The following is a 72,089-nucleotide window of genomic DNA, read 5'->3' as shown; positions in this document are numbered from 1 at the left end:
CAAAGAGGGCGATAGAGCAGATTGTTACCCTAAGAAAACATTGTTAACCGCGGCGAGGCCAAGGTAGACAATGTCTTTTCGAGGGGCGACAATCTTATCTACATATATATCAACCTTTCAGCTATATATTATTCACTTTATAATACTAGACGTTCTGCTAATAATGTCTCTTAAATTTCAAATTCAAAGTAATTAACATTGACCTCTTGTACATAACAACAATCCCTTTACTTGTTGTTAGAAGCGTGCACAAATGTTCAAGTGTTTCCGTAAAGGGTAATAGAGAATTTGCCATGGGTTAGAGTACATTTTCTCCCTCGTATTAACCAATCCCACATTCTGACATGAGGTATAATAAAGTAAATTGTATCTCTTGTATTTACAAATCAGAATCCCAAATTTTGACATGAACTATAATTAAATATATGTATAATTGTATATATACATATGTTTTACTATGCTGTTGGTTCTATCAAATACACAAAGGTTAATTGTTGTCGCTTTGTCAGATTTTCAGTTGTGTGAGTATGTCTGTGGTGTGTGTGTTTGGTTGCTGGATCATAACTATTGTCATTTAAACCAAACAAGTCTGTATGGGTTTATCACCCAAATATGTCAATACAATAGAACTATAAACAATTGTCATACAAGTGAGAGGTTTACCTAGGTATAAACCAGGGTTTTTTTATTCAGGAAATGATACCAAGTCATGAATATTCTATTTGTTTCCCATTGTGCCGTTGTTTGATATTTTCCTTTGATTCTGTCATGGTTTCCTTTGATTTTGTCGTGGTTTATGGATTTTGTCATGGTTTATGGACTTCCCCATTTTTTAAATATAGCTAATTTATAGACGAAACGCTTTCTGGCATACGAATTATAAGCCTGGTATCTTTGATTACAGTTTCTTGAATTTCAAATATATTGTCTATACAAAGCTCTTGAGAGGTTTTATATCTTATCAATGAAATACTTCACTTTCGTAATAAAATAAACGCTCGTCAGGGAAGTTATCTTCTAAATTATACGGTGGTACTCTCGATTTTCATATACAAAATAATCCTTTTCAAACATATTTTCAGCGGCAGATTGAGTCAAGACCCTCCAAATGTACATTCGCCATTTAAAAGTCAGGAATATTGACAGCTGTTGACCTTCATCTTATCTTTATGAATTTCTGGTCATTTGAAGAATTTGGTCTTGATGGCAAATATAAGAAGATAATAAAAATCGATAAATCGAACGAGATTGGATTACATCCATTGAGTAAACAATGTGCAAATCGCACATTATCTAGAAATACTTGAACTTTATTGGTATTCAAATTCAGTTAAGAGTTCTTTTTATACGATTTATAATTATCCTGCTTCGTCATCTTCTGTCTTATCTATAAAGCCTTGCTCCTAGATGCCAAAAACTGTTAGATAAAAAAAAGAATCTGTAACACACTCAATGAGGCCTGAAATGAAATGTCCCATCAAAATTATAACGCGATACGAGAGCTTACGAAATAGGAAATAGTGTTACGGAACTCCTGAAATTGGTATCCAATCTTGCCGTGTTGACATTGCACTTGTCGTGTATTCCATCAGTGTACAATAATAGTATTATAAGTGGATTGTAGATGGAATTAAGTTGCCGGAAGTCGTCTCATGTTTGTAGAATATAATGGAATGTAACGTCCTTCGAGTAATTTCGTTGTCATAAGGTTGGATTGGAAGCTGTAATCAGCAAAGGCAAATTGTTTGACTATTTTACTTATTCCAATCATTATCTAATATAGATATTTGAAAACGCTTCAGTAACCAATTTCCATATTCCATAAATATACTACTCAAATGGATGATTTAAATATCTAAAAACGTTCATTATAATGGGATGTTAGATATAATCTTAATGGCATGCACTTTTCTATTATTTTTACTTTATTCTCTTTTCATTTAGAACTATAAAATCGGATTGCATTGAAAAATGCCATAGTATTGGTTACATAGAAAAAATTGGAACTTGACACGGATATCGTGACAGTTAAATCATTGAAATTATGTCGAATCTATTTCAGTCAAGTTCCGAAGATTACGAAACTTTAAGATGTCTTACCTCCATTCACAATAAGTATCTTGCTATTACTGCTGACCAAGCTCAATCTCATTTCTGTTTGTAATCTTTTTAAGGAGGTAGCTCACAATGCATTGAAATTACACATATCTGTACTAGTTTCATCGTGACATACTTGGCAATACTCCAGTCGTCGTAAAAGGGGTAAATTCAGTAAAAAAAACACCTCCCATTCATTTTAATAAAAGTCTATGTCTTGAATTAAATGTATACCTGTTTTACCTTTCTATATTCGGAGCTTTCATATATCATTCATCAAAGTACAAATGACGCTACTTCTTTTGGAACAATAGAAACATAGGGTCATGCATCATTTTTGGGCATTCGCATGACCTTGTTTAGAATCACTGCAGATTCACACTTAATTCCTTAATCGGCCCTTATTTATTTTCAACCCTGTTGTAAAACATATAAGTGCATTCAGTTCTTTTAAATTCTACTTTTAGTCCATCTATCAACAAATATTCATCACAAACATTATCTACCAATCAGAATAGAACAGGTCTTCAGTGTTATACAGAAAGCTCTCCCGGGGCAGTCCTGATGAGGTATACTTCTTTACTTAATGTGAAGGTAACTTGACAATGTATAAATGTGCGCAATTGATAAAAACAAAATACAGCTCAAATGTGCACTGTGTCAATTTGAAATGTGACAGTCCACTGTGACAATCTGATTTATTGTTTATTGTGTTCATCTGACATGTCCATCGTGTCCATCGGACATGTCAACTGTGTGTTTCTGACATGCCTTTAATATTAATCTAACATGCCAGCTGTAGTCATCTGACATCGACTGTATCGATATGACATGTTTTTCGGTTTGTTAATGATACCACTTATTGATATGACTTTTGACAGGAATAATTTGACGGGTTTGTCATGAGATCTTATTCAGTCTGTTATCGTTGGGGATTTGTTTTCACTGTCGACACAGCCCTCAGCACCACTATATATCTTATGTAGTGTGTTGTTGGTATTCTGACTTTTTATTGCTTAATGTTGGAAATATTTGATAATAATATAATATTTACTAATCAATTATCCTTCCGAATTATGATTTTAAACATGTATCCTTTATGGTTCTGACACAACAACTAAGAGTGCCTTGTTTCGAAAGTCACTGTAAAAGTGCAGGTTTATATACGGTCAGTATATCGATCTAGTCTAGCAACAGTCCGTTCTTCCTGTTCATTCCCAAAGGATTTGTTGATGTGCAAATTACTTCTAAGAGAAAAGAAATTGATATTTAAAGCACCTTTGGAATGTGTTGATATTGTGAACTATCCCTGATGAAAAGGTTTCATTTGGTGTCAACACAGTATGAAGTATGGATTAACACAACAACTTTTATACAACACTTCTTACCTTTCATGCGTTCAAAATAAGCTTCCACATCTTATATTTGATATCTGAAGATGGGTAAATCTGTACTAGACATCAATATACAATTACATTAACAATCAGATACTGTCAAAGTCCGATGGAAATCTGATTCAAACGATCACCATTAGAATACACATCAGAGACCGGCAATGATGTTAACAACTATAATAGGTCACAGGGCTTTAACAATAAGTAAAACCCATACCAATCTAAGCTGTAAATGTTTTTGTCTATGAAACATTTCAAAACAGAAACAGATTATTATTTGGCCTGATTTATATGGGATTCGAATGATGGGTAAATGCTTATCATGTCGTCGCACCCAGTTTCACTCCTTTTTGAGTTTCGGCGATTCCATCCGTTTTTGTATGCTATGTTGACTTGTCTTCGTTTTCAGTTGTTGTTTTTTTTTAAGTATGCAAAAAGTACAATCACAAAAATACTGAACTCTAAGGAAAATTCAAAAAGGAATGTCCCTAATCAAATGGCGAAATCAAAAGCACAAACACATCAACTGAATGGATAACAACTGTCATATAGTGGCAAAAAATGCAGTTTAATCAAAAGACATTATTTGTTATTCAGTGATTAAATGTACTTCATAATAAATTACCCGTTTGAACAATGCGTTAACGAAAAATACATGGAAAATCATCATTTTATCCTTGGTTGTTATGAAAAGCGTTAATTGTTGCAAGGGTGCTCTCTTCGATGTCCACGCTCTTGGTATATAAAGAAGACGATTCATTGTGCAAGTTCGCTCATTTGTTATTTGGCTGTTGATGGTTAAGCATCGGAAAGTGAATACCAGCAAATAAAGAAGTTATAATTGAGAAGATTGTAAACCTAGTTCGAGTTTAAAGCTTGTGGTTTTGAAGCAAGCGGTTGAGAAGTCTTTACGATTGTTGCCGGCTGCCGGGTTGTTCTGAAACTGTAATTTCCGTCGAGAATGGTCGCAGTCCCTCGATTAGGTAGCTTGTAATAGTTTGGTGACATTGGTGCTTCGGAGACTAGGTGTTTTACGATAATTGGAAGCTTCGGAGTTGTTCTACAACTGTAATTTCCCTCGGGAATGGTCACAGTCCCTCGAACAGGTAGCATGTAATGATTTGGTGACTTAGGTGCTCCGGAGACTAGGTTTTTCAAAACTAGTTGTCTCAGGAACTATGTGCTTCAGAGACTAGTCGTTTCAGAACTAGGATCCCAGAAACTAGGTGTCTCAGGAACCTATGGTTTTGAAGCTTTTCCTCTTATGGTTATTGAAAGGTTATAATTGTTGAGCAAATCAGTTGGACCTCGAAGTCAGTGAAAGCATTGAGGATAATTTGATGTTTTGACTTCTTTTAATAGAAAGTTAACTGTGTAAATATTGTTGTTTCTTTTTTAAGTTTCAAAGTTTAAATGTTAGTCTCGTAGTTTTTAGTAAATTCTTCAAGTTGTAGTTAGGTTTTGAGTTTAAGATATTGATATTGGAGTACCTCAGATTCTGTGAAAACGGATACGAGAAGATAGTTTATAAGCTAAACGCGTTACAATATTCCTGACTTGGTACAGGCATGTTCTTAAATAGAAAATGATGGATTAAACCCGGTTTTTAAGATTGCTAATCCCCTCACTTATATGACAGTCGCATCAAACTAATGTTGCCTTTGTTCATGCTGAAATCAATAAAAAGTGAACCAAAATGCCGGACAGCAACCAACGAGAACCACTTAATTGCAGGCTTTTGACTTTGACAGACACATAAAGAATGTAGCGAGATTTAGCATAATTGTGAGCACTCAGCAGATACGTTATCATGGTAATAGTTGGAAGAGTTTGGTTAGTTAGTTTAAACATATTTATTTATAGTGGATTGGGAAACAAGTTTTGCAACATATATTAATCCCTTTCCACTTTGCGGGAGCGAGTTCTGCCTTGTAGCGGCATTAGCCTACTCTTTTTCGAAATCTACAAGGGTGTCTTTAACGTGCAAGAGATATGGCTCTCTCTTAACACGGGTCAGCCATTTATCGTCCCCTTCCGACGGACTATCATCGTTTCCTCAAGACCATACTCGCAAATGGTGTCAAAGGAGAGCCGAAAATTGAGTTCCTAAAATTTTCATCCCGAACGGGAATCGAACTAGGAACCTTTGTGTTAGTAGTCCTATGCACTAATCACTACACCACGGCTCTCTTTGGTTGAGTCAGGTTCACGGCGCTCCTACCGGTACATCTGAAAAAATACAAATATACGCTGATTTTATGACACTGCTGGAGTAAGGTATAAGGCATGGTAAATGATACATGTATATCTTTATAAGTAACCCTTGGTAAATACAGCGGATTCACAAACCAAATAAAATGAGGGGTAGCACAGATTTAGTGCAATTTTTAAACTATTAGAACGTCCAGGCATATAAATGTTGAAAATATACCGCACATCCATATATTTTTGCTAGAAATTATGGCTTAAACTCAATACTGTTATTATAATTAAATTGATAAAACAAAATATTTTTCAATATTTGTTAAAGATTCAAATATATTACATTAAATTATTTCGTGCTGCCTTTTTTTGAAGCCTAAAAAATACTACGATCATAAGCAACATTTTTGCGACTAACCAAAAACGGTGCAATATTAATTCAAATATGGGAAAAACTTATCCTGATTCGATATATGTAGTGAAAGATTTGTGACTATTTACTTTTGTTTTCGTATTAATTTCATTTATATCTTTTATCATATTTAATAACTTATTTATTAGTATTATCTTTAACTTTTATTTTGCGTTAATTGTTTTCCATATAAGAGTCATCGTCCCTCTCTTTACATATAGATACTAAAATACAAAAAAATCTATATCATAGAAATCTCTACATATTTTTTTAATTATTGTAAATACATGTGTTAGGATGGTCCTAGAACCATCGTAGCTAGGACCATCTTAAGACAGCTTTGTTTTACATCCTAAGACATGTCTCAGACACGTCCTAAGGCTAAGACCATCCTTAATAATGTCCTAAGACATCTAAGACATATCGTAGGACATATCCTAGGATACTTTCATTGACACGTCCCCAGGCCTCAGTATAATGATACTCACCTAGACGTTTTATTCTTTTTTCAGACAATTTACATATTGACTGAAAATTGATCATTGATATCAATTATTACACGAAAAGGAGAAAATAAACGTTTAACGGATATTAAAACATTATCTTTCATTTTAAGAATTGAATGCTTCTTTATGTAACTTTATTGGGGTTTACAAGCGTTGACCGAAGTACATTTTGTATGAAGCGCGGAAGCGCTTCGTTCTAAAAATGTGCGCATGGTCAATGCTTTTACAACCGTATGAAGTTACAAAAAGAAGCATTCAATACTTATAATTACATTTTTTAGCTAGGATCACGAAAACACGATTTACATCTAGTTTTTATTTAATTTACCTGTGCACCTTATTATGGGACCTCGTGTCATCATGAATGATAAGTTTTATTGTGTGATACAACTGCTTAAGGAGAATCCCGTGATGTGCAGTTAGCCAATCAGAATAACGTATTATAATGAAACATACATCTAATGTAATTAAAACAACATACGATTAGAATCCTTCAAGTTCACTGTGTCTAAACCACACCGGCAAAGTTTGCTCGGACTCGATGGTATCTAACATCCGGCACAATGACGGAACACCAATAGACAAAAGAAAGGTAGGTTTCTCCTTATTTTTTTATTTTTTTTATGATATCGAAGAATATATATACATATACAACTATTTTCTATTGTGAGATGCAATATTTTCTACAACCGTTCTATATTAACGGAGAAATAAGTCAAAATGCATGTCAAAATGACGAATTGAGTGAACCTTGCCTTGAAATTGTTTAATTTCTCGTTAAATTGTTCACATTGTACGGAAGGAAAGGTACGGGAAGATAGATATTGACACGGAGATTGCAAATTTAGTTATTATGAGCATCTCCATAATTGTATTTCTGTGTATGGAACGAAAGAAAAGGGTCATGTCAAATTAGAATAAACCGGTTTCGTCAATGTTGTTACTACACAATCACCCGGTTTCGTCTATATATATCACCCGGTTTTTTTTGGGTTTTTTTTAACAAACAATTTATGAAAAGAAACTTTGGCACGGATCTGAACATTGTCTTTCGAGAATTTAAATATATATTTATTGTAAAGTAAACTTGGCGAGTTAAAATCTATTTTAAACGGGCACTTTTGGACATAGTTAATTATGATACTACACATTTTCCTAATGAAAGGCGTATCCCTTATTTCACTTAACTTCAAACTAATTTTAAATGGAATATAAATACTGAATAGCAAACACTGGTATCTAATTATTTTGTAACATTATTATATTTTTTTGTTTATAATAGTAGTACAAATGTATGTAAAGATAAAAAATAAAAGGATGTGTTTTGATTGTGCCATAATTTTAATTTACTATACTATATTATACACACTTACTTTACAATATTTACTATCAATTGTTAATACATTTATGCATTCAATCATTGACGAACAGTCCCAAACCGACTATAGTCTATACTGTTCTGCACAAATTAATCATGCATGCAGTCCTGCCAGATTTTCTGGTACTATATATACTATGTTACTTGCGCACTAAAGCGAGTTTTCACACTTAAGCATCCATAACATAGCAGTGAGATTTGTAACTTTCTCCCCGTTTCTGGTAGGCACATTTATTTTCATAGGCATGTTTTTCACATTATTTTTACAGTTCAAATTCAATTGAAACTTCAAGATAACTTTCGAAAACAATATCTGACAGTTTTGTATTTTCAATGTGAATAAAAGTTGGTTTGCAAAACATGACCGTCATTTATATCTAGGTCTTATAAAGAAGAAGTGACGGTAACCACTTATCCCATAAACATTGACAATGAGACAACTTTCTTTTAGACACAAAAATTATGTTGAATTAATTAAGTTTAGGTCAGCGTATGCCTTAAACAATGAGAAAAACACACAAACTGCATGAATGCAAGCTATAACAACCATGGAATTACAAGCGTGTGATTCGGGAATGGACTGAGTCAAAGTGTTGTCGCTGACTCAAACAGTACAACAAAAGTACAAATAATAAAAAATGATGAAAAAACCTTAACTCGTCCGATGACAGAGCCTGTATAGTAAATGCGCGCGATGTGTGCCAAAACTTGTATCATAGTTAAAATTATCCCTTAAATATAATAAATATACATGTATTCGCAGTTTACTATGAAGTCCACTACCACTGAACTTGTATAAATATTTATTAAGGGGCCAGGTAAAGGACGCCACCGGATGCGGGAGTTTCTCGCTTCATTGAAGACCCATTGTGGCCATCGGCTGTTTTCTGCTCTATGGTCGGGTTGTTGTCGCTTGGAATTTGTATGAACTTTTCATGTTGATAGACATACGCTCGGCGGTATGTAAAAGTTGTTCGAATTACGTCCAATTTGAAATAAACTGAATCCGTCTGTCCGTATATATTGTCAAAATATATTGACCAACGTCAGTGTACGATCATCATAACACAACGGCGACAGTACAGACTCGTTGTTTTTAGTAATGTTAACAAAATAATTATTATTGAATTTTGTCGATGACCTGAGACTATTATACTAATTTGTACATAGCAGTATAGTTACAATAAGGGATAAAAAAAAATATTTTAATGCATGGTAGTTGTAATCCTACATTCATGTTCTATGTCGATTATGCATGCATATACAGTTGTCTTATTATCAACGTTTATCCTTAAGAAGATTTATTTTAACGATTGTTGAAAAAATTACATACATAGAATGATTAGATTACTTATAAAGGTGCATGTCCATCCTTTTGTGCGAGAAAATCACATACCAATTGTGTGTTTCGATTTTTAAGACCGTTAACTTTAATTTCAAGTATAAACATGTTCAACATATTTTCCCATAACTCATATAGAAAACGCATATTTAGAGAGCTTTAATCTCAATATGCTGTTAAAAAATTTCGGAATGCAAAGTAAATTAAAATATTTGTGTTCTATAAGAGTAGGAATTCAAGTTTTTGATTATCATTTATTTGAATCCGAGACTCATATAAATAATAAGCCGTTGTCCGGTGAACGAACTTGTTTTCCAACGACCCACAAAACTCCTTTTGAACGCTGAAGTTAAATAATCAATTATAATGTAATGCAATTATGATTTTTTTTATTTGACCAAACCGGGTTATGCATTTTGAAATCTATGACGAAACCGGGTTGTATACATTGACGAAACCGGCCAGTTCCATTTTGACATGACCTATTTCTTTCGTTCCATACACAGAGGTACAATTATGGAGATGCTCATAATAACTAAATTTGCAATCTCCGTGTCAATATCTATCTTCCCGTACCTTTCTTCTCGTACAATGTGATCAATTTAACGAGAAATTTAACAATTTCGAGGCAAGGTTCACTCAATTCGTCATTTTGACATGCATTTTGACTTATTTCTCCGTTAATATAGAACGGTTGTAGAAAATATTGCATCTCACAATAGAAAATAGTTGTATATGTATATATATTTTTCGATATCATAAAAAAAATAAAAAAATAAGGAGAAACCTACCTTTCTTTTGTCTATTGGTGTTCCGTCATTGTGCCAGATGTTAGATACCATCGAGTCCGAGCAAATTTTGCCGGTGTGGTTTAGACACAGTGAAGTTGCCACTAATTCTTAACCACTGAGTGTATCACCGGAAGCGCATATTTCTTTTTTTTTTTGTTCAGTATGTTTGTTTATTGACCGAATTTTCTCCTATTTATTATAAATGTATTTTTCCTCAAGCTTTCCAAAACGAAATGTCAATATCTTTAAGGAAAAAAAATATACTTTTCATTTTGAAATGTACTGCTGTCTTTGTCACACTCTCTAGATTTAATTGAATTTGAGAAAATTGAAATCACAGAATTGGGAAATGTCAGGAAAGACAAATATACATAGTTGTTGACTGTGTTATCAATCAAACCTAGTGCCCGATCGTTTAATAAAATGCAATGTTTTCAAACTCTTTTAACCGAATTAAAACTTTGCCTATTTCTTTAAAGTGCAGAGCAATCGAATATATCCAAATATAAATACATTCCTTATCAATAATGCATTTTTAAATGTTTCGTGACAGGTTTTGTCTTTGGCAATTACAAAGGTAAAGTTGACAAAATACTACACAGATAACTAAAGACTTGGTCTAAACAAAAACCTATTAAAAATAGGAAATGGGGTTCCTTAGGGAGATAAGTAGTTCAATGTCTTTAATTATAAATAAATAATTAATATAAAACGAATATACGAACGAACAAAAGAAAAAATGTCAGTTCAAAACAAAAATATAAGTATATTGAATATTTCCAGATAGTTTGATATTTTGTTTATACTTGGTTAGTTTGATATATATGCAATTAACAAATCAACAAAGTAAATCAGCCTGAAACCAAAGAGCATTTCAAATATTGCAAGGTTGTCAACATTCATTTGTTCCTGTATATTCCTGTACATTCATTTGTTCCTGTATATTCGTGTTTGGCTTGCATATAGAGTTATTGTCAGAGTTATTGTGCGACTACATCAAGAAATCATGATATTAAAAGACTTATTCAACTGTAGGTACATTGCTTATAATGCTGAGTTCGGACATACATGCAACTTCCTTGGGAATCGATCTTCATTCGACTCTTATTATTATTTTTTTCTTTTTAGAATTTCCAAAACACGAGTGTTTTGTAATAACAATAATAATAGTTACAATGATAAAATTATAATAATGGTTTATTATGAGGGTAATGTATTATTATCATATAAAATATTGTTTGTGTCCTTGACATGAAATGTTTAATTTTAATAACTCTGTCTGGGTTAAATTTTTTATATGGTTATTGACAATAAAATAAAATTCGAGTAAGTTGTTAAACTACTTTAACTTCCTGATATGGATAAGTAGAGGCATGTAGTAGATATATATGAGACAGAATTTTCATCAAAAACCAGGAAATAACAAAATTTCTACAGACTAGCGTTTTATTGCGTGTCGTCTTGACAGTTACTTAAATGTAGATAAGTTAGCATGTAACAAGGTCAAAGACAAAACATCATTTCGTTATAGTTCTCCGAGAAAAAATCATTTATAGGATGATTACAACATACAAAATATCACAGGGTTATTTCGGCAATTGGTTTGGTAATAGAGCAGATATACAGTATGCAATACTTCTAAACAACAACAAATGGAAGTTTTTAACGACCTTGACTGGCTATACAGCCCTCGCACGGTCGGCTTGGTGCCCGAAGGCGTTTGGTGAGCGTTTAAATAATGTTGTGCCATCGGTCAGGAACAGGTGGTGGACGCCATTTTGGAGGTCGCCATCTTGGTTTTGGTGTGTTCTTTTTGGTTTGTTGACTATTTTGATCTTATTTCTTCACTACGGATGCTTCCAGAGCCAGTTTGGTCAGCTTGGCAGCCCGTTAACCTCGATGATGGAGAACTGGTAGATGAGTCTTGGACGTAGTGTTAAAGATGACAGGAAGCATTATCAAGACCAAAGCCGTGAGGCAGTGAAATGAAGGTCAATCATCTAACACCTAGGATACAGCCCTTGGATGTCAATCGGCATAACACTCCCCCATCTACAATGAGTTTTGGAGTGCATGTTAACGCGGGAATATACGTCAACAACAACGTTTACTGTACAGCGTTGGATCGGTTTCTGTCATCTAAAGTAGTAAGTCGTTGATCATCTAAAAGTAAACCCTCATCGAAGATAGCGGGTAAAAGAGAGCTGGTCCAGCACGTCCGTTCAGCTGTAATGATTGAGACGAGAATTGTACATCTAAACTGCACATGAAACTAAAGGCTCCTACAATAGTGTATCGCTAACCTGGTATTTTTGTTTAAGATTGATCGAGATAAAAAATGTGATAGCTAAATCTTCTTTTTTTTCTTATTGTTTTATTTATTTTTGGACCCATCGAAAAATAAATATACTTGTAGTTAAAAAAAAATGATTGTTCGGTTGTTCAGAGATCAGTGGAAGGGCTTTTCATCCCAAATGCACATACTAGGAATGAAAATATTAAAATACAAAAAACAAAAAAAAAAGATGGGGTGTGATTGTCAATGAGCCAACTATTCCCCAGATACCAAATGACATAAAAACTAACAACTATAGACCACCGTCTGGCATCCGGCATTTAACAATGAGCAAAACCCATACCACATTGTCAGCTATTAAAGGCCCCGAATTGACAAATGTAAAACCATTCAAATCAGAAAACTAACGGCATAATTTAAGTACAAAAAATGACCAAAAACAAATATGTCCTTATTTATGAAAATTCAGGAATTTTCTTCCAAATATGCAAATTTCGAACCAAATTATCTCAAAAAGTAAGTCATGAGGGTACTTTTTTCTTTACATATTTGAAAAGTACACATTGAAATTGACCTTCTATCAAAATTTCAAGAAAAAATCAACGAGTGATCTCTACTGTATCGTATGCTCTTAACCTTGTACAGTGGTGTACAAAGTATAACATAAAAACAAACTATAACAATCATTTGAAAAAGGCGTAGCTCATCAGATTGATACAAATAGTAATACATCTAACAAAAAAGCAGTATGGTACATCCAAACAACAAAATTCACTAAGTTCAGATCTTAGATAAACTGACAGCTAGTTCAAATAAATAAAGTCTCCTGTAATCCCACTTACATGTTGAGCTAGTGTTAATATGAATATTTCTGTTTCCTAACCAGTTCATTTTAGTGTCCTCTTCGCGGTCCGCGTTCAAACTATGTCGATTTCTTTGAGAAATTAGAGACAATCATTTAGATTTTAATAACTATTTTCAAGTGATGAGTTCAGGATAAATACAGTATAATTATGCGGAGCCTCGCTTTTCGTCCTGTTTCTAAAGCTCATACAAATAAATTATATATTTTCCGACAACATACATATATTGTATATGTGTCCAAGACTGAAAACAGTTTTTATAATGTCAAGCGATAGCTTACTTAAAGCTGATTACAAAAATGTATGGTTTCTATACACTTTTATTTTATAGAATAAGGAAATAATTTACTTGTACCGGTTTGGAACATGTCACTTTAGGTATACAAATCATAAGTCTCTTGACACTGATTGAAAAATATATAGTTCTACATACTTTTTTTTAATCCATTTTGTTTCAAATTTTTAACTTGAAGATGAATTTGTTTTATATACGCTTTAGAAGAAGATGTGGTATTATTGTCAATGAGACAACTCTACAGTCCGCTATCAAAGGCTACGCCGGAAATACAAACAATTACAACTAGAACAATAAAGGCCTGATTTATGTACAAAACGATGATGAACGAAAATCAAATATGATACATAGCAATAAAAGATAACAACTGACTGAACTGCAGGCTCCTAAATTGGGACAGGCAAGTACAGAATATGGCGGGGCTAACCTAGTTTGTTGGCATCAAACCCTCCTCATAACCTGGGACAGTGGTTTAATTGTACAACATAAAAAAAGACTATAAATATCAGTAGAAAAAGGTCTTAACTTACAGACCTGAAGTTGCAAGACATTTATTTAACCCACAACAGAAAGACACCAAATACAGACCTGAGAGTACTCGAAAAAAACTGACAGCTAGTTCGAAGCGTATAACAAATAATGAAAAAATCATGCATCTAAGACATAAATATCAATCAATACAAATCCATCATAAAACAGATATATTGTAAAGATGTTACTAACAGCCAGAGAAAAACATGATCTTGTGCAATGCCAAGATACAGCCTCATACAGGTATCGACAGATTGTAGAGACATAGATCATGTATATACGAATGTAATGTTTAGTTTAATTCTAATTCAATAATAGGATCACCAACTTCATTTTTACTGTATACATCATGCAATGTGGTGTACTTAGTGAATAATTGCACAAAAACATCGAAATAATCGGATCGTCATCGCGATGCAGACCATCAATCGTCGATTGTTTACGTATTTTTACTTTACTACAGACAAGGTTACGTTTGTTAGTACATCAAAAACAAATTCGGTGACCGATTTTCAGATATAATTCAACGAGCCAAACTAATATGCAAAATTTTACCAAAATCTGTGACATAGCCCATTTACTGTTTATTGACCCTAGTAAGGAGTGATAAGTTAACCCGTATCAGATCTATATTTCTGGACGAAACCCCTGACTTAATAATTTACCAGTAATACATAGGTACTGTCTTTGACCCCTGACTTAATGCTTTACCAGTAATACATACATGTAGGTACTGTCGTTGACCCCTGACTTAAAAATTTAGAAGTAATACATAGGTACTGTCTTTGACCCCTGACTTAATAATTTACCAGTAATACATAGGTACTGTCTTTGACCCCTGACTTAATAATTTACCAGTAATACATAGGTACTGTCTTTGAACCCTGACTTAATAATTTACCAGTAATACATAGGTACTGTCTTTGACCCCTGACTTAATAATTTACCAGTAATACATAGGTACTGTCTTTGACCCCTGACTTAATGCGTTACCAGTAATACATAGGTACTGTCTTTGACCTCTGACTTAACTAGAGGCTCTAAAGAGCCTGTGTCGCTCACCTTGGTCTATGTGAATATTAAACAAAGGAAGTAGATGGATTCATGACAAAAATGTGTTTTGGTGATGGTGATGTGTTTGTACATCTTACTTTACTGAACATTCTTGCTGCTTACAATTATCTCTATCTATAATGAACTTGGCCCAGTAGTTTTAGTGGAAAATGTTAGTAAAAATTTACAAATTTTATGAGAATTGTTAAAAATTGACTATAAAGGACAATAACTCCTTAGGGGGTCAATTGACCATTTCAGTCATGTTGACTTATTTGTAAATCTTACTTTGATGAACATTATTGCTGTTTACAGTTTATCTTCATCTATAATAATATTCAAGATAACCAAAAACAGCAAAATTTCCTTAAAATTACCAATTCAGGGGCAGCAATCCAACAATGGGTTGTCCAATTCATCTGAAAATTTCAGGGCAGATAGATCCTGACCTGATAAACAATTTAACCCCGTCAGATTTGCTCTTTATGCTTTGGTTTTTGAGTTATAAGCCAAAAACTGCATTTTACCCCTATGTTCTATTTTTAGCCATGGCGGCCATCTTGGTTGGTAAGCCGGGTCACGCCACACATTTTTTAACTATGTACCCCAAAGATGATTGAGGCCAAGTTTGGATTAATTTGGCCCAGTAGTTTCAGAGGAGAAGATTTTTGTAACAGATTACTAAGATTTACGAAAAATAGTTAAAAAATGACTATATAAGGGCAATAACTCTTTAAGGGGTCAACTGAACATTTCGGTCATGCAAACTTATTCGTAGATCTTACTTTGCTGAACATTATTGCTGTTTACAGTTTATCTCTATCTATAATAATATTCAAAATAATAACCAAAAACAGTAAAATTTCCTTAAAATTACAAATTTGGGGGCAGCAACCCAACAACGGATTGTCCGATTTATCTGAAAATTTCATGGCAGATAGATGTTGACCTGATAAACAATTTTACCCCATGTCAGATTTGCTCTAAATGCTTTGGCTTTTGAGTTATAATTAAAAAATGCATTTTACCCCTATGTTCTATTTTTAGCCATGGCGGCCATCTTGGTCGGTTGGCCGGGTCACGCCACACATTTTTTAAACTAGGTACCCCAATGATGATTGTGGCCAAGTTTGGTAAAATTTGGCCCAGTAGTTTCAGAGGAGAAGATTTTTGTAAAAGTTAACGACGACGGACGACGGACGCAAAGTGATGGGAAAAGCTCACTTGGCCCTTCGGGCCAGGTGAGCTAATAATTTACCAGTAATACATAGGTACTGTCTTTGACCCCTGACTTAATAATTTACCAGTAATACATAGGTACTGTCTTTGACCACTGACTTAATAATTTACCAGTAATACATAGGTACTGTCTTTGAAATTCAAAACATAACAACAGAAAACTGCATAGCGCATAACTTACCCCATTTTCTTAAATAAAAAAAAATTGATATGAAAAAAAAATAGGTGTGTGATTTAAATACACCTCAAAAATGTTCCATTTCCAACAACAACATAAAGAAAACATGATAGATTATGTTAAAAATAAAAACACGAAAAAAGCATCAACATATGTAACTGTGTAAACAATCTTTCTCATGGAACAAAGATAAATGCTTTGATCTTAGATGCTTATATTTCTTATCTTCACATAGACGAACTTTATCAATATTGCTCATTAAATCAAAATCTTACAAATTTAAACTTGAAAATAAACTAATTAAGGTATTACCTTCTATAATCATACTTTACAAACTACATGAAGTATACACTATTATAAATTGTTCATTAAGCAATATTTCATAGATAACTGCATTATTTATATGCTTCTTGACATCAATAAATATATTAATATAACTATTAAGACGTCCTCCGACTCTATTCACCTTAGTTTTGATTAATTCTGTATGTTATGAAGTAAGAAAACCACAGGTTGTGAATATTTCTGGTGTAACTAATGCAGGCAATTGTGTACTTAATTATTATGCACCGTCAAAGGAAACACGTTTTGTTTATATCGGGTTATGAAATCTATAAAAACATAATATTTTATAGTTTTTAACACATAAAATTCATACTGGAGGACAAAACGACCAGAGAATAAAGAATACTATTAATCTTAACTTGCAATATAACTGAAACGAAATGCAGAAATAAACATAGTTTAGACGAATGAAAATTACATTTTTATGCATTTATTTATTAACATATGTTTTCTTTAAAAGTGTTTTTGGCAAGTATGATAATATTCGTCTTTTGTTAATTTTCTTGATGCTAATTATGACGGTTAGGGTTGATAGAGTGAGGAAACATTGTATGGCAATCCCAAAGGATAATTTATCAAATGAGAACCTCCAGAACTAATGATCGATTCCACGTGATTTACGTGGATCTGTATCATGTGACACAGGCTATCTTCACGTCTTCATTTGTATAAAGTTATTGGATAGTTCCAAACAGATAGTTTTATATTAGAACAATGAATTAATACAATATATTACACAATGGAGGTAATTGTTTATAATAGTTCTGAAGTTAACGGGACATACAATGTAACTGACCAGGGTGGACAGGATTACAGCGATTATCCATATGTGGGAGAACTTAAACAAGTTCCAGAATGGGAAGTTATTCTTAAATCTTTACTTTTTGCAGTTATTATATATTTTTCACTGGTAGGAAATTTTTTGATAATTGTTGTTGTATTACGGAACCGGTCCATGAGAACAACCACCAATTATTACATAGTAAATTTGGCTGTGGCCGATCTGCTCGTGACCGTCTGCTGTATGTGGGTATCGCTTGTTGATGACGTATCTGAAGGATGGGTACTTGGAGCATTCTTCTGCAAGATCAACACTTTCACACAAGGTTAGGACATATTGTCTATTGTTGTTTCTAATTTCCTCTTTGCATATAATTCAAAATGAGAGACGAGGTAACGTCATTATGACAGAAACCAGACAATACAAGTAAATGAATAAACAAATGATTTCTGAAAATAAATCATTAATATTAATAGGATCGAATGATACGTTTAAATTTATTACCATAAACACCTTCTAGAATAATCTTATCCTATTATAGCAACACAACTTGACTTCAATATTTAATAAGGAGACTTGATATAAAGAACGCCAGTAATTCAAATTTCTACCAGTGATCCAAAGACGACGCTAACCACCACAAATCACCACACGGCCTCGACCAATGAGTAAAACCTATACTGTATAAACCAAGAACAACAGTTTTTTTTTATTTAAGCTAAAACCACTCAAAATCTTAACGGTTAAACATTTGAAATTATTGAAAGTTTAATACAAAGCAAAGCTTAAACCTGTAAAAAGCTATATAGAATGTTGTTTGAAATTCTGAAGATGGAGCTTTTCATTTTAAAGTCTTAATTTTTAATACTAGAAAATATTCTGTCTTTTAGTTTATTTGGTTATCAAGATACACAATAAGTTCATTCGAATTCAAACGAAGATTTAAGATACGTGTTTTTATTATCCGCTAAAATTGAAATGTTCATTAATAATTTAGATATACGGAAGGGGTATTATTTTACGTCAACTACTATTATATTATTCTGAAATTCTGAGAAAAGTCAACAGCGAAGGAAATTTATAGTCAATCAAATCTTTGCTAAATAATTGAAGGATTGTTATCACATATTGAATACTTGCAGGCATTTTGTTCGCACTAACATCTCATATTTCATGGAATATTATTGTTAATTTATTAATGGTTTCATTAAAAACCGTTACAACAGGAATCCGGATATATACCAGATTGTTAAACCTCAACTAAGTTCATCAAAATAACTTCAAGAACCATTGTTGTATCACGATACTATCTTCAAATATTTTATAAATACTTGCATTTAACACCGTTTTAGTTACAGCAATTGTAGTTACAGAGCAAACAAGTTTGAGAATTGTCTGTTGAATCTTTCTTTCCGACTTAAGAGATTATTTTCTTTAACTTACTTTTATAATGTTATTCATTATGCATTGCGAGTATTTTTTTTTAATTTTCATTCGTGCATTCACATTTGAATGTTACTTTTATCCTTCTCCGAAAAATTTCTGTTTACAAATTTTGTCAGTGTATAACGTTTTCCCCCTTCTTTTGTACTGCATGTGGCGCAAAATCGGGCCTTCCTGTATTGCATATTGTCAGGATCGAGACCAGATTATGACTTCTTGTACTGTATATTGCCAAAATCATGACTTCTTGTATTGAATTCTGATAAGATCTTGACTTCTTGTATTGTATACTGACAATGTCATGATGTCTTGTATCGTATATTACCAAGATCGTGACTTCTTTCATTGTATAATGCAAGGATCATGACTTCTTCTATCGTATAATGCCAAGATCATGACTTCTTGTATCGTATAATGCCAAGATCATGACTTCTCGCATTGTATATTGCCTTGATCATGACTTTTTCCATTGTATATTGCCGAGATCATGACTTCTTACATTGTATATTGTCAAGATCGTGACTTCTTGTGTTGCATATTGCCAAGATCGTGACTTCTTGCATTGTTTATTGCCGAGATTATGACTTCTTACATTGTATACTGCCGAAATCATGACTTCTTACATTGTATATTGCCAAGATCGTGACATCCTGTGTTGTATACTGCCGATATCATGACATCTTTTGTTGTATACTGCCAAGATTATGACTTTTTGTGTTTTACATTGCCGAGATCGTGACTTCTTGGGTTTTATATTGCCGAGATCATGACTTCTTGTGTTGTATACTGCCAAGATCGTGACTTCTTGTGTTGTATATTGCCGAGATCATGACTTCTTGAATTGTATAATGCCGTGATCATGACTTCTTACATTGTATATTTCCAAGATCGTGACTTATTGTGTTGTATTCTGCCGTGATCATGACTTCTTACATTGTATACTGCCGAGATAATAACTTCTTAGATTGTATTTTGCTAAAATCGTGACTTCTTGTGTTGTATATTTCCAAGATCATGACTTTTTGTATTGTATACTGTCGTAATCATGACTTCTTACATTGTATATTGCCAAGATCGTGACTTCTTACATTGTAAATTGCCAAGATTGTGACTTCTTCCATTGTATATGTTCAAGATCGTGACTTCTTGTGTTGTATACTGCCATGATCATGACTTTTTGTGTTGTATACTGCCATGATCATGACTTTTTGTATTGTATACTGCCGTGATCATGACTTCTTACATTGTATATGTTCAAGATCGTGACTTCTTGTGTTGTATACTGCCATGATCATGACTTCTTACATTGTATACTGCCGTGATCATGACTTCTTACATTGTATTTTGCCAAGATCGTGACTTCTTGTGTTGTATATTTCCAAGATCATGACTTCTTGTATCGTATACTGCCGTGATCATGACTTCCTACATTGTATATTGCCAATATCGTGACTTCTTGCATTGTATACTGCCGAGATCATGACTTCTTGTGTTGTATATTGCCAAGATCGTGACTTATTGTGTTGTATATTGCCGAGATCATGACTTCTTACATTGTATATTGCCGAGATAATAACTTCTTACATTGTATATTACCAAGATCGTGACTTATTGTGTTGTATATTGCCAAGATCATGACTTCTTGTATTGTATACTGCCGTGATCATGACTTCTTACATTGTATTTTGCCAAGATCGTGACTTATTGTATTGCACAATATCGTGTTTTCCTGTTGTACTGTTGAATATTTTTTCTACTTGAAATCTTTAATATGATCTGTTGTTACGGGCTTTGAACTAGCTGTCAGTGAATGCGAGTGATGTTGGGATTTACAAGTACCGGACCACATCCACTCTATGTTTTTGTTAGATGTATTTCTATTTGTATCTATCTGATGAGTTAAGCCTTTTTCATCTGATTTTTATAGTTCGTTCTTATGGTTTACTGTTACACCACTGTCCAAGGTAAGGGAGAGGGTCGATATCTCGCTAACATGTTTAACCCCGCCCAATCTTGTATGTGTCTGTCTGTCCCAAGTCAGGAGCCTGTAATTCAGTGGTTGTCGTTTGTTGATGTGTTAATAGTTATCAAAGGAACCAGGATTATAATTTAGTACACCAGACGCGCATTTCGTCTACATAAGACTCATCAGTGACGCTCAGATCAAAATAGCTTAAAAGCCAAACAAGTACAAAGTTGAAGAGCATTGAGGACCCAAAATTCCCAAAAATGTGCCAAATATAGCTAAGGTAATCTATTCCTGGGATAAGAAAATCCTTAGTTTTTCGAAAAAAATCAAAGTTTTGTAACAGGAAATTTATAAAAATGACCATATAATTGACATTCATGTCAACACCGAAGTGCTGACTACTGGGCTGGTGATACCCTCAAAAACACTTTACATATTTGTTTTTCGTTTATTTTTTGTACTTAAATTAGGCCGTTGGTTTTTTCGTTTGAATTGTTTTACATTTGTCATTTCGGGGTCTTTTATAGCTGACTATGCGGTATGGGCTTTGCTCATCGTTTAAGGCCGTACAGTTACCTATAGTTAATTGTTGTGTCATTTTGGTTGTCTGATTGGCAATCATACCACATCTTCTTTTTTTATATTTCAGTCACATCGAGACTTTTTAATCTGTGATTGGTAAACACATGTACTATTGTTTATATTTTGTTTATTTGTACGGTTTGTTTGCTATCTTTTATACTGATATTAGAGAGTTAGTGTTGTTTTTGTACTGATATTTATTGAACGTTCATACAGTCATTATATTTAATTATTCCATTGTTTGAGATTTAAAGGGGTATTTTTTGTATACTTTAAGTTTGCCATATTTGCTCGGCATTGGTTGTCTATGGATATATCTTATAGTTAAATACGGAATGTTGTATAAATTATATATATTTCACAAATTATTTTAATTCTATATTTATTTTAAAATTTTGACTAGGGTGTTTAAGCGCTGACGCTGTCTGCTCTTAGAGATCTCTAGATAATTTAATATACTATGTATCATCCCAAAATTGGACTGCATACACATCTTTGATATGGTAATTTTCCTTAAATTTGCAGTCAATAAAATAATAAAATCAATTGAAACTGAAAAGATTTACCTACTCCCAAGCATAGGTGACCCTTCTTCTCCCAGGCAAGTTGAACAATTAGGCATAAATAAACATAGCAAAATATTTCGATGATTTTTACCTTTGCTATTGATTCGAGCTTTGTGTGTCCTATGTACTGTAGTTTGACTTCATTTATCATGTTTATATGAGAGGAACTTTAACACAACAAACGAACTATTCAATAGAAGGAGCTACTTATCAAAAGTGCAATAAAATATTGGCATAAAATAAAATTGTGATATTCACAATAGATAACACATTTGTATAAATTAATATACTAATATATAAAATTCTAATATGACGTGCTTCTTTAGCTTTGTGAACAACACTGTGATAAAATTCTCGATAAAATATACTTAGCGCAGACTCAGAGATATACATAGTAATGGCTGTTACAATATACTTCCCACGTAAATCTACATGTATTGGAACCTATTTGCAGGCCCTTTGCCGATTTTATTGTTTAAAAAAGTGCAATTAAAAAAAGACAAAATAACTTTTATTCTTATTCGTATGCATAATAAAAGGAAGTAATGCACAAGAGCTCGGGGAAATCAACAAAATAAAAATAAAATAAAATTCCGCGAAAGTCTATTAATCTTTTTGGCGCGTTTAAGTCATTTCAAAACATGACGTCATACAAATGAAACCGCTAAAGTTGAATGTTTTCTGTTACGTGAACCATCGGAATTCGTATGCTATTGTATTAAAACTAATTTTTGAGGTAGGTTTTGTTTTATTTTCTATTCTATTACATTTTTCGCATATTTACTCATTTCAGCAAGTCAACATGGCGGCTCCTTAGTTACAAAATGTTGACTTTGGATTTGACGGAAGCTTACGAGAAAAACATGTAAATTAAAAATGGCAAATGTTGGGTTTGAGAATTTAAAGAATTAAAACAATTTTTTCTAGCAGTTATTCAAGAAATAAACTTCGCAAGCTACATATTTATAAAGATATTTGAGCTTTATCTAACAGGGAGTAAAAAAGAACAGCCACAAACACAGCATACCCTCCCTCGCTTCAGTTTTTTAATGACCGTATTTGTCCTATTAGAATCGAAATAATTCATGGAAGCCATAGATTGTTGGAAATTTACACATGGCCTGGGCCGTGATATTCGTTAATTTTATCCCTCGCTAACGCTCAGGATAAAATTCGAATATCACGGCCCAGGCCATGTGTAAATTTCCAACAATCTATGGCTTCCATGAATTATTTCTTAAACATTGCATGGTTAGCGGCAATACACCTCATTCTGAAGTTGACTGACTTAAATCAAAATCTCAATACATAGGCATAAATATGTTCTTCAGTCAAATTGGTTTCTATCTCTACGGTATACTTGATTTATTAGTTAATATAGTTTTCGCCAAAGCAATATTTTGTACTATGCGATTACATATGACAATCTTTTTTCGTCTTTTCCGTGACTAATATTCAAAGAAAGAAATAGCACTGTTAATAAACAAAATATACAAAATGAATTCAAATATTCGAGATAGAGTTTACAGAAATGCTTCTAAGTTGGAGAATCTAAAACATTTTCAATATGATCTAGACATCTGTTTTTAAAATTGCACACCAAAACGTTATCTTCAAAGTACTTTGTAGGTGTACAGCAAAACTTTTATCTTCAAAGGTGTACAACAAAACGTTTATCTTTAAAGGTGTACAACAAAACGTTTATCATCAAAGATGTACACCAAAAAGTTTATTATTTTATTTTCGAAAGTCTACGCCAAAACGTTAAGTTTCTATGTGTCAGACAGCCAATACGTTTATTTTCAGGAACTGTACACCAACACGCTTATTTTATGAGATGTACACCAGCACGTACTATATTTTTCAACAGTGAACACAAACACGTTTATTTTCAGGAGATGTACACCAAAACGTTTATTTTCAGGTGCATATCAAAACGTTTAATGTTTTAAAATGTACACCAAAACATTTAATGTTTTAAAGTGTACACCAAAACGTTAATTTTTAAGTGTGAACACAAAAACGTTGATCTTAAGTGATGGTTTGGAATTTAAACCATAAGTACTCAACTATACTTTCTTATGGTGCTCATGTGTAATGAAATTCCAACGTTCCTTTTAAGATTTAAAATTTGTTTTTATGTTGCTTAAAAAATATTGAATGCTATAAAATCATATTTTTGTACGAACATAATTATCCTTCATATATCTGAGACACTCATAAATTAATAAATTGTTATAGTATTTTAACCAATTTTCTCTGTAGAGTTTATTTAATTTTTAGTTATACGTCTGAAATCTTTACGACATCTATTCATTTAACTGAATTTTCTCTAAGGAAGTATTCAATCATTGTATTAACTGATGCAAATTATAGATTGTAAAGCCATTTTACCGCGGTTTGTGCGCAATAGAATACAAAAATATAAACTAATAGTGTAAAATCGTTTTTATCTTGTACTAACAATGAAATTATCTCTTTACGATTCTGAAATGGTCAAGATACGTTTGAAGTTGCTTGTTAAGTGACATAAAATCATTATTTTCCATCATAGTATCTTTGGGGCACTCAGTCACAAGATGTCTTTAATAACTTGTACAATCGCTGACATATTTGTATTCTGTTATATCCTCTGATACAGTTGTACCATTGATTTCATAAAAGTTAAGCTTTTTTTTTTTAGAATTATCTCTTTTATAAGCTTAAATTAGTTATATATATATACTTTTGAGAAAAACTGTTCTCTGAAAAATGATTTTACCTTAAGATTTTATTAACCAAAAATATATTAATATTTGAACTATTCCATAATAATAATTCCAATTAAGTGTTCCAATAGTAAAATAACCAACTGTGACAGTTCTCTTAACTCTTAAAATAGATAAGATTTATTTGATGAGTTCTACGGTGAATAATTTATAATGCTTATTTTCTGTGGAAGTTTTGTTTTATTCAAATGAGATTGGAAAGAGACATGATACCTTAATAAAATTGAACATTAATTGACGTATTTGTAAACTAATATTCTGTGTTGACTTTGATCTATATATAAGTTTATGATCATTTCTTTCATGAAAAGGTTGTTTATATTAACATTTTTGTATTTAAAACAGCTGTGACAAATCACTTGACAGTCCTTTAAACTGTAATTGTATAAACCATTTCCATTTCCGTTCGTTCAATAAATGGGCGCTTTTAATTTATAGCACTTCAACACGTGACTGGGAATATCATCTTTAACACGTGACTGAGAATATCATCTATTTAAATATTATTATTTCTCTCTGATTCAATATTAATATTTACAAAACTAAAGTTTTCCCTACTTTTTTCAATTTGCTTATTTTCAATATGTTTTTTTTTTTCAATATGGTTTTATTCAATATGGTTTTGACGGAGAGTGGTCTCATATATATTTTACCACATCTGCTTTTTTATATTAAAATATGTTTTGTTTGTCCATGGTTTTGTAATACACAAGTACATGACATGGATGATGTTCACCCCATGAGACGGCAATATTTTAGTCTACAGGTACATATAAATAATAAGCATAATGATGTTAGACGTAATATTGACAGATTTTCAATAATTTATGGGATCTACGACTTAAAGTATTGTTAGAGAAATATTGATAGAAAACTATTTTGAATAAGATTAATTATTATATTGATTTCTAGTTATTGGTTTGAATAACTGGTGTTCGCTCAATTCTTTTATATAGTTTGGCTGTACTGGCCAGACCAATTAGTGTAACCAAGATGACTGGGTTTAAGTAAGGATAAAACAATCAGGAGCTGACTTTTATTTCACTACCAATCCAAAAGGTGAAAAACTGAAAATACAAATATAAATACAATTTTACAATGTGTTCATTGATAATTAAAGTCCATTAAAAAAACGGATAAACAGTTCGTAGATATATAAAGCTGTTAAAGTTCTATATAATAATTAATAGATGAATATTCTTGCACACGTCGGGTTCTATCTTGAAATAAATTGAGTTATCGCAGATGCGAACAGTTTGAACGGTTAAATGTTCATAGTTTCTTTATAACATAGGAAATATATTATATATTCCGATTATTGGCAATGTTATCGCATTCAATCAGTTCAGGCAGATTGAATCTAGTATTGTCTTGTACAGACTTCACAACAAAGCCGTTTCCTCGTTTACCGGAAGTAACCTTACTGCCGGAGCATGTGGATAACAAATAGTCTTTTGTTTCTGCCTGTACGTTGAATAGGCTGAAGAATTCAGGAGCCACGAGAGACCGGTTGCTTTGGTCGTCAATAATTGCATACATGCGAATCCCTTTGTCTTGATTATTTTTGTGAAAGACATTCAAAGGAAGTATCTTGGCACAAGATTTACTACTGTTGTCGTCTTTGGAGATATCTGTGAAGGTTGAACTAACAGAGGTTAGCTTGGTTTCAGCTAACTCAAGTTGCTCCCCGCCGTCGACTGATCTAGGCGGTGAAGGCGGTTCATCTTTGGGTCGGTACACTCGATTTGTGTGTAACGCGGTGGTGTGTTGTTTACTTCCGCATTCATTGCAACTGATACTCGCGTTGCAATCGCGACTTCTGTGCATAGTCGAATCACAGCATTTGTAACGAAGATTATTTTTCCTCAACAGTTCCTTGCGTTCCTCTATAGTTTTAGCTCTGAACCCACGACATTCATTTAGCGAATGTTCGGTATTGTGTATTATGCACAGATTTTGTTGCTGTGCAGTCTCTCCAGATTGTTGTTCGACCGCAGTCTTGTAAACGTTGATCTTTGTTCCAGGCTGAGGTGTGAACCTTGGCGCAGCACCTTTTGTATTAGGCGTGACTTTTGACCCAAAGATGAACCCATGATCGTTCTTTATTTTGCTGATTTCCCTGATAAAGGCAGAGAATTCTGTGAAGGGTGGAAATGCAACTTCATATTTGGACTTGTATCTTGAAGCCCATGTTATCCACTTTTCTTGGAGTCCGTATGGCAGTTTTTCCACAATAGGATTTACCCCCTTCGAAGAGTCGAAGTAAGCTAGCAAACATCCCAGCTTGGGATTTTCTTTGTGGTATTCTATTTCTGAGATGATGTCTGACAAATCGTAAAGGAGTGAGTTGTCTTTATTTGTCAGTGTTGGAAAGTTGTCAAGTTTCCTGACGAGAGACGTTTGCAACATTATTGGATCACCATATCGATCGTCCAGTCTTTCACATAGTCTTTGAAGGCCTCTTGTTGGGTTGTTGGTATTTGATACCCTTATACTCATGGCATGTTTACCAGACTCTGGTCCAAGCCATTTAATAAGTAGGTCTATCTGTTCCGAGTCTGAAACTTGTAGTTCGTCTATGACGTTTTTAAAGCTGGCTTTCCATGTGTGAAATGATTCTGCCTGGTCGTTAAAGCCTGTTAGCCGGGAGAACAGAAAGTCCTTGCGAAGGAGAAATCTGGTAATCTCTAACGTAGGATTGTTTTGCTGCAGGTGTGCAGAAGGGGTCTCTTCGATAACTCCTTGTTTTGGGTGTAAGACAGGGATCTTTTCTGAAACGCCCTGTTTTCCTATGCCAGTTAGTGTTTCCAGATCTGGGAATACATCAACTTCTGGTGACTTAGAATGTGTAGGCAAGACATCAGGTGTTTGTGATGGCAAGTTCAGTGCCACGGATGGCACGAACGCTGGTGCTTCATGACTCAGCTCAATCTTAACAGGAATTTGTTTTTTCTTTTGAGGTCCTGTTACAAAACGACAATAAAACTATTGTCCCGATATAAGAGTACTTCTATAGTTCAAAGCCTATTACAACCAACTACAATAACCATACATTCTCAATTAGTATAGTGTAAAGGCCTCAGTCAGTTGGAGAAAATCATGAACTTTAACATTGTCAAAATATAAGTGTTGACAATATGAAGCACCCTAACTTTTCATAAATTTTTACACGAATACCCAAAGAGAAGTCTTGCTCACGGGAAGTTCACTTCAAACGAGTCACGAAAGTGACGTGAACTGTTTTCCCATATGTTTTCACGTCAATCTAATGTGAATAACACTTGAATTTCAAATGAAAATCACATGAATTTCTACGCTGGCTACCGGTTTGACATTCAATATCGAATAAAGAACCGGCCACTAGCTTCACATACATACACTGTATATCAAAGCATTGTATGTAGGAATTATAATGCCTCTTTAACATTTGAATATAAGTCAAACCAAACTAGCTCGAAACTGTTTTAAGTTCTACTTCAATTTCATTTCCCAGTGTTCCTTCTTAAACTGAATTTTATCAATGAAATCTATTTTAAATAATCAAATTACAGCACATTTTCCTGCCGTGTAATGCTAAGATAAGCGAACGATCTTTCATGGTTGCATGACAAAAAGACCAATTAAATATATCATAACATGTAGATGCACGCGTTCTGAAGAATTAATGGAAATCATTTCGAGTTTGTTTTAATTTGCTAAGAATTTATCTGTACCAGGAATTTGATAACGAATTGTATAATAATTTATAAAAGATAACAAATTTTTCTACGATTGAATTTTAAATGATGAACGTCTCGAATGTCTACTTTTTAAACGGAAATCAATTATGTAATGCATGGATTCAAGATGAGGATAATATATCATTTTAATAAAATTCAGAATGGAAATGGGAAATTGGTCAAAGAGACAACAACACGATCAAAGAGCAGACAACAGCCGAAGGCCACCAATGGGTCTTTAACGGAGCGAGAAAATCCCACAGACGAAGGTGGTCCTAAGCTAGCCTCTAAATAAAATTGTGTACTAGATCAGTGAAAACGGACGTCAAACAACTCCAAAACATATAAATGAAATATTAAAAAACTTACAAGACTAACACAGGCCAGAGGCTTCTGACTTTGGACAGGCGCAAAAATGTGGCGGGGTTTAACATGTGTTGTGAGATCTCAATCCGCCCCCTTATTGCTCTAGCCAATGTAGAATTAAGACACGCATAGCAATACACACAGAATAATAACAATCGGATGCTGTACCCTAATTTTTACATTTTTACCAATTTTGTCTGTTTGTTTTGCTCACACAATGTTATCAATATATGGACATGAGACTGAGGTTAAGCTAGTTATAAAAACATGTTTAATCCACCATTTTCCTTATATGGAATTGCCTGTACAAAGTCAGAAATATGATTGTTATGAGATTTTATGTTATTGTGCTATTTGTAAAGGGTCTTCCCGTTTAGAATGTTTTCATGGAGAACGTTTTTTTGTTTTGTTTATGTTATTTTACATTTGTTCAACGGCATACCGGGAGATCGGGAGATGACTGTGCGCGTTTTTCATCAAAGCATTTATTTAGCATTACATATAAAGACATCGATTGTATGGCCAGGTTGACCCTGGTAGCCTGATTGACTAGAATGTCACTGAAAAATGAATTCATTTCTTCCCAATTGAAAATAAAAATAAGATTTCTTGTTTGCCTCAGGTAAATTTAAAGAACTACAATGGCGAATGTTGATTTCTTTCATATTCAAGTCATAACGGTGAACCATTTTGTAAGAAATCTTTAGTCCAATGTCTGTCTTTACATGTAAAACTAGATAAAATTAAATTGCAACTGCATCTCTATAACATTTCTTTAATTCACGATCAAATACAAAATGTTACACGGTTTAATCGAAATACTTAACCACCGTTTACGATCATTTCATTGGTTGGTATATTTTGTTGAAATACTTGACCACCGTTTACGATCATCTCATTGGTTGGTATATTTTGTTGAAATACTTGACCACCGTTTACGATCATTTCATTGGTTGGTATATTTTGTCGAAATATTTGACCACCATTTACGATCATTTCGTTGGTTGATATATTTTGTCAGCACTTTTCCCTTTTTGTATTTACCCTGGAGTTCAATTGTTTGTTTACACTGTTTCTCTCTCGATGAACCGAGTAAAGACTGCATTCAATGGTTGGCTCTTCCCACTTAACAATTATATATCAAAAACAAATAAAGAGCGTATTTACTTTCGATGTCAATATCTTAAAATATGCATGACATAGAACACTTTTTGATTTAGACTCAATTGTTAGCGTTCAATGTCATTTGTAAAAGTCAGATTTTTATTAAATTATTTACATGTTAATGTGACAATAAAAAATTCCTAAAGATGAACACATTAAAGTGGTCATTTATTCAAATATAATTTCCGCATCACCAAATTTTATTGACATATATAACTGAACTGAATACTTGACAACTCTAGAACTGTTTAATTTTTGTGTACCAGGGTCATCGCATGTTTACATATTTATGTTCAGCAAAATGTTTTTTAAATGATGAGATAAGAGGCTGTTTTACTTTTTATATTAACATGCATGTCCAATTTATACATTAAAGATTTATAGATACGGCATTGAAAAAGTACGTAGGGCTTTCCTGAACGGAAACATAGGGCCGAGGCTAATGTTCATGTCCCAGCAATCAAACAGCAAAACTCAACAAATACTCACTGTAGCTTTGTTATCTGAATAAACATTTATGACACATGCATTTATGTGGAGAGCAATATTTATATAACCACAAAAAGGCATTAGTATATAGATATAGAAAGATGTGGTATGAGTGCCAATGAGCCAACTCTCCATTCAAGTAGCAATTAATAGAAGTAAACCATTATAGGTCAAGGTACGACCTTCAACACGGAGCCTTTGCTCCCACCGAACAGCAAGCTATAAAGGGCCCTAAAACTTACTAGTGTAAAACCATTCAAACGGGAAAACCAACAGTATAATCTATATAAAAACGAGAAACGAGAAACACGTATGAACTAAATAAACAGACGACAACCACTGTACATCAGATTCCTGACTTAGGACAGGTACAAATATTTGCAGCGGGATTAACGTATTAATGATACCAAACCTTCTCCCTTTTCTGAAACAATAGTATAACATCACAACATAGAAAGACACACGATAAAATATCAATTGGAAGGCTTAACTCAACCAAAAAACGCAAATTAACACACAAGGAACGAACAATTTTGATCTGTGATACCTGAATGCAAGTACATAGTTAATAAAAATTAAATAAACAGGTTTAAACAAAGTTAAAGTATGATACCGCTGTAAAACAATTTTTAGAAAATCATCACAAAAACTTGCGTCATATTATACACAGGTAAATAAAAATAATTTTATATGATCGTATATAAACTGTAGGTTAAAAGGGTGCAATTTCAAACTAAATTTGGCCGATGGAGAGAAATTACCAACATGGATTGCATTTGCAAAAAAATTATACAAATAAAGTCGGCCTCTCAAAATTAATAATTATCATTTTTTTTTTACTAAATACAACATTAAGTAATTACATGACTTCACGGACCAGCAATTTAAGGCTCTCATTGACAAGAAAATTTGTACTCTAAAAGAATCAAACGTTAAAAGAGTTCGTTTTTTTGGTTACATCTGACTTTTTATAGTTATACAACTGTTCTTAATGTTGCTTTTCTAAGAGCCAGGTGTACTATGAATAAAGGAAATGAATGATGTGCACCAACGAGAAAGAAACCGAACAAGAAAAATAACATCTACAGGTCAACATGCGTTAGGAGAATATATAATAGAACTAATTATTTATTAGATAACACCTTGATCATGAAACCTGAATCTGTGGATAATAAGATAGAGTTGAAATGTAAAGTTTAAATATTTCGTGTATAGATAAAGTAGACACTGTTTGGCTATGCATGTTTTAAACTTTTTTGTACAGCACTATTTTACTGTTTGAATAATGTTATAGTTGAAATGTTTTTATTGCCTGGAAACAAGTTATAAAATAACGAAGTAAATCAACCGAATTAATATTTTCTTCGCTAAGTAATACGTAACAGAAGTTATCCGATGTTCGTAAATTCATTTGGATAACATATAACATGTAAACATGAATATATCACCTAAAACCCCTGAGGGGTAATGAAATGTTCGATATTAGACACTGATATTAAAAATAAGTGTCCAAATGATGAAATAATCACTAAAATTATCAAATACATTATGACCTTTCTTTTAAATCAAACCAATTCATATGAGAGATTGTTTCAGGCTAAACATTTGTATGATGTGGCATGAATAATTTCAGTTAATTCTTATCTACAATTAGCAAGTATAATCAGGGAAAATATTATGGAAAACAGAAATAGTTAGCATGCATTACAATGAACACGAAATAGATTGTAAAAAGCTTAATTGTTACTATAGAAGTAATTGTTGAAATTTCCGATACGTATTTTGAATTCACGTGGTTTCAAACATTTTTTTTATGCATTTATGTTTTGATTTTTCTTATTTTATTTCTTATGAAGATGATTTGAACAATTGTTCAATTTGATGCGACTATCATACAAGAGAGAGGTTTAGCTAGCTATAAAACCAGGTTAAATCCACCATTTTCTATATAAGAAGACTTAAAAATATTTAACGTGAAAACAAGTACATAGACCCCTCCTTTTTAAAATGGCATGATGTTTGATATTTGTACCAATTTGAATGAAAAGGTCAACATTAATTTTTTTTCAAAGTTGATAAATATACAGCGAAAATGCAGTTTTTTTCCTAACATCTTGAAACTTTATCAAAAGTTCAATTTTTCAAAAGAAATGTACATATTAAGAGCATATTTTTGTAACGAAGATTATCATTATGTTTTTACACAAATCCGTCTTCGCTTATCTGTTGAAAAAAAGTTAGGTGTGTATATTCAAAGGGTAGAAATGTTAAAACAAAAACGAAATTTAGAGTAAATGTATGAAATAAGCATACAAAGGTATATCTTTTATCACATATTTGAATTGCTTAGAAACGTCGCACGATACTGGTGTCACCTAACGTTATATACACTCAAAGACGTAAGCCAAAATAAAAACGTTGGAATGCATGTTGTTCAGATGGCTTTTTACAATAAATTTTAAAGGATTGATTTTTTCCTCTAAGAAAGAATCAATTGTTTTTTCTTAGATAAATGATGTTGGGCTTTAGTTTTATTAACAAATTAAAAATAAAAAAATAACTTGAATTGAAACCATTTGTTTTATATACATTTTAATTATAAAGGCAATCGATTGCTTTTTTTATGGATAAACTATGCACTGAAAATGCACTCATCTTTGCACTCCAGAATGTCAAGGCGAAAGGACTACGGCATATCTAGCATGTCAGTTCTGCACAAATATATGCAAGGGAATTAGCGGGAACAATTATTAAGGTCTTTCCTTTTTCTATAAGGAAAGACCTTACTGTATTTCTTCTGATTATTAAGGTCTTTCCTTTTTCTATAAGGAAAGACCTTACTGTATTTCTTCTGATTATTATTATTAGGTCTTTCCACTTTTCTGTGGAAACACCTATTGTTTTTCTTCTGATTATTTTTTTTTTCTTTCGCCTAATTTTGTTCTTGCGATAAACATTTGTTTCGCAATATGTCGCTTTGATATTTGGTATATGATATCGAACAGTTTATGCGCTTTTGAAATTTACCCTGCGTAACCGAATACTTTTCTTTGTAGGAGTTATCTCCTCAAACACTGTTTTCCTTGTGCTCACAACTCCTTTGCAACCGTAAAAGATAACGACAAATTTATTTTACAAAATTGCTTGTTATATCCTTTGCATGATTTGTCCTATTTTGACCGAAGCAATATGACCGCTCCATATGAGAGTTATTTCCCCTTATGCATCTGATATAAGTGATATGCATTTCTATCTTATAAACCATAAGTGATAGAGACCTAGGATCTTTTGATTTGAGGTCCTTGGTCCAAAAAAATGAAAATTAGGTCAAGGTCAAAGGTCAAGGTCATATTCTAATATTTGAATTTGGCTTATTTTCACTTATATCCAAAGACCGTATAAGATATCAACAAATTAATTTTACTAAATTGTTAGTTGCGACATGTCGTAACACATACATTTTTATTGCAAGGGCACGTTGAACGTAAAAGGGAGTTTTCTCCTCTCTTGTATTTAAAAATACGCGTTTGGTGATAAAAGTCATTAACCAAATATAATTAAGACCTATGGTCTTTTGATTTGAGGTCCTTAGTTCGTGACCTTGAAATTGATCTCAAGGTCATAGCTTAATTTGACGTTCTAGATTTTGACCTTTGCTTTTATTTTATATGTATACATGATAAAGCTATGAAACTTTTGGACAAAGGTATCAAACCATTTAACCTTGAAAGAAACAACCGGAAGTAGCTATTTTTTTGTACTTAATTAATATAAAAGTATATAGAACCAGATATTTTAGGGGTTATCTCCCCTAACACCGAAAAACTTGTTATCATTCAAATCCATAACCATAATAGGTAGAAAAAAAATAAAGGGTGGAATTTGTTCAGGAACAGACCCTGGTGCTTCGTTACATTTAAATTGAAAAGATTCAACGACTCATTGGTAGGGTTATGCCCCTTTGAAAATTAACAAATGTCGGTTGGCCACTAAAACTCATAAACTGTAAGTTGTAGCCACCTAGGATCATCACCAATGATCATCAATTTACATGAACATGAAAATTGACCTAAGGTCAAAGGTCAAGGTCATGACCTATATTTTGACCTTAGCTTGTTATCGGATTTACTAAATAACCGTAAAAGATGGCTGATAAAATGTAACGGAGAAAATATGTGTCTTGTCGAGATCTACATTTGTTATGTTGGGTTGAAAATCATTGGACCAATTGTTATGGAACTAGGGCACCAAAACTGTTTTTGGGGTCCGAAATGATGATTGTTTGCTTGTAACTCAAAAATGGTTAGAGATAGAAAGAAACTTTGAATTGCAAAAATGATCAGCATAATAAGATCTACAAAGTTAGGTCAAGGTCAGAGGTCAAGTCCCTAGCAAGGACATAACACACCTTAGCAACCATATATTTTTGAACTTAGAAGGCTATGAATAATATAAATATGACATTTTTATTACTGGAAATGACATTTTTGTCCCTAGCAACGACATACAAGTCCTTAGCAATCACTTATTTTTTTAACTTTAAATACTATGAATAGTACATATGACATTTTTAATAACTTATTTTAATATATTTATCCTTAGGAATGATTTTTGCCCTAAGCAACCACTTATGAACATAAAAGTCCTTAGAAACTATATATTTTTTTAACTAAGAAGGCAATTAATAAAAGAAAAAAGGAAAGACCATTCAATTGTTCATGAACACTTGACTTTTTAATTATTGCTGTTTTTTTTTCTATTAATTTGTATTAATATGGCAGATCCGACTATTATAGTCCGGAAAACACTTCAGTTCCGCGAGAAAATCTCTCCCAACCCCTTCTCTATGAATCGGTAGAGCTTCAGCATAACACATTAATTTCAAAGTTTTCTTATTAAGCAACAAAACGAAATAGCCGTATCCCAAATCGTCTGTGAAAACCGCAATAATAACAATTAGACGTTAGTATATAATTTTATTAAATAACGTCAAAATCGTATGTGGGGACATTGTATCGGACATTTTAGTTTTATCTGATATCTCGTATATTAGATTTAATTTATGGGAATTTAATATCAAAATAGAGATAATTTTTTGAACTTTTATCCATTATAATTTTTTTTTATGTAGCGAATGGCACTGTATTAAATAAACATCATAACGTTTAATTTGGTTTGAAGGGGACAAAATGTCGGACATTGCTATTCAACTCGAATAATAAGAATTTATTTTAAAAATTCCTGATTATTGCATGAGGCGAGAGTGTGATCTTTGTACAAAATACCAGTATAAAAATTATTTACTTTCGACATGGGGATTGCTCTGGAATTCCCTTTTTTGGGACAATTTAACCAAATTTACGGCAACCTTTCGTGCATGGGACACATAATTTGTATCATCTTGATCATTTTTTTTTTATTTCCGTTTTTTCGAGAGAAAAAAATCGACATTACGTCATCGCCCAATTATGAATTGCTTGTTCTAGACAAACTTTTATATCGTTTGGTAATAAAATTTATATGTTTTTTACGGTATTCAGAATTTCACAAAACTAAAAGTGTAACGCGGGACAAGGAAATCATATTGCAAAATAAAGGTTTTATTGATTTTTAATTAATGAAAATGGTCTGTTACATATACAAAATTCCAATAATCTGAAAGAAGAGTTTAAAAGCTTTAAAATGATATACAACACTTTATAATATCAATTTTTATGTTTAAAAATTAAAAAGATGAATGTGTCATGTTCGTGATTTTACCAAAGTAACACCAGTACTGTAGCGTGCGACGTTTCTTAGGTAAAAAATAGCCTGTATGCAAATTTTCGTAAAAATCATTATGGGATGGGATCTGTATCGTATACCCTGAAAGACGCATGCATTAATATTGAAACAAAGGAAATAAGTTTGTGTTATTGTTTCTCGTGTTTCAATGTTAGGCACTCGAAACCATCATAAACGTTTAAAAAAAGAAATTAACACTTAATTCACTGTTTCGTACGACGCACTTTTCTCGATTAACCTTCGTCAGGAAAGGTTATAACCGGGAAATTGAAGTCCAAACTAATAATTAGAAGATGAAATGCGATTAACAATGAAGCAACTCTCTACTAAATATCAATCATGGTTTCGAATGGAGGTTTGTCTCTTTCGCAATCATACTACAACTCCTTATTGTTTCAATGGGTAGTACATTTAGTCTCACTGATTTATATATATACATGCATGCCTCTTCTATCAATGGAGTATATATGTGGTGCACTTCATTCATGCAACAAAAGTGATCATATGTAAGACTATATGTATATAGGTGCCAATTGAATAAATAACAATAAGAAAGATGAACCATTTGCATGAACATTTTTAATAAATAATCTTATTCTAGCCAGGGTTTTCACTTAATAACTTGGGTAAAACAATAACTTCTTTTTTCCGTTTACAAACGACTGCTGTTGAGCATCAGAGAAAAGAAACAGCGCATTTTATCTAATTACAGAAAGAACAGAATATAAAAATATATATTTATATAAACAGCAAATATTTCTATCTAAACTTAAGAAAACGCTACAAGAAGAAATGAAATAAAACATCTTTGAACAGGAATGTATGTTATTGTTGGAAGTTATTCTGCAATATTGAAGGGGGCGTTTACAAGGAGGCTCGGGAATATTCAAGTTATTATCATGGTTTCATCATTTCTTAACGTCTTCCTATAAGACTTAAAATAATGATAGTCCATACACAAATGACAAACTCAAAAGCTGAAACACATCAAACGAATGGATAACAACTGTTATATTCTTGACATGGAACAGGTATTTGCTTATGTAAAAAATGGTGGAATAAATCTGGTTTTAAAGCCAGCTTAATCACTCGCATAAAATGCCATTATATTGAAAATAATGTGTGAACAAAACCAACAGACATAGTAGATAGTATACAGTAGTCAACATTGTGTTATAATTTTATTCACTATAAAAACAAACAAATATGACGAGACGTTTTTATGCATTACCCTGGTTTATCAACGAACTGCTAAGAAACTTGTTACGTTTACCAAAGCCTGAGTAGCAGTAGATGAGAACAATTGATAATTTATTTAGATGACCGCTTCTGTCAAATGTCGAAATATAAGTCTAAAATCGAACCAGACGAAGCAATGTATGTTGTTATGTGTCTACACCTCAAAGTTTGGATATATGACAAGACGTCATACATTAACAGAAATGTGCTCTTTCATTGCGCAATTAACACAAAAAAATATATAATTCATGATTAATAAAATGGCATACCTGTGAAAACATTAACAAATTCAACAGTTATTTCTTATTACAATAATGAACACTTCTGTGTTGGAACAAGTATAATACAAGAAAATGTTAATTAATGGCACCTGAACTGGAGTGTCGAAAGTGAATATTCGAATACTTGACTATCTCACAACTATTTTATACATTCTTTACAACCTTGCGCGTCATCTTCAAGCATCTAATTATATTCACCATTACATAAAACTAAGGTTGTTAAGAATGTTTCTGTAGAACTTCATCATCATAACCATTTTTAAAGTAATTATTCTTGTCATCCTTTCCAAAAGCAAGAGTCTTAAGTGCTATATATTTTGAAATACTGCATGCTCAAATTAAAATTGTATTACATCGAAGATTTATACATGACACGAAGTATATGACCAATCCATTTTACAGTCTGACCATTTTTTTTTTGTATCGAAATAGTTGGTTATTATGTTCTGTCTTTTATCTTTATAATTTTCTGCATTTACGACAGTTGGCATCAAATTTTCCGTTTCTATGTATGTTAACGTTTGTTTTTGTTGCAAATACAAACTTTATGTTATTTTGTTGTTTTCCTCTTATAGGTGATCTGTTTTCCTCAGTTTTAGTTTGTAAGCCGTATTTGATTTCGCTTAATCGATTTATGACTATTGACCAGCGGCATACTACTGTTGCTTTTATTAACACTTTAGTGCTTCCATAACTATACTTTGATGTGTCTACATTTTCTGTCTTTACATATTGGTGTTTAATATTTACTGTCTTGACATTTAAATTATGTTTACATTTCATATTTAGGAGTAGTGCCATTTGTTTTTGTCTTAAAAAAAAAACCAAGCGCAACATGTGCATTGTTTGTGTACTGTTTCTTAAAATTTGGCGGAGGATTTGAAATATTTAAGGGAGTTATGTATTATAATAATATGTGTATGTATCAATTATCCAATAGGTAATAGTATGAACTATAGTATTTGTGGTAGATAACTTAATAACTAAAGCTTATTTACTTATTCATTTGTGAATCCAACGTTTATCTTCGGCTAAACCTTTAATGAAAACAAATTACAATAATAACTTTTCAAGAATTACAATAGGATTTTGAGCTTCTCCTATTTGTAGAACTTTTACTTCCCTTTAAATAATCTGTGCTTTTAATATCATGATAATGTGAAGTTACTGAGCTTGATTGACAGCGGATGCAGACCCTGTCAACACAGCTTGTCTTGCACCTTTTAGAATTCATCACAGTTGTTGTTATGTTACCTTGATTGTATATTTGTAAAGGATTTATAAGATTTGAACACTAGTAAACATATGTTGCCTAATAATTATTTAGAAGGAACACAATTGTACATCAAACTTGACAATTGTAGATAATTAAGTAATTAAATTCCATGGATTTGAAATTTTCAAACTAATAGTTATACAGGTAGTCAACATAGACGTTGTTAAAATGATTACAACTATCAGATACAACACTTGTTTTCAGTACTCATCTTTAATTAACATCAACAGAAAAAAACTCAGTTCGTACGTTCTAACAGAATAATGATGTTACTAAAGTAATGGTTAAGTGTAATGAAATAATTACTTATTCTGCAAATATCGTTTAAATCAATTCATGCACGAACCTGTTTTTTTCAAACAGTCTTGCTGCACATTAAATTTAGAACACTTTTCTAAATATTTGGGCATAGCTTTGTAACAATTAGCGTGTGACCTGTGTTAAATATATTATTAATGTGCAATTTCTATGTATATATCACCTTTTCGTCGTCACTGTAAATGTTATCTAAAAGGGTAATATGTTAGAGATAATTGGATTTCAGGTAATATACTTTAGTCGTTAAGAAGCGTTTTTGGTGTAATTGCTTTTTCTATAACTTGTGCAATTCGGAGATAGGATTGCATTTAATAAGATACGAAGAACAATCATGTATTGTCATCTGATCAATGTTCAATCGAAGAAAAAGACGGTCCTTTTTTAACACACTTACCTAAAAAATAGAGAGAAATGGAATGAAAAATTTCAGACGGATAGTATCAACATTCTTATACCAAAGAGATCAATCAAAACCAGAAGTCGGATAAAAGGAGACATCTCTATGACTAGATAGACAAATGAGGAAAAGCAAACAGATTGAAAAACACAAACCAAATAAAAATAACAGGGATAAACTCAGGTTCTGTAGAAAGGTGAGCAGTTCTTGCTCCACTAGTGGCACACGTCTTATTACGTATACTCTTTTCGAGTAACAATATGATTACAAATCTTATTCGACGATTTCACAATTGAGGAAGTCGAGGTGGCTAATGAATTTTAATAATACATTGTTGAAATAAATATGTCAAAGAGGACACAATTTAAAAATTAGACGAACATAATTAAATTCTTTTTAATGAATGCTAAAAAACAGATCAAACTCTAATGTGTATAACATATATGGGCAATTCGTTTATTGTCAACATAAAAATAATAATAATTTATTTGACAATCTGTATACAAAAACCTTGTGATAGTGATATTCTTATGGTCCCTCTTGTTTGGCATAGCTATATCGATCGGTCTTGAAGAAAATTAGCAGAAGCATTCTATATCTTAATGGACAAAATAAAACACTTTTGATTAAAATTATGCAATTCAGGAATTTTTTAATATGGTTGATTAAAGCATCAAAACCTTTATCTCATAATTTGAGCTATATATGTTTACACAAATTCTTAAACTGACAATACAAAATTTAACTTGATGTAATACCCTTAACCAATGGGGTTCTTCATCTCTCGCACTGCTTTCGCATATTTTTGGGCGGAACACATTCATTGTCAGGCACAATGCCATTCTAATTTCACTTTCATATGTTCCTATTTATACTTTGGTATACTGCCGTCTTATTTCAATTTACACGTTTACCTGTTTATATATCGGTACATGGAATATACATGCACATAGATGTTTGTTTTCTGTTTCTACACCTGTTGTTTTGCACTTCTGTAATAAAAAAAAATGTGTTAAATTGTCCTCAAACACTCACATTTTTGTTTGTTTTTTTAGATTAATGTACTTTTTTGCATTATTTAGATATAGGTTACAATTTCCATCAAAGCACTGCAGTCACTTTTATTTCTCTTTTTTTTTTTTTTATTTATATAGATATGATGGTACGAGTTCCATCTGTAAATTATAATTACAATTGATATACCTGCACTGCTGGTCTGGGGTAAAACAAACAAGATTATCATTACAATTAATATACCTGCACTGTTGGTCTGGGGTAAAACAAATACGAGATGAACTAAAGATATGAAAGATATACCTGCACTGTTGGTCTGGGGTAAAACAAACAAAACTATAGATATGTAAGATATTTGTTTAATGACTCAACACCATGCTATTAATTGACTTCCGAAATATTTTACGGATAAATTTTTCTGAAAAAAAATGTATTGTTAACTATCTAAGAAAGGGAAGCTTCTAAGACTATTTTCTCCAGGGTTTTACTTACTACCTGAGATAAGAACATTTTTTTGTTCTTCAACGTTCTAATAACCCTTCCGTATACTCAAACTAATTTGGTACAAGTAGAAAGATATTAGCTTAAGTATTTCTATTTAGCAGTTATTTACATACTATGTCAAGACGTACGCGTCGATAATGTACGGTAATTGATAAATATGCCTTGATGTTTTTACCGCCGTATAATCTGACAATTACCAATGTAAACACAACAACTGACACATTTTGTCAAAAACATCTGCTAGGATTTTTCATATTTTCTCAATATTTGACTTTGTCTGACGTAATATAAATTGAGTTTCGATTTCTGCAAATTTTTGACGTTTTGACGCATGCTACAATGTCATCGGGTTAGACAACTAACTGATCAGTCTGTCATGTTTACCATTGATTAAGATATTTATCAATGTCTAACAAAGCTGTCCCTCGAATACTTAAATAAGATACGAAATAACAAATAGCAAACATCATTCCCATAAGGAGATCTGCAGTAGCATTATGTAATGGTTTATCGCCTTCATTACAAAATGTAAAGAGACTATTGATATGGTTAAATATTTTATTTTTATTTTTATTTTTGTCATAACATTTATATCATTTGTACTAAAACTCACATTAACTCAGTTAGAAATCAATCTATCAAAAAGTATACCAAATGTCAATTTATACGGTGTTCAAAATGTATTCATCAAATTTCATATTTTGTAAAATTAGTTTATATGTATATGCTTTTGATCCTCTTTTCAACTTTTTATATTCTTAAAGATTTGATAACAATTGAAATTTTTCGAAATAATAATTAACGGTCAACCTTTTTTTCAATCAATAAGACAAGAAGAAAAACGTGTTATACTTTTTTAAACATTTAAAAATCTATAGTCTGTGACTACCATAAATGCGCTGCTCATATGGAAAAAATACGAAAATTTACTTTTGATTTATATTTTGTGTGTGTGTGTGTGTGTGTGAGAGAGAGTATGTGTTTGTCTGCACGCTGCTCATTTTTGTATTTCTAGAGACTAACACCTGTTTCATTTATTTTGTTCGTGTATTGTTGAGTTTTGAATTAGCATTTGCCGTTTATAAAGTCTAATGGGAAAAAAACGACAATGACTTAAAGACACTTGCCTCGTCTCATAACAATAGTATCATGCTTAATATGCAAAACGTTTTATTTTGATTTGTTTTAATCTAATTTTTATAAGAAATAGCTTTTTAGAGTACTATATAACACTTATTCTTGCATTTATCATAAGCTGCTTTCATCAATCAATATGTTTGTAAGGATAATCAAATCATAATATTTCTACACAAATGTGGAATTTTTCTAATTAGTTTGCACTAACAATTTTCTATTATTTCTTCGTTTTTGTAGTGAGTTGAACGATAGCTCATTAACTATATGAGAAACAATTTACAGACAAATACATCCATGTTATCATTCGAAACGTTTTTATTATAACGTACATATTACTACCATGTCTTCGTCATACAAATCCAGGAGGAAAAGAACTTTTTTCTTCAATTGTTAGGATTTTGAGAAAATTTCGTCCCGAAACATCTAAATGTCATTAGAAAGAAACATTTACAAATGATTCCTTTATGATAGTTGAACATTTGCCTCAAATATCAAAAATTTCTTTACCATAGGGAAAAACTCTGGCAGCTTACCATCTTTTGCTCTAGTTATTTCTGATTTTTGTATGAACTAAGTCTTATCAGAAGTATAGAAAAGGAAACAAAAACGTCGTTCCAGCATGTCAGTTTGATTTCTAGTTTTCTAGAAGATGAAAATTATCTTTCAAGTGTAATCTCTTTAACGTATCAGAACATCATGAACAAAGTTGGAACATTTTGAATTCTGTTTCTGCAATTTCTAAACTCATTTTTAGAATTGCTATTTGTGTTGCCACATGCCATATTTAAGCTTACAGTATAACTCCAAGGCAAATTCAAACAAGGAAGTCGATACAAATGACACAAGTGAGCCACCCAAATAGACATAAAAGTTAATATGTCATTATTTTGGATCCATCAGCAAAAAATGTTTAATCATACAACACAACTGACTTAAAAATTTCAAACTTACATATACGATTATCAGACAGAGACGTTAACCAAATAGAGGTAGTAGGGAGTTAATCGACAATCTCGTGAACATCAAGTTTTTTGGGTATATTTTTATTATATATATGGGAAGATTGTTTTGTAAATGGATAGAAAATCATCAATATGACTGTACTAGTATTTGAAATTAAATAATCAAGATTATTTTGTCTTTTCTCTCTAAAGTGGCCGAAGAAAATGTCGTTTTCGTGTTCTTGTTGGGTTTTTAAAGTTGTTCTTTTGCAATACACATCAAACTATCTTGTTTTTTAAAACTTAATATTTTGTTTTTTCACAAAATTTGTATCATATTTCTTTGTATTATAGGCGAACAGACCTGGTTCTGAATATAATAGCCCAATGACAACAGAATAGCACAGTTTCCTAATCTAACTGTGCTTTTATTTACTTAACGCCTACGTCTTTAGACCTATTCTGAATTATAAACCATTAAGAAGATTATAAAACAAAGTGAATAGTGAGAATGAAATTTAAAAACTAACGTTAAAACACATTAGACAGTTCATAAATATTTTTTTCGAAGCTTAACATCGAGCTTAAAATCAAAATGGTTTCGCGTGACCTAGATTTGTACTATTTTTTTACTATCTTGAAGACGACAATTTTCTGATTCACATCTGTTAGAATAAAGATATAACAGTACGATGGAGTCGATGCCACTACTGGTGAACGTTTCGTCCCCGAGGGTATCACCCGGCCAGTAGTCAACATTTCGGTGTTGACATGAATATCAATAATAAGGTCATTTTTTAAAAATTTCCTGTTTACAAACTTGAATTTTTCGAAAAACTAAGATTTACTTATCCCAGGCATAGATAATCTTAGCTGTATTTGGCACACATTTTTGGAATTTTGGATCCTCAATCAATGCTCTTCAGTTTTGTACTTGTTTGGCTTTATAAATAGTTTGATATGAGCGTCACTGGTGAGTCTTATGTAGACGAAACGCGCGTCTGGCGTATTAGATTATGATCCTGGTACCTTTGATAACTATTTACATCACTGGGTCGATGCCACTGCTTGTGGACGTTTCGTCTCCGAGGGTATAACCATCCCAGTTGTCAACACTCCGGTGTTGACATGAATATAAATAATGTGGTCATTTTTTATAAATTTCCTGTTTACAAAACTTTGATTTTTTTCGAAAAAACTAAAGATTTTCATATCCCAGGCATAGATAACATCAGCCGTATTTGGCATTACGTTTTAGAATTTTGGGTCATCAATGGTCTTCAACTTTGTACTTGTGTTGCTTTATAAATATTTGATATGAGCGTCACTGATGAGTCTTATGTAGACGAAACGCGCGTCTGGCGTACTAAATTATAATCCTGGTACCTTTGATAACTATTTGGCTATTTAACAACAAGATTTTGATAGATGCATTTGCTATATATTATTTGCGACTACTTTGATATTGTTTAATTGGAGAAATGCAGACACTGATAGTCTTTGATTACTCCAATTATTCCATAAAATAGAGGGGAAAGAAAAGACGTACATACATGTATGCAAAATGTATGAAACTATTTCTTTTCATTGATACAAGGTATAAAAATTTCCCCTTGACAATTCTGTCTTATACAATTGTTCATTTGCTAAATTTGAACACGTCAGCTTCTAATTGATTGGTCAAATTAAAGCAGCGAGTAACATTTTTGGTTACTGTTCAATTATTATACTAATGATCAGAGCAAATTAAACAGCAGAAAATCTTGACAAACAATTAACAATCAAATGTGTCTGTTGTTAACTACAAAATTATCATGGGTGTTATTACAAGGTCAAAATTCATCCTCCAAAGAGCAAAGCGAAAGAGGTATAGCAATGTCCCATATTTCACTCAAAGGGTCATACTCGATTAGTTGCATATGTGAATTTTCTGTATTGCGTTTGGTTGAAGTGTTGTTTTTTTTCGTTTTTAGCATTTTGTCATAGAGATGTTATTGTATCTTCGTTCTCGCCTTTGGATCTATTCTCCCATTTTGGAGAACACTATATATATGAAACTACTTTGAGATTGTGAATTTAACCGTTGCTATATAATAGCATTAATTGTACCAATGATATGCTCGAGGCCAAACAAAAATAAATGAAAAGCCAAAATTGATAATTTCATTTCGAGAGACATGAACTTTTTCTTCAATTCCGTTTCTATGGAGTAAACAAATAACCACAGTAACAAACACAGTTAATGGTCCAAATGATAAGTCATCATCACGGTTTACCACATTAAAGTAATAAACGTTTAATTTTCCTAATGATGAGAATGAAACAATTGTGCATACTGAGTTGTTGGTCGACTATCTTATTCCAAAACGGTTTGCTCTGATAATTGCCAATTTAAAACATAATCATCTATATTAACCAATGTCTTAGCGATTTACGAAAACGTATGCCTTTTAGCTATCTGTATTGAATATAACACTTGATAAAAAAAAATGAAACATTAACGAAGTTTGATTTTAATATGTTTATTTCCTTTACATAATTATACATAATTTATAATCGATAATCAATTTTCATGATAAATTACTTTTATCTTTTTTTCCGGATGTTTACTTGAATGATATTTTTTTCTAATGACTTTAATTCGATTATTCCCACGTTTTATATCCGATTGGGGTTACTTATCTGTTTATCAGGTCGTCGATCACACAAATGGTAGCAAACACAAGTAAAAAAAGTAAAATAAAAACATGCATTGTTATTATTATGGTCTCCTTTATAATATAGTGTTTTTTTTTTTGTTTTTTTGTTTTATATTTTATTGTTTTTTTTAATCCCGATAGTTATACAATTATTTTTCAAGTTAGTACGTTTAGTCTATTTCTCTAATTTCGATCCGATAATAGAAATATATTAATTTCTTTTTCAGTATTGTCCGTTGTGGCCAGTGTGTTATCCTTGACATTGATAGCCTATGACCGTTTCTTTGGTATAGTATTTGCATTGAAAGCTCATATGACTGACAGGAGGGCACGCACGTCATTGATTCTAATTTGGTTATCCTCGGCATTGATTGCTTGTCCAACTTTAATCTACAGACAACTTAAAGTACGTGTTTGGAAGGATCATACAGAACGCTGGTGTGACGATGACTGGCCGGTATCTATTGGCTCTGACAACAATATAACAACACATTCAATACCATCACGGACTGCATATTATGCCACTGTATCTGTTGTTTTGTACTTTATACCAATGATTGTAATGACACTCGCCTATTCTCGTATAATCATGAAATTATGGATGAGTGCGATACCAGTAGAAAAAATGGATAAAAGAGTTGAAGCCCAAGCCAGGGCAAGAAAGAAGGTATATAATGTAGAGTAATTAAATGAATAATAATAACATATTGTTTTTAATCACCTATAAAAGAGTTGAAGCCCAAACAAGTGCAAAACTGAAGGTATAGAATGTAGGGTTATCATTAAAATAATATCATGTTTTGATCGTTTAAATCCTTTTCGTATGATTTTGTGTTTTGACAAATGTTCAGTAGACGTATGGTATATAGTTGAACAACGGGATACTACTGTTCTTTTAATTTATATCACATAATAGCTATAGGAAGATGTGGTATGAGTGCCAATGAGACAACTCTCCATCCAAATAACAATTTATAAAAGTAAACCATGATAGGTTAAGGTATGGCCTTCAACACGGAGTCTTGGCTCACACCGAACAGCAAGCTATAAAGGGCCTCAAAAATTAGTAATGTAAAACAATTGAAACAGGAAAACCAACGGTCCAATCTATATAAAAACTAGAAACGAGAAACACGTATGAACTACATAAACAGACGACATCAGATTGATGCGTTTTGTTATTTGATTTTGCCATGTGATTATGGACTTTCCGAATTGATTTTCCTCTAAGTTTAGTATTTTTGTGATTTTGCTTTTTTCTATATAGTGTTTTCGGTATGTTATATATTTTTGTTGTGGTATTTGTTTCTCTTATCAATTTTGATTATATCCTTTTTATCTTCTTGCTTATTAATAAGTAAGGCCATCGTGTTCCTGTCTTTCTTGGATTGCGTCCTTGATTTGTTCTTACTTTGATAAAAATCGTATACTGTACTAATAACTTTTTGTGTTCATTGAAAACCCTCACTTTTCAATACTAACAAAACAGGTAATTATTTGGGTTTCATTTGCAGCACGTTTAATTCTCTTCTGTTGACCTGCGGCTCAACATTGCGGTTATATTTTTTAATTGTTGAACATTAATCATTTTTTTCTGTGTTGGTGACGTTCGTTAAAAAGTGTAATTATCTACGATCTCGGATTGTTTGTGCATTGATTAGATTCCGGTATAGGAAATATTCTCTCGATACGTTACCTCTTCGTACCTTTCAAGTATTACTATGTGGAATGTTTCACCTAGGTTTGCGTTCTTGGCTATCTTTAAAAACTTTAAACAATATTTTTTGTGTTACATTTTGAAAATTAAAAGTATGCGTTTGTGTTGAATTTGATGATACTGACGTCTTGTTTAAAAAAGTGCTTTATACTTGTTTGGCGTAATAAATATTTTGATATGAGCGTCACTGATGACATTATGTAGACGAAACGCGCGTCTGGCGTACTTAATTATAATCCTGGTACCTTTGATAAGTATTTACACCACTGGGTCGATATTACTGCTGGTGGACGTTTCGTCCCCGAGGGTATCACCAGCCCAGTAGTCAACACTTCGGTGTTGACATGAATATCAATAATGTGGTCATTTTATACAAATTTTCTGTTTACAAAACTTTGAATTTTTCGAAAAGCTAAGGTTTTCTTATCCCAGACATATATTGCCTTAGCCGTATTTGGCACAACTTTTTGAAATTTTGGATCCTCGATGCTCTTCAACTTTTTCTTGATTGGCGTAATAAACATTTGATATGAGCGTCACTTATGATTCTTATGTAGACGAAACACGCGTCTGGCGTACTAAATTATAATCCTGGTACCTTTGATAACTATTTATAGAAGAAGAACAATCAGAGTTTAAACCACATGATTAATAACAGAAATTTCTTTCCGATCATTTTTCATACGTTAAAAAAGATCTATTTAATAATAATCAGGATTGCTAAATAAAAATAACTAGTAAATTTATAACACGTTCTTTTTAACATATTGATATGGAAAGAACTTTCATTTGCACTATTAGTGGGTTGTCAGGTTATATTGATAACAATTTAGGTTCCTAAAAGATCTTGGTTCTTTGCTCTCTCTATCAAAATAATATTTTCCCCTCAATATATAGGTTCTCTGTTTCTATTTTGTTTTTTATAATTTGTTTATGTTAATTTTTAGTACATTCTCTGAACCATTAAGAAAAACTCCTATTAAGTATGAACTGTAAATTTAAATTGTTGTAAACGACAGCCATATGCCAGGTGTTATGAAATTTAATAAGCTTGTGTATTTATTATTAATTTTATTTTGAAATCTTTGGTGTTAAAACAGCACAAGAAAAGTTGTTTGTAATTAACGTTAGATTTTGCTTCCAAAGTTAATAATAAAAACTTCCTATACACTCTATAATAATATCAGTAATTATTGATAGGTAATTATAATTTAGTCAACAACAGGTGCTCCCTGTCAATCCAACGTCATAGTTTCAGCTTGTATGATTTCCGTGGTATATCAATGTTTACCATATGTTTCCGAGGGAGATATACAATTGTCAGACAATTATATAAGTACTGACGTCAAATTCAATAGTTATATAGCTCTTCCTGATGGCTAGTGACAAACCCATCTGCTCAGTCAATAGTTTGAATACACCTATAATAATAACTACCGTTCGGTGGTAATTCTCAATCAATAATTTGTAAATTATTGACATTTTACATTATGAAGACCAAGACACATCTTAGCATCGACTGATATTTTGTAATCAGTTGTTACATTTATAAATTAACTGTTAACAACATTTTGAATTTTTAGAAATAATAAGGCTTTTCTACCTCAGATATATATTACCTTAGCTGTATTTGGCAACACTTTTAGGAATTTTGGATCTCAATGCTCTTCAACTTTGTACTTTATTTGGCTTTTTAAACTTTTTTGGATTCGAGCGTCACTGATGAGTCTTTTGTAGACGAAACGCGCGTCTGGCGTATATACAAAATTTAGTCCTGGTATCTATGATGAGTTTATTTAAATGCATAAGAAACAACAAACGTGGGTATTTGTCAAAACGTTATAACCAAAGGATATTCACCTGGTAACCAAAACAAATGTTATATATTATGTGTACCTAGTATAACAATTCCCAGATAAAGCAAAAAAAAAAAAAAAAATAACCACCAACATTCATCTATACATCGTTCAAATTCAACTTGTTTTCAAATATCAATGCTGACAGTTTTTCAAGAGAGGAATAAATCCTTAGAATTTAATCGATATAACGAAACTCTAAACAACTTATATTTACCGATGAATTGATCAGATTATTATACCCGAGTAGGGAGATATAAATTCATTTAATTTGTTGGTACCTTCTTTACCAACACGTTGATTAGTTGGTGCTTTTGTACAAATAAGGTTCATATTAACATCCCTTCAATATGCTGTCCTATAGAATGAACGTGTAATATATGGGATGTAACATTAATTACAAATTTATCATTCGGTTCTCAAACTATCTGCTTAGTTTTCCATGTTAAAATACTAGTTTTTTTTCACTTTCATTGATTTTTATAAAGGTAGTATTTTAATCTAACACATGGTTTAGCAGGTAACACACATTTAGTGTTATTCACTCGCATTAACCGATACAAAACATTAAATATGAAAATTAATTAAATTAGAACATGCAGTATTATAATAAATGTTCAGATATGTGTTAATGTTATATAATTTTATATGATACAACTAAGATCAGAAAGTTCACGCGTCTGGCGTACACAATTTCAAACATGGTTAATTATAATGAGTGTATATGAACTATTCCAGATTGGACATTCATCTTTGATTGATTTTCTTTGCCATTTGAAAAAATGTGTCTTGTTTTGTTATAAAACGCGGTATGTTGTACTTCTATATCCTTCGCTTTGATACTTGGTTCTTAACGTGGGTGGGAATGGCACAATTCTGTCGCACCTTTGCAAAATTGTTTAGATATTGTGTTCTTTGAACTAGAATGTTCCAAACAATCAGGTCTCAATTTCCTTCGGTTCATACAGTTTTTATCATTGTCGTATGTTTGTGTACATTATATTAAGTACGGACACCATATGGCGCATTCAAACACGATTACAGTCCATTATCAAATGATAACAATGAATAAAAGGATTTATAGGACATACGTCTGTATACGATAATATTACAACACAAATAACTAAAATACATTTTGAGTTCAACATACCAATTTATATGTTAGATTGATTATTGCTTCCTTAACATCTAATGCCATTTTTCGTACATATTCAGAACAAAGTTTAAAATAAAAAAACTGCTGTTTGTTTTATACATATTAATGGTTAAAACAAGACGTAACACTAAAACTATTTGTTTTCTAATCTTCTACGAAAAAAAATTAAACAATTTGGAAAAGAGTAATACTAAAGATCAACGAAATGATATCGGTCCTTACACGCTATGTATTCAAATTTCTCCTATTTCAAGGCGGCTAAATAAAACAATTATTAAACGTAATAAGTTTTCATTTATTTAGGTATTTTTAAAGCTTTCAGCTATTTTCTAAGTTGATTATTTGTATAAACAGATGAAGTCTATAAAGCATATGTTCGTACATTTACATATCCTTTCATGTCGATAGTGTTTTGTATAAACATAGCCGTAAAACTTTATTTAACAAGCAAATCAATACACGAATAAATGCAAGAATAATTGAATATGGAAATGCATATAAAGTTACTTTATTTAATTAGCGATAAGTAGATAGGTTCTGTCGTATTTCTCCCACAATTCAATTCTTAGTAGTCATGAAAAAGAAGAAAAGCCCGTGGTCTGAATGTCAACGCTCTTTCGTTGATTAACATACAAATGTAAAAAGATTTATCTGTTTTGTATAAATCTGTTTTTGAGGAGTTACAAAAAAGTACATCATTGTGCATGCATTAACTACGTACTAAAATGTTCCAATGAAACGTTGTCCGAGTTATATATTTTATTATGCATTATCAGATATATACCAGGGTCAAGACTCTTCTGTACTGATAAAATTCAAACAGGGAGAACTGATAAACGATTTACCGAAATTTGTCTATTTAGAGAAGAGTTCATTAAACTCACGATCTCTTTTGCTTTAACGAATGTATTTTCTTATTACTACGAGGACATTGATTTTAATTTATAATTATATTCTTTTTCTTTTCAAAGCGCTAGACATTAAAAATAGGAAATGGGTTGGGATTCTTACTATCTATCAGTGAACAAGGATCTACGCTTTTACATCCCAATAAAATTACATAAAAAACGTTTTTCTAACGATAAAGTTTTGTCATTGTTTTTCAAATATTTTCAATTTTCTTGCCTACTCAGTGTAAGCCATGTATGTATATCGAATATGTTGTATTCTTTTCAGGTTATTGTCATGTTAGTGGCTATACTGGTTGTCTTTGCTGTTTGTTGGTTACCATTTCAAATAATATTACTATACAGTGAACTACGTTCAAATAGGGAAGCGGTAAGTTTTATCATAAAACATGTTTTGTAGAGGTTTATAGTATTTTTTTGTTTTGGTGGGAGGGGCTTGGATTTTTGCAACCTTTTAGTGGGGAAGGGCTTAAATTCTTTTTAAAATTTTGCATGCATTACATTTGGAATAAAAAAAACAACCAAAAAGAGTCCAACCTAAGTATGCCTTATTCAGGTAAAAAAAATAGAGCTTCAAACTGAACTGTATTACAGCGTGTTTATTTTGTATAGCTAAAACAAATTGTGTTCATAACAACTATAACTGATCTCCAGCATAAATCAGTTCAAACTATCAATAATGAAAAGTAACAATATTAAATTGAATATGTTTTTCTTTCTGACTTGTTTTTATTTGACAAGAAAACGCATTGTATAAACTGCATTGAAATATTATTAAAAGGAATGACACGTTCTCAAAGCTATTAATTATCAATATATCACATATATCAGTGATCAAAAGAAACATGGTTCATAGTTTCATCTTTTTAAGAAAAAGTATAATCATTAAAATGCAATTCCTGGGTTTTTTTTTGCTGATTGCTGATTGCTATAAAAGGTGCATGATCTAAGCGGTTACATAACTCCCGCTATGAGACAGATGAAAGTAATATCAATGATATTATAACATTTAACGCTTGATAGGGCAATACTACTGCAAAGGTTACTGTTTTATGAATGCATTCGTTTATTTTACTGTGCAGGATAGTGGTTTGTTGACGGTTCACTGTGATAAATCAACAAACACACAAATATATATCATCAATGATAACTCCCATGAGAAATATAAATTGGTAATTATTCGAAGTAATTTCAGAACCCCCCCCCCCCCCCCCCCCCAACGGTTGCCTTTCCATGATGTAACAGTAGTCGAACTAGAAAAAATCAAGATAACTTGCTGTCATTATTAAATTTTGACCAATGAATTGAGATCAAGTGACCTAAAATATGATATAAAATTATTCCTGTGTAGATGCATTAAACAACAAAGATTGATATCTTGATTAGCAGATTCAGAAGATAATTTTTGAAATACTTATATTATTAGACAGATATTTGATATCCTGTAGTTCGGGATGAGGTAAATCAACATAAATTGTTTATATATGATACATTGGTTATTGATACGATTGAAATACGTTAGACCTTTGAGTCTAGTTAACAGGATCAGCCACCCTTTCAGTGTCCGATATCTGCAAATGGATGTTCAAGTACTTATGAAGCCATAACGAACAAATTTCCATGTTCAATAGCCAACACACAAGTTCTTACATATTAGTCAAACGTTAAACAATGATGATCACCGTTTTCCCTCCCACGTAGAACAATGCAGTTTTTACATTTTTTTGTAATTGTACTTGTCAGTAACTTACATTAACCGTAAAATCTATGTAAACTTGAAACATAGGTTTATAAATCAATTTTGTATTAACCTTACCATCAGTAATTAATATGTAATCAGGCATGGAGTAGACAATGGTAGATAATTACAGAAACAGTGTCTTTATAGGCAAGTCTTGATTACTTGAAGGTCGAGACGTCGTTAAGCAGAAAACCTCAATCAACACTCCTTCTTCACTATCCTGATTGAGTCAATTTCATTAGTTTAGGCAGATTTTACGTACCTTGAATAGCCTAAAAGAAGTTTTTTTTTTTAAATCAATTCTTCAATGATGGTTTGTGTAAGCTGTCGATATTTCTTGACACGTTTGTAGTACAGAAATAAAGACTGTAATCTTTTTTTCACAAATATGTCGGTCTACAGACAGGGTTAATTTGCTTATATACATTTTCATTGTGTAGAAAAAAAACGGGAAGACATGAATGTACTTTGACTGTATTGAATGCAAAAATTGTAAACTAGGTCAACAACACGTCAATCGACCAGGTGCAATAAAATAAATGTTTTCCACTAGTTTACCCTCCCGAAATGCTCGTTTATGATAAATAAATGTAAATGTTTTTAATTAACTGACTTATTAACTTTCATTTATCTTTGTTTTTAGCTCGGTGATTGGTACTATGATCTGACTTTTGCAGCACGTCTGATGGCATACTCCAATAGTGCCTTAAATCCATTAATATATACAGGATTTAACGAGAACTTCAGAAGAGGTAAGCACTAATTTTTTCAGTAAGTCTGATGGTATACTCGTATAGTGCATATAATCCACTGATAAGTTCAGGGTGTAGTGAGAATTTCAGTAGAAGTAGGAAAAGTAGCATTTTGTTGTGCCCGAGACTTACGAATCAGTCAAAAAACTACATAAGCAAAATATTAGAGTAGCATCAACATCAAATTCATAAAGATAAGCTAGTGCGACTTAAGACAAAATACGAAATCCCAGGTAAAAGAGAAACAATTAATAAAAATAAACAAAAATGAAAATTAAGTAGCATTTCGTAAAAGAGGGTCGAAAGATACCAGAGCCACAGTCAAACTAATAGATTGAAAATAAACTGACAACGCCATGGCTAAAAAACAAAAACAAAACAATCAGACAACCATTAGTACACAAGACACAACGTAGAGTAAAGGGATGCTCAAATCAAAACAGTTGAAGATCATTAGATACCGGAAATTCTAAAACAATTATGCCAAATAGACATGATTTGTCGTTAACGTTTTTCCTTTTATATTAAATTTTGTTTTATTGTTGTAGGTATTCAGAGAGTTTGGCATTGTGTGTCATGTAAGGAAAAGACTAATATATATAACAATGGCTACTCGTATGGACATTCGTATGGATCACATGATGCCGCTACGATGCCAACCTCACTTTAAAGTCGTTTCCAGCATATATATATATATCACAAGATAATAAGAGAGGAGTCAAAGGAATTTTTTTCCTTTACTATTTAAACGAATAATCAAAAAGAAGATTTTGAATGTCATCAACATTTCCTATAACTTAATGCACCAGTTAAAGATACAATTTTTGTAACTATCCATACGTATATGATTCAATTACATTTGAAATGAATGATATCTAGGATCCAACGTTAACAGTTGTTGAAATCAATTAATTTCAACAGTTTGGATATACTTAGTGAGAAAAAAACGACATGGTTTATTTGATACCATACACAGATTGAATTAATGAAACTCGGTGCTTGAAAATAACATATTTTTTTAAGTTAAAACAACCAATGAATGATCATGACATGTAGACCTCTATGTAAAAAAAACTATCATTTGTTGTGATGATTAACGTTTGTCAAGCATGCGCTCATGTATGACTTATATATAAAACACTATATCAAAGGTGCTGAAAGGTTTATAAGAAAGTGAACAACATACACACTGATGAACTGATACACAAAATAAACTCGAATGCAGTAAATTATTGTTCCTTATTTCAGTACTTGGTTATAACATAGCTCGTGATAAATGTAGAACAATATATGTTTGTAAATATAAAATGTAAAGAGAATACTGGCATCGCTCATGTACAAAGGACCTATTTTGTTGTTGTGTCAAGTACCTTACTTACTTTGTACACAAAACAAACACATTACATAAGCTGTTTAACTGTGAAATGTTGCCTAGAAATGAACTTCTCCAGTAGTCTGAATAACGTGGACGTTACAGTCAAGGAACGAGAGAATGTTAAACTATCGTTACGTTATGAAGAACTGTAATATTATGTGATGTAATAAAACTAAATTTGTTTATGAAAAATCGTATCCAGAAGATATTTAGTTATTAATGGGAGTCGTTTATTTTTTTCTGACTTTGTAGGTCTACTAATGAGTACATACGAGACACAACGGATGACACACTATTTACTTAACACTGAAATTGTAGAAAACCCTAAAAACATCCAAGAATTTACCTTATATATCTCAGATGATTTCATATGGCCATTGCCCTGTTCTGCGTTACTGGAATAATTTGACTATACCTTCATAGATATGCTTTTCAAATTGTGTTATAATTATTATAACTATTAGAAGGTCGAAAAGAAGTTATAACTAGCATAATAGTTTCTGGCAATAATATTTCTTTCATAATATAGTTTAGCACCATTCTTTTTAATCTTCTATGTTTTATTTTAACATTCGAACATGTTCTGGTGCGGTTTTGAAAATCAATTAATCAAACTCGATGGACTGCTGTTTAATGGTATTGTTGTACACTGCACCTTCCCCTCTGCTCGACAAAAATTCGGCCATAGCGCATGTCTTTCTTTGTCCTGAAATGAAGAGACATATTATTAATTTCACTTATCTTATATAAGTAGGAGGATCACACAAAAGATTGTTATCTGATTAAACGCTTACAAATAAAATTGTCAGTCATGCATGCATAAAATATGTAGCATCGAAACATTACATGATAGCACTTCCCTATAAATTAGATATGGTGTAAAGGAGCAGCTGATAGGTGATATAGCATTTGGCAATCACTCTATATTTTATGAGATATTTTGCAGGTCTTTTATCCATTAGGCAAATCATATATCAGCATGACCTAACTTGCTTTTATACATGACATAACATTGTAATAGCTGTTTTGTGATATATTTTTTAATTAACCGTTTAATGTAGAAAATATGATTTCATATACATATTATAACGGTTAAAGTAACTAAATGTTTATGTGTTTGTCTGCTGAGTGTTTCAAACTTAACATGGATATTTTCCTTTTTTTTTTTTTTTAATAAAATAAATCCTTTATTGCACATGGATATTTTCCAGCAATGATTTTGAAGACTCAAACTGTTAAAATATACGCGTACTAGTACAAGTCTTTAAAAAGAATGAACAAAAACATTAATCTGGTCTTATAGGTTCTACTAAACTTTAAATACAAGATACAATAACAACATCTTGTTCTTTGCTATACAAAAACATTAATCTGGTCTTATAGGTCCGACTAAACTTTAAATACAAGATACAATAACAACATCTTGTTCTGTGCTATACAAAAACATTAATCTGGTCTTATAGGTCCTACTAAACTTTAAATCCAAAATACAATAACAACATCTTGTTCTTTGCTATACTTTGACCGTTTTTAAGATGTTGAAAGTGACGGTTGATTGAAATGTTGAAGTTGCAGCATTTCAAAAGAGACTTTTTATATTATGAACTTTAACCTTTTATTTCAAAACATTTCAGTATCAATAGCATACAAGATATTCTGCTTCTAGTCAAAATTATATTCCTGAACCTGAATTTTCTATTTAAAGCGCTTTATAGTTGCTTCCTGTATACACATTATCTATTGAAACATGGTGTCTTACTGTAAGTGTTTTGACAAAATGTAGTTTGTGTTGCTAACAATTGGGTAGCTGAACATTGATTCTGCCACGACACCCCAAAGTAAACAATTTTGATCCCTCGAAATGTCAAAAAAAAAAATAATATGTGTGTTTTACCGAGCATTTGGAAGTTTGACTACAGAAAGTTGATAAATTTGTAATCAACAAAGTTGTTAATTTTCTTTTATATTCATCCGTTGATTGTGATTTAATTGTATGTAAAAACCAATCACAGACACAAGGAGAAAACTGTTGTAAACTCATTAATAATGGGCAAATAAAAGCTGTTGAAAATTTCACAAAAAGTACGTAGTAGAAATTTAACGTTTAGAAAAAAACTACATTGTACATCTATCTGACTTCAAAAGCACTTGACCTCTCGTTGTCAAATTAATTGAACACATTATATATATATATATATATATATATATATATATATATATATATATATATATATATATATATATATATATATATATATATATATATATATATATATATATATATATAATAAAATTAAATTCTAATGCTCTAACAGTCCTTAAATTTTCTACATTTTTCTCCAACCGGTTTCACACCTTTGTGATAACTGACGGTAACGTCACGTCACGATAGTCTGTAACAATACATTAAAGGGACGTAACCCTTACAAAAGTAACGTCTTATCTATTTAGGCTTGGTTTGTACTTTTGTACAAACACATTTTCTTTATTAGTTCTCATTTCTTCGGTGAATTGGTCGTCTCATTGGTAAAATAGGAAAACATAGTATTTTGGTGATTTATTGAAAGCGCAATATAAGTACGTCTGAGTCAGTGACAACTCTACAACAGATTTATCCATCAGCAATGATGATGATACATGGCTGTGTACATTATGTATATACAACTCGTCTAAACATCAACCCAATAATTTTAGATCTGTAAATTTGATTTCGCAAATGTTTTGTTCTTCCCTCGCCGGGATTCGAACCAATGCTACTGAGATATCGTGACACCTAATCGCCTGCACTGTATCCGGCGCGCTAGACCACACGACCACCTTGGCTTTACAATAACAAAGCTTTCGGTTGCCGGGTGTTACCTTTCCTCGTAATTTTCAATCTAGCGTCGTAATACAGTACATGATATATAAGGCATAGAGATTTTATTGTTACATATCAGCTCAATTATCTATAGTAAAGGATCCTACAAATTATTGCAAGATACAGTCACAGAAAATTATATTTATAAATACGTCTGAGACAGTGACAACTCTACAACAGATGTGTACATTATGCATATACAACTCGTCTAAACATCAACCCAACAATGTTAGATCTGTAAATTTGCTTTCGCAAATATTTGGATCTTCCCTCGCCGGGATTCGAACCCATGCTTCTAAGATATCGTGACACTAAACCGCCTGCACTGTAACCGGTGCGCTAGACCACACGACCACCTGGGCTTTATAAAATGAAGCTTTCGGTGGCCGGGTGTTACCTTTCTACGTCAGTTTTAATCTAGCGTCGTACTACAGTACATGATATATGAGGCATGAAGATGTTATTCTTACAGATCAGCTAAATTATCTATAGTAAAGGATCCTCCAAATGAATGTAAGATACAGTCACAGAAAAAAATTATATTTATAAGTACGTCTGAGCCATATATATATATGAATTATTCTTATAAAAAAAACTTTTGTCAAAATGGAAAAAATACAACCCTAAATTTCATTGATAGAAATTGAAAATTATTTGATAACTCCCTTTCGTTTAGTATAAAACTGCAGTGTTATACTATACATTTTTTGTAATCTTCTTTGGAATCAATTCTGCTTAAATGTGCAGACAAACTTTGAAACCCCTCATAAAGTGCAAGATAATTTGTAATAAAATAATTAATTTATTTGACAATTTATTTAAATCGTAAACACAAGCACGAGCTTTTCTTGTTAGTATTTAGTGTTCATACTCAGTACCAGCAATATTGGTGAAATGCTGTTGATGGTTATGAATGTACGAAGACATTTACCCTGTCGAGGAACCTTGCCTTGCTCTCTGTGTATTTTTTTCGAATGCCTCAGATTATGTTTCTCACGTTACTTAGTCTCTTCCCATTCCTGTAACCAGATGTTATCATCCCTAAACTACTGTCACCTTGGCGTATCTCCTCGAAGTGTTTTGTTTGTTTTGTTATTTTACTTTCCTATATAGCTAGCTTTATAGAAATACATATATTTAGTTTTATTTCAAAAGTAAACTATCTACAAGGGATCATAGGAGAGGTTGTAAACGACTTAAGGTTACATGACGGCAATCATTATTACACAAAACTGCATAGTAAGCTATGAATACCTCAAGCATGACAAATTGTTAAACATTGTATCTAAAGAGCAATAATCGAAAAACAAATATGACAAACAGCAACCAGCGCCAACAACTGAACTATAGGCTCCTAGCTTTGTACAAGCACATACGTAATGTGGCATAAACATAAACTACAAAAGGTAGTTGGCTCGTTATCTAAAGCTAACCGGTGAAATGTATCTGCTTAAATCAACGGCTTTAGTTCTCTGGTAGCTTTTATTCTTATCGACAATTATACCATATCTCATTATATTTTCCAACAGCTCATCAGAACGGTATAAGGCAAACAATACAACTATCAAAATAATAGATAAACAACACGATTCCCATTTCAACTGTTATTTTATCCATTTTTTCTCAGACTCCAATCACACTTATTAAGTCATAAAATGTACGAGAAAGCATGACATTGTGCATAACCATTACATCAATTGACAGGATGAAGGACTGTAGCGGTTTACAAAACAATTTACGTTTGCTTTTTGTAAATATGTTAGTACCAATAAAGGCAATATCCAAACATTTAACTAAAATAATTAAGTGTTAAATACTTAACCTTATAGAATATGTTTTTGAAAATATTGCTTGTTTTTCATGAATGATACATACATTAACGTACTCAACAAAACATCATCGAAAACATAAGATTTACCTTTTCTTTTGTAAGGTAAACGTTCAACAATGTTTTGACAAAATCATAACCAACAGCTTTAACCATATCACCACAGCTATATTTGACTGGGACTTTCTGCTTTCACATAAGCAAATATTAGTCCAAAACTGTAAAACATAAAAGAGCTTAGGAATATATTCTACGTCAACCACATACATTGTTACATGAAAAACAAGCCCTGCAATCCATAAGGCGATTTGAAATCGTAGCTTTTGTACAAATGTACGTTTTAGTAAACAAAACAGTACTACGTTTCTTTTTGTTTTATTCTTCCTTCTTGCGTATCTTCACACCAATCATTTTCCTCTCATCCATTACTGTTTCAGATTAACACAATTCATTCAACCCATATTACTGATAATTGATTAATCCACTTGAACATAATCGGATAGATAACATATGTTTATTAAATAAAAGAAAGCGAAAATAGTCCATTTCTTACCATTAACAACCTAACAAACAAAAGATTATAGTCATGTCTGGACTGCGTTTAAAATAGAGAAGATATATATTGTTCAGGAGAATTCAATTTCAGTATATGTCAAAATGACAAATGAGATAAAAAGAAACATATATCAACATGAGAGTCGTTCTGACGATGAACTATTGATAGCTTGTCGAACGTATTATAAATCATATGTCACTTTAAATTAAAATTTCTAGATTAGCTGTAGAAAGTTTGACCTTATTGCTAAAACTTGTTAAGATGTTTTTTTATGTAATGTTTTTTATTTTCCTTAACAAATATTATGGTTAAAATAACAAATTAATTTTGATTGTACCAAACAAGTAAAATCACAAATATACCGAACACCGGGGAACATTCCCACTTTCCTTTAACACATTGAAACTTCTGTTTATGCGTTTGCTCTCTTATCCGTAAACTTCAAGGGACATCTTTTAATTCAAATGCAATTAAATTTAAACTCAATCAAATCATGAATAAAATAATTCAAAATATAAGACTTTATTAAGTATTCAATAGTTCTATTTTGTTATCAAATCCATCCCGTTAGTGCGATGTTGTTGTTAAATGTTAGGTAAAATGTAACTGAACTAATACATAATGGTGTTGAAGTATAGAGTTTAGGTTCTGATGTTGTTTACAATTTCAATTACGTGTTATAGTGTTCTTTAGGCGTGTCTTTGTACATTTCCAACCTTTACTGTGTAGTCCTCTTTTGGTAACATACTTTTGGCGTGTCTCGGTATTTGTATATCCCGTCCCAGTATTTATGTGCTGATATAAACAGTGATATAGTTATTTGTTTTTATAGTGATTTAGATTATAAGACAACGTTGACTACTGCTCCCTACGTTTTGACAATTTTACCGGTTGTCAATACTATTTAATTCTAGGCAACTGTGATACAAGTTAGAGGTTTAGTTAAATGCAATGTCAGTTTATAATTGTCACCTTTACGTAGTACTTTCTCTTTTCGAACTGGCCTGTTTACATATCTTTATCTAATGTATATGATCCACTGTTCGTCATGTACGTTGGACATAAGTAATGAATCGTAGTGGAATGTTTAACTAAACATTTGAGGTGTTCAAATGACAAACTGACAATAAGTAATCAGGTTAAATTCGCCATTTCGTAAATAAGGAAATACCTGTACCAAGAAAAGAATATAACAGTTCTTTGAAATGTTGATGTGTTTGAGCTTTTGATTCTGTAATTTAATAATGGACTTCCCGTTTTTTGTTTTTTTTTCTTGAAGTTAGGTATTTTTGCTTCTTTACTATTAGAACGGACTATACAGTAAAGATTAGAAATGTACCAAGACAAATTAAAAGAACATTTAAAGAGGGACGAAAGATACCAGAGGAACAGTTATTTAAATGATAAACATCATCAGTACCTATAATCTATACTTCAAGACCATTATGTATTATTTGTGAAGTTGGTACGTAATATTCACAAACAAGTATCTTCTGATGCTCTTTTTAAGAAAAGGGACGAGACGTTAAGAAATGTATATCACATATTCCGGCGAAGAAGGTATATTGCTGCAAAAAAAATCAAAATCAAGATCGTTTTGCTTCTCATAGATTCTTTTACTAGAATTACAGCTTATGTCGAATTCGAGGTATAAGCATACAAATGAGGGAAGCCGTGTTTAATATTTCTGTAGTTTTTAGTTCTGGCTGATATTCTAATGAAACCAATCAGAAAAGTTTGGATTGTTGACAAAACAAAACATCATCAGTATATTTTAATGTGAAATCTAGAAGAGATCGCACAAGTCTAAAAGTCTGAAAAGTATGGAACGCCACAGCTGTCTTATGTGGAACTCTGATATCACTTTATGTTGTTTTATTATTACTTAATGATTTTTTGTCTTTACTAAATATGGTTTGACATTACGTAATGATGTTTTAATATAACTCAATATGGAATAGTCATTACTTAATAATATTTCGATATTACACGATATGGTTTCGTATTGACTTGATATAGTTTTGTCATATCTCAATATGGTTTTGTCATTACTCGATGTGGTTACACCATAATTTGATATGGTTGTGTTATTAGTCAATCTGATTTTAACATTACTTGATGTGTATGTGACTTAACGTAATGTAGTTGTTTTGTTACATGATGTGGTTTTGTTATTTCGTAATGGTGATTTGTCTATTCTTTATATGGTTTTAACATTACGCAATGATGTTTCAAAATTTGACGATTATACACTACTTGATGTGTTTGTTTCATGCTTTGATGTGGTCTCACTTTAAACATATATTATTTCAAAAAATCATGTACATGACATACACATATAAATACAGTGATACAATATTACAAAGGGATTCGGAAACAAGGTTTCCCTTATATTAATCCGTCTCCCTATAGAAAAAAGATAACGGGAAATAACTGCAAATAAAAAAGTTGATTTTTTTTTCGTCAGATCTTTCCTATATATATATATGTACCGGCGGCGGAGTGTGTTTACAGGACTTTGTCAAGACTGTCTCATTCAATTACGATCCTAATCATGCACGAAGGACGCTATAAGCCAAAACGCTTCGAATCTACCAAAAATTGTTGCACTTGTTTAAACACGAGTAGATTTTCCTCTTGATTGAGGTTATTGCAGCCATATAGGAGTGTTTCTATATTGTATGGGAACGGCTTTTTTCTATTGTACGTTTTCGGACAAGGGAGTAATTATAACACTTGAGAAGAAAATGCTTACTGCTCTCGATTCTACCACAGGTACAATTTTTACTTTCTACAAGATTTCTCTTAAATAAATGTTCGTTCAGATTTATACTACAATCCATCCGAAGTCTGGCATGAAGTATTTGTCCTTTCCTGTCTCCATAAAAATAATAATTTGGTATTTTACTTACATTTTGATTAAGGTAACGTTTAAGTGTAAACTTAGATGGACTTGGTCTGATATCGTCCAGAATAGCATTCCAGGATCGAATAACTGAGGGAAGAAAAGATTTCTGGTAAAATGCAGTTCTACTTCTATGTTGCGTGTCATTCGTTCGTCTTGTGTCATAATTATGAATATTAAACAATTGTTGAGGGATAATATCGCTTAAGTAATCAGGGGTTTTGTTATGAAACATTTCATGAAATTTTATAATTTTGTGTTTTTTACGTCTTTCTGATAGTAACTCCCATCCTGTTTCGTCGTATAATTTATTTATGGACGATAACTTAGTACCACCAGTAACTATCATAGCCGCTTCAGGTTGCATATTTTCTAGTTTATCACTTAAATAGTCAGGAATGTTGTCCCTAATGATATCTGTATATTCGAATAAAGGTTGGATAAAACTTAAATATATAGTTTGTAAATACTTTCTTTTCAATTTGAATTTTAAAGCACGAAATAAATTTAATCTAGGTGTTATATTTTCAATTATTTTATTGACATGAGAATGCCATGAACCATCCTCATGAAAAATTAAACCAAGGTCTGTATGGCTTTCTACTTCTGACATCATATCATCATTCATATAAAGAGGTGGATGGTGGGGCTTTACTGAATATTTGAAAATTGTCATAGCTTCAGTCTTTTTTGCATTAAAATTTACTAGTCATTAGACTGACCAATTGTTGATAGTCTCTATATCAGAATTAAGTTTGCTCGCTGCTGCATATTAATCTTTAACTACTATGAAAAGGGAAGTATCGTCAGCATATAGTTTTATATAAGTCTATGTCGTTTACAATGTCATTTATATATACTAAAAAAGTAAGGGGCCTAATATTGATCCTTGAGGGACGCCAGCATTTACACCAAAAGTATCCGAGGATTGACCTGAAATAACAACTTTTTGTTTTCGATTTGATAAATAGCTCATAAACCACTTTAATAGGTTTCCTCTTATACCAATATTTCTAAGTTTATAAATTAGACCTTCATGTCAGACTCGATCGAAAGCACGACTTATATCAAAAAAGACAATACGAATCTCTTTTCCTGCGTCAAGAGCTTGCCAAATAAATCTGTTATGTGTAAGGGTTGGTTAATTGTAGAATCTCCAGGCATGAAACCTGACTGGGCACTTGTTATATTATTATGTTTTGTTAAAAAGTTAAAGAAATGCTTAAAAACACAACGTTACATACTCTTACCAATGATCGACAAAAGTGATATCGGTCTATAGTTTGACACCAGTTCTCTATCACCACTTTTGAAAACTGGTATAACGCTTGCTAATTTCTGGATACATAGCTTCGCGTATAGATTTATTGAAAAGCTGAGCCAGGGGCCTACTTAACTCTCGAGCAGCATACTTCAGAAGCCTACCGCTAATTTCACCAGGGCCCGTCGCTTAAGTGACATCTAACAAAGACAAGTGGGCAAACACTTCCTCTTCGGTTATTATAATATTGTTTAAAATTGGTATATCATCGGACATAGGAGTATTAGGAAAAGACGCTGTAGAATCATTCACGGTAGCTTGCTTACAAAAAAGAGATTAAATGCGTTTGATTTTTCATTATCGTCTTCTATATATTCATTATTTACTAACAAAGGAGGGTAATTTGACGCTTTCGAAGGCTGTCCAGATAAATGTCTTAAAAGCTTCCAACAATTCTTAACATTTGTTTCTGGATTCTCTAATATATTTATTTGTTTGTTGAAAAAGTCAATTTTAGCTGTTTATATAAAATTTATGCATTGATTCATAACATACCGAAATTGTCGCCAAGAAGCAAGAATCTTTTTTGCCATTTGTCTTTTTCGGTGCCGAATTAGTTTTTTTATATGACCAGTTAGCCATGGCGGGTCTTGAGATCTAAACTTGACAAATTTACAAGGTATATGTTTTGCAGCTATTTTTTATATAGTTTCTGTAATTTTTGTCGCCGCAACATTTACGTCATTATTATTAATAATATTATCCCAATTAACTTCACTTAGATCAAATTTATAATTAGTTAGGTCTGCGTGATCATAGTCCCAAATCTTCCAACTAAAAACTTTATTTGGTGTTTTTTTTAATGTTTATTATGCCACTCACAGGACAGTGATATCGTACATTAGCTTCCAAAATATTATCACTGACTTCAGTATGTAAAAGTATGTCAGGGTCGTTTACTGAAATTAAATCCAGTAAAGATGAACTGGTCTCGCAAAAAAATGTTGGCTGATCAATTGCTTGATTCAGGCCGTTTTGCAAAATAATATTTGTAAGTTTTGTGTTTCGATAATTCAATATTTTCGTTGAAATCGCCCGTTACTACTATTTTATCAATACCCGAATTGAAAGCATTTTCTATGGACAAATTCATATTATCCCAGTATTGCGCACCAGAATCAGGGGGTCTGTAAAATACTCCAAACAGACATGTACATTTTTGTGTGTTAATTTCTATCCAAAGACACTCAAGATTTTGTATTTCAAGATCATGACGTCGTTTACTTGGTATATTATCTTTTACATAAACTAAGACCCCACAACCGATTCTGTCTCGATTCCGATCATTTCGATATGGAGTTTTACAATTATCTAATTTTAATTGGCTATCAGCTATATCGGACTTTAGCCATGTTTCGGTAAGTAAGATTATGTCCCTGTCCCCCAGCTGAGCTTCAACTATTGATTTTTTAGGGAGCAGACTTTGTATATTTAGTCATGAAATAGTCAAAAGATCTTTATAACGAAAAAATCTAACATATCAGTTGAACTATCATTATGGAGGCAGTTATCTGGCGAGTCGGACGTTGGCCCCGGATTTAGTTCAATATCCCCTGCCGTATAAATAATAAGAAAATCATAAAAATAACTGACAAATCGATAAACAAACGTCATTCGTATTTTCATATCTACCCATCAAAGGAGTTGCTTTTTTGGTTTCTAAAACCCATCTTGTACTTTTTAAATACGAATTCAAACTTGATAGCAAACATGTGGAACAACTTTGATTTTTAAATTTGTTTTTAATTCGAAGTTACATATATATTGTGAGAGCCTTTGTGCCAATTTGGGCAAGTGCAGATTATTTAATATAACGGTATGTAAATCGAGTGAGACAGTCGAGTAGACCTGACATAGTGTAGCCCAACACGTGCCCTATATGTATTTAGGTCACTTCCCATTGTTTACATTTAGTGTAGAAGAATATATTACAAAACAGAACACATGTTGGGAGCACTACAATAATAATAATATTAGTGGTAAGAAAAAGATAAGTATAACACTGATTCACACATCCGACGCCGGGAGTTTTACCTATGACAGGAAAATAAATTGTACACAAATCACAATGAACGATAGAAAAATATCAATGCACATTTTAATTTCAATTGGAAGTATCCAAAGGAAGAGTAACCCTTTGTTCATTTATATCTGAATTCATAAAGTGATTATCATTTAGAAAAGACCGTCTCAATTAGTCACACACCTTCAAAAAAAAGAAAAGGGGGGGGGGGGGTTACAAAAGGACAACAAAAATATCAGTTCACCTCTACATGCACGCTCAACTCGTTCTCAAAGAATCACAGCATCACTTAATATAAAGTGGGGAAATCATTGGTTTGATTTGATTTTTTTTTGTATGTATCCCCGTTCACCAGTTTACGTATTACTGCCAAAAATAAAATAAGCTCACCCACACATCCACACGCATTGTATAAACACATTCATTTCCAATTCAATATGTAAAGGTAAATATAGTAAAGGTAAATATAGAATGATTAATACAAAAGTATGATGTAGCAAATAACATAAAAAAAAACCAACAAATACCCCAACAAAAACACAAAGTAAATTAGACAAAGTCAAACTGAACATGGTTAATTTTATTACCGTTTCCAACATCCCCGTTAATGACAGACATTGCACCATCATCATGTGTTAATAATCGTTCTCTACTAGCACCTGTGACTTCATCTGGTTTTTCGGACCATTCGTTTGGGGTCTTGTCATTTCTTTGATGTGGTCATGTCATTCTTTGATGTGAGTATCCCATTACTTGATGAGGTAAAACCACGTGACAAGTTCGGAAAAACCTGTTCTATTATAGATAGACTTCCTTGAATGCGAGTGGCCATCCATCTAATTAGTGTTCAAATTAAAGTTCGGGTTACTGTTTGAGTTAAACTTTGAGTTAGTTTTCGAATTCAAGTCATTCTTAGAATTAAAGTTTGACATTGAGGTAAACATTGAGTTTCGAGTTGGACTTCGAGTTTGAGTCACATTTAAAGGCGGAGTTCTAGTTGCAACTATGAATTTGAGTCACTTCTTGAGATAGAGTTTGAGTAAGATTCGAATTTAAGTCTCATTTAGATTAATTAAGATTTCGAGTTGAAATTCGAGCTATTTTACATGTCTTTTTGAGTTCGTAATTAAATTTTCTATCGCGGAACAAGGGCTTTTTCTCGGGCTTCCGAAGAGAGGGCTCCGGGATATGCGTACTAAATAAACAATGTTGCAGTATACAAAACGCAACATAGGATGTGAAATAACGTTAGATGTGGTGTTGCCAATGAGACAACTATCCACCAGAGTTTAAATGCAGTGGATAGAAGAAATCATACATAGGCAACCGTACAGCCTTCAACATTCCGTATAGTCAGCTACAAAAGGCCACCATGCACTATGTGAAAAAAAAACAAATATGACACATATGTATACAACGACAACATTCGAACTTCATGCTCCTGACTTGGGGCAGGTACATAAAGAAAGTGCACGTGGCGGAGTTTAACATGTATATGAGCGAACTCGGACTGTAACAGTAGTGTAACAGCACAACACGAGAACAAAATGTAAACTAGACAAAGTGATGCCCCAGCACTCCACTCATTTAACCGCTTATACCCCAAAAAGAACAAAGTTCAATTTTTCTCCCAAAAGAGGAAAAATAATAAAAAGAAAAAACCCTGACCACATGCACACCTTCAATACACGTACAAACAGCTAGCAGAGTGATACATTCCTATCATTCAAACTGTAGGAGTTATCTGGAAACGCCTTACTTATGCAAGTAAATTTTTCAGAAAATGACAAAGTTCAACTTTCTCCCAAAAGAACATATATTAATAAAAATTAAACCCTGACCACATGCAGCACACCTTCAATATATGTACAAACAGACGGTAAAGAGAAAACTGTCTAGGATTCAAACTGTTGGAGAAGTAATGCAGAATAACTATATACCAATGATGGGACGGAAAAACGGACGGACGGTCAGATGTTAAACACTATGCCCCCAACTTTAAGTTGCGGTAAAGTTGCGGTTGCTTAAAAACAGTTTCAATTGGCTGACTCAATAGATCGATATTACTGGGTAATTTAAATCCATCGGGGTGATCTCGGGTTCCCCAGAAAAGTAAGGAGATTTTGCTCAACGTGTGTCACCCGTCGTGTCATTCGCGAAATTACAAACCGAGTGATTTGTTTTTATTTGGAAGTTCACATTCGAGTAAAAGCTAAAGGTATTACGGTTACGACAACTGGAACATGTTCGTCGTCACATGTGAAACAGATATTCCAAAACGTTTATTTTTTAATTAGTGCGAGAGAATTCAATTGATTAAAAGTAAAAGATTGATATTCGTATCAATGTTCAAATGATCATTCACGCTAAAACAAAATCGATTTTTTTTTTATTTTATAGTATTGATGCTTTGTCGCTTAGTCCGAGCCCCTCCCCATATTTTCATGTGACTTAAGTGTGAGTTGATTTGAAGTGTCTCATTTGTTAACAAAAAAGTATTAGTCTTTGGATTTGTGTCGAGTCTGCGACTTCAATGTAGCGAATGCAGCGGCAGTGAGACACAACAATGTCGTCGAAAGTGGCGTTTTTATAGCTTACTATGGGGTATGGGTTTTGCTCATTGTTGAAAACCATACAGTTTTGTTTTAGTTAAATAAAACCGAATTAAACTGTTTTGACATTATCAATTTATTATCTCCATTAAGTGTTTTAAAACTTGTATAGGAGTTTTTCCTCAATATCAAGAAAAAGCATCTACAGAAAAAAAAATTTTTTTACCGATGAATGTACACAAAATTCAACATTCGAAACTTACTCAAACTCTACCTCAAGAAGTGACTCAAATTCAAAGTTGTAACTAGAACTCTGCCTTTAAATGTGACAAAAACTCGAAACTCAATGCTAACTAGAACTTTTATTCTAAGAATGACTTGAATTCGAAAACTTACTAAACGTTTACCTCAAACAGTAACCCGAACTTTAATTTGAATACTAATTAGATTGATGGCCATACGCATTCAAGGCACATACAACATGGAAATCTATCTAAAAATAGAACAGGTTTTTTAGAATTGGTCCCGTGGTTTTACCTCATCAAGTAATGGGATAATCACATCAAAGAATGACAGGACCACATCAGAGAATGACAAGACCACATCAAATAATGAAACAAACACATCAAGTAGTGTAAAATCGTCAAATTTTGAAGCATCATTACGTAATGTTAAAACCATATAAAGAATAGACAAATCATCATTACGAAATAACAAAACCACATCATGTAATGAAACAACTACATTACGTTAAGTCACATACACACCAAGTTATGTTAAAATCACATTGACTAATGACACAACCATATTAAATAATGGTGAAACCACATCGAGTTATGACAAACCATATTGAGTAATGACAAAACTATATCAAGTCATTACGAAACCATATAATGTAATATCAAACTATCATCAAGTAATGACAATACCATATCAAGTAAAGACAAAATATCATTTAGTAATAATAAAACAACATAAAGTAATATCAGAGTTCCACATAAGACAGCTGTGGCGTTCCATAGAAAAGAACCCGTTTTTGTCTTAACTTGCATGAACTTTTACTCAACATTCTCCAAAAGTATGACTTGTGTCTTAATTTTTCTTGACAAATTCTCATTTATATTAAATTTGTATGACATTTACTCGACATATTTTCGACATTCTGAATATGGTCTTAAAATTTCTAGACAAATTCTTCACATTTGAATACTGTTGAAATTTCTCGACTTATTCTCGACATTCTTATTTTTTCTCATATATATACTGACATATTGACATATTCTGAACATTTTGAATTATGTCTTAGATTTACTTGACAGTTCTGAGCTCAACAAATCATGACCAATATTCATGATATAACTTTAATCTTTATTTCACTTTTGTAGTGAGATGCACACAGATCGTTCACATAGGAATGGCGATTTGTTCACAAAAATGGTCCTCAAGAATCCACTAAAATGTTGTCAGTTAGAATATGTGTAGCTCGTTTTACCCTTTTGTTCTATCCAAATGCACTAAACGTATAGAGTATTCTATTATTTTTTATATTAAAAGGCATTGTGGCAACCCCCTTTGAAATTGAGTAAATGGCCAAAAATCAGAAAAGATTTGTCTAAATTCTACATAATAGAAAACATGTATTTTGCTTTTAAAATCACGTATTTTCTAATGATATTTCGAAAATTAATCCAAAGAAAGTCACTTGAGATAATCTTACGTCACAATACGACCAAACTGTACCTTTCTATAAGTTATTATTACATTATTATTATGCAATGTGTCATTAACACTTTTGGAGCAAATAATTACTATGTATACAAATGTATTCAACAGTGCTTGAAAAAGAGGACTGGTATTGACAGATAAACAGATTTTAATTGTTTTCCAGGAAGAAATCTCATGTAGTTTAATCATGTAAGAAACGAGTGGTTGCAGCAATTTAATCAATGTATAATAAATGGTCGTGTACTATACGAGTTATAAATGGATACAATATAACTATAAAGTAAGTATCAGCTGCTAGTTTACATGAATGACAGACTTCTACTGAAAAAAAAATGAAATTAACAGAATCTGTAATACTTAAATTTAGAATTTCAATAAGCTGAAGTGAATATTAAAAAAGATACTTCTTTAAATCAAAGGAAAATCCGCCCAAACATTATCACATGTTTTACAGT

At 32.1% G+C, this 72,089-nt stretch overlaps 1 protein-coding gene across 1 annotated transcript; it reads left to right on the top strand.

The window, feature by feature from the left end:
• Positions 1-17,427: 17,427 nt before the first annotated feature.
• LOC139487547 (tachykinin-like peptides receptor 99D) lies at positions 17,428-56,056 on the top strand. Its single transcript, XM_071272428.1, has 5 exons — positions 17,428-18,028; positions 46,587-47,026; positions 52,265-52,366; positions 54,381-54,489; positions 55,038-56,056. Exons 1-5 carry the CDS (start codon positions 17,662-17,664, stop codon positions 55,157-55,159), a joined length of 1,140 nt encoding a protein of 379 aa, XP_071128529.1. The 5' UTR covers positions 17,428-17,661; the 3' UTR covers positions 55,160-56,056.
• Positions 56,057-72,089: the final 16,033 nt, after the last annotated feature.

The sequence above is a fragment of the Mytilus edulis genome, chromosome 9 (assembly GCF_963676685.1).
Source record: "Mytilus edulis chromosome 9, xbMytEdul2.2, whole genome shotgun sequence".
NCBI lineage: Eukaryota > Metazoa > Mollusca > Bivalvia > Mytilida > Mytilidae > Mytilus > Mytilus edulis.
The sequence above is the reverse complement of the archived record's forward strand: the minus strand, read 5'-3'. Positions and strand labels throughout refer to the sequence as shown.

Excerpts from the sequence above, each read along its gene's own strand:
- LOC139487547 (XM_071272428.1), top strand. The coding sequence starts at position 17,662 with ATGGAGGTAATTGTTTATAATAGTTCTGAAGTTAACGGGACATACAAT. Across the intron at positions 18,029-46,586 it reads GATCAACACTTTCACACAAG|TATTGTCCGTTGTGGCCAGT; the intron begins GTTAGGACATAT and ends TTTCTTTTTCAG. Across the intron at positions 52,367-54,380 it reads TACGTTCAAATAGGGAAGCG|CTCGGTGATTGGTACTATGA; the intron begins GTAAGTTTTATC and ends CTTTGTTTTTAG.